The following is a 72,089-nucleotide window of genomic DNA, read 5'->3' on the forward strand; positions in this document are numbered from 1 at the left end:
ACTCTACGTGCTGCCGGACAAGAACAAAATGAAGACGACAGTCAAGAAAAACACGACTGATCCGGTTTATAACGAGGTTTTAAAGGTAAAAAGAAAAATGAAAATGTTTTTACAGTTAGTTTGGTGTCGTATCATGCTATTTAAATAAACCTCTTTGCCTCGTTTCTGACAGTATCGCATAGAGCGCCACCAGCTGTTTGGAAAGAGACTGCAGGCCTCTGTGTGGCATTCAGGAACCCTGACGAGGAAGACGTTTCTCGGAGAGGTCCTCATCCCACTGGACGGCTGGAGGTTTGAGGACAAGGCCTCCCAGTGCTTCAACTGGTACCCACTTTGTACAAAGGTAAGGAAGCAGAGGAAAATTCAGATGTCCAACTGGGATGTTACACAGATGAGGAGAAGTGGAATAAAGGATCTGTTGTCTACTGACACCCAAAGTGTTCAGTATCAAAGTAATAGTTAGTCATGTAGTTGTCTGATGGATTACTTCATTTAGAGGCTTCATATGAACTTTTTTCCTTATTCTTTGTTTTATTTTCTGTGTCAATCAGGCTGAGAGTCCACAGGGAGGCGCTGTGGAGCAGGACGGAGGAGAACTGCTGGTCGGGGTCAAGTTCAGCTCCTACAAGCAGGGTGAGCTCCTGCAGCTCAGCTCCCTTAAAGAAAAACACCCACATCTGTCTGTTCGCCAAATCATTTAATATATTACAATATTATTTATTGTGATAATTATTTAATAATCACATATCTGCATTTTTCATCTGATAAAACGTCTATTGGTCATCCTTAAATATTAAAATTGTCAGTACGTACAAAAACACTACATAATGTCTGATTATGCAGCCTTGTGTTTAACTTGCTTATTTATTTATTTTTTACTTATTTGTGTTTTTTCTAATGAGTTTTGACCGGTACTCTCTCAAACCACACGGAGCATTACATCTCTTAATTTAAAATAAAATATAAATATCACCAAAGCCTATTTTTTATTGTCTTTTTCAGAAAGTTTGGGCTGGGTGTTGTGGGACTGAGACAAATAAAACCCAATTGAACTAGAGTTGCACCAACAATTTTACATGATTTATAAAAACAATTAGTGGTCACTCTAATAAGAATTCAACAGCTCATAAAACTTGTTAGCTAATAAAAAATGTAATTATACTTTAGGTTCTAGTTGTATATACATGACGTATAACAGCCTGTTTACCTCCCAGATCATTATAGTAGATTATAACGTATTTTCGGGTGTGGTTATCATGTGGTTTAATGTGCTACACATGTGCTACATGTGACAACCAACAATTCAAGACTAGGCGTTCAACACTGAGCTTCAGCTTTACAACAATAAATAAAGGTTGACATTTAAAGAGCTACTTTACAAGACACAAATAAAACACACCACGTTCCACAGCCAGCAGGTCTCGGTTCTTTTATAACAGCACTAGGGGTCAAAAGAATGTCTCTTTTGGACTCTTCAGTGACAGTCCTGCTCCTCACAGAGGTTAACACTGTGCCACAGGGCAATGATCGACTAGCTGTCCTTATCAAAGGTGCCAAAAACCTTCCCATTAATGCAAACACTGGTCAGAACACCTGCGTCAGAGTGTAAATACACCTCATTGTGGCCCTGCGTGTCTCTTTGTGTGTGCGTTTCAGTGTCTGCAGGCCTGCGAGGTGTGTTATGTGTGTTCTGGTGTGTGTTTCTGAATGGATTAAAGACTGTAAGTGTTTAATTGGCATAAGGGTGTGTTTATGTAGCTGTTTGTGTATTGTGTTTAGGTGTCTGACTCTGCGAGCAGGCAGACAGCTCATCCAGCAGATGACGCCCATTTCTGAGGGTGAGACCGGGTGAAACCAGAACGGCTCTCTGAACCTGGAGATGTGGGACTGAACCCCTTCCTGTCCCTCTGGGGCTCAAATAGGCCCTGACGTCTGTAATCACGTCTTACATAACTTATTCTCTGGTAACCTCACCTATGTCACATTAAAAGGTGTAAAACCTATGAGTAAGCAGACTTAGAGACCTTTTTAATTGACTATTAATGTAATTGTCAACAAAAGCTCCTTCTATGAATTATTTGTATCAGTAAATGTCAAAATATTGCAGTTGTATTCATGAAATTACATTTTGATTATAAGCTTGAAATGCAGTGTATTTATTTGATTGTATTATAATTGTTATATTTATTAATAAAGTATTTATTTATAAACTGACATGAGATTTGAGCTCCATTTTGTTAATAACGGCCATGACATGCTGCTGAAAGCTCCGGGAGAGATCTAGTAAGTGAGTTGTGAGTTATGGATCAGGGTAAAAACTTGCATTCACTGTTTTTGTCCACTAACATGTCAGCTGTAAACACAACACTGACATGTTAACATACCACTGTGTAAGCTAACAGTTGCTATGCTCACACATCCAGCTCACACAGAGAAACATTAGCATTGTGTGTATGTCTATTTGATGAGTGTAAGTCCAATATTCTCTCTCTTTTAGCTCCATTTTTGGTCTCCACCAACTCTTTACTCACTGTTAAATGCTGACACTGTTTACTAGCTAGTCCTTGACTCTACACTTCTTAGCCGAAAAAAGCTGCCTGAGCCACCAGAGACGGGGATATGCTGAGAGAGTGAACCAAAATATTAAAGTTGAAAGTCGTAAAACAATTAATGTAAAGTACTGAAAAGCTCTGTAGAGCTGAGGGGAACTGCAAAAAGACCTTCACATTAGATGTAGGTATTTGATCTATTATTTATATAAAAATATTGATTGAAGCAGCTTTAAACTGCTATTTCAGAGGCCAAGAATCAACCTTGAAGTGTCCAGTTTCAATGAACATTTATAAACTATTTAAAATGTGCCTGTGAATGATTAGTATGTGTATATGTGGCATGGTTTGTGACAAGACAGAGACATTAGGCCCTTTAGGCCTTTAATTTTTTAACTGAGTGGACGCTAAGGTCTCAAAAACAGAACTTTGTCACATACCTGTAATATGAATCGCAAGGTATTCTGAGTGCATGTGTTTCAAACAAGGATGTTACATTAAAATCTGGAGTGTTGCAGGCATAGCCCCATTCATTTCTATAGAGAGCCAAACTCACGCCCCTTCTGGTTTACTCCATGGGACTTTATTTCAGAAAAACTTTGTCTGGTAATGAATGGAGAAAAACAGATAATTTTTTATCCTGTTTGAATTGTGATGTTTGTCAATTTAAAAGATAATTTTCTAAGTCAATACAAACACAACATACAAAGTTTTTCTGATATAACATCCCATGGGGTGCACCGGAAGGGGCGTGGCTTCGGCTCTCTATAGAGCATGCGCACTAGAGACTTCCGCCAAACGAGCCGGCTAACTTCCGGTTTTGCTGCCAGCTAACTTGAATAGAATTAAAATGATTTAATCGTGCGGCTCTTCTTTCCCCTTCATTTCTTTCTTTTGTAGGACCTAATGGTTCAAGTTATGGCAGTCAAACGAGTCACGTCATGTTATTCCTGCTAAACTCAGTGTTGTCAGCAGAGGGCGCTGTAGTCTTGACACTGGACCGAGCATCAGGAGCTGAAGCTAGCCGAGTAAGACAGGTAGTCAGTACGTGATGAGAAGAGACGCCACAGAAGTGTCTCTGACCTGAACCGTATTTTCACATTTCCAACAGGTAAGCTGGCTATATATACACGAAACCCTGGTCATAGACAACAGTAGAAGATGTGAGCAGAGCCTAAGTCTGTATATGTGACATAAAGAGACATTGAATGTGACCGTGGTTGAAAACGTGTGCTGACTGGCGTCTCTAATGGCGGGCGACCGTAAAGACAACCCTCCTAGCTAAAACCAAAAGACAGTAACTTTCTGTGTAAGTGAACTGAACGCTCGGAGTTTAGAGACGTATGTGTGAGAGTAAACTGTGTGAAATATGCTGAACCGAGGAAATGTTTATAGCAACGTAGTTTAACCGTGCACAGTGTCGAGCAGGCTGAAGAGCTAATGTTTGTGTCTACATGCTAGTGCTAGCCATTGCCAACATCCTACAACCTGTTATTTCTGTTATTCCCATAAAGTTGTTAAGTTTAAAGGAGCATTTCGTGAGATTTTTGTGGAATAAGAGTTCACATGAGACTATTTTAAATGCTTTTATTTTAATTTCTGTGAGGAGAATTACAGTGACTGATTTTGGTTTAAAATACTGTTAGATTAAGTCAATTCATGAGCATAATTCATAGAGATTTAAAAAATAGTAAAAAGACAAGTTAATACAATAATACTTAATGGACTTATGCAAAAAATAATTACTTGTTACTTACCCTATGTGTTTATGTAGATTAGGTTTATTCATTACTTACCGGTCTGTACCTTTTTAAAGGAGAGTATTTCTACAGCGAATGCTACTTACCGTTACTGTAAACCCTGTAAAAGAAAGAAAGGACTGTAACTGACTAACTATTGTGGGTATTTAAAAGATGAAACCTGTAGAAAGAGAATTCATTAGGATACAGAGAGTTATGTGTGTCTATGGCAGTTTATATGAGTTGTCAAGTGCATTGTAATGTCTAATATGTGTTTGTTTTGGTTATGGTGAAAATGAGTACAAAGTAGCTGATGCTTATACAGTAGAGTTCAGTTGTGTACATGTTACAGAGAGAAGATAGTTCTGAGTTCTGACATGAACTGTATTTTTATATTTCCAACAAGAGATAAATGAGTTGCATCAGAGAGCGCTATGCTTCAACCTTATCCCTGTAACATATATAAACAGTCGATAAATGCTCGTTATCACACTGTAAAGATTTGTTTGGGAAATACATATTCGCTTTGTTTCTTCTTTATGCTAAACTAAAATAACTTGCTGCTTTTGTAGCTTTGTATTGACTGCACAAACGTGACAGTGAGGTGTTAAGAGTATTTCCATAAATGTGTAACTATTAGGATACCTTAAATATGTATGTTAATTATTTATTTCAGTATTACTTGGTAATATTAGCATCAAAATGTACTCAGTACAAGTACTAATTTTGCACGACAGGCCAGAATAATGTATATTAATGTAGATTATATGATTGTTGGTGCACTCAGCTGTAAATTACTTTGATATTGGAGCTGGTAAATCTGGGACTATTTGTAATTTTACCTGTCCAGGGACAACGGATACAAATAAGCTGTCAGCTAGTTCTGGTTCAGTTACTTGTAATGGTTGATTATATTTTATATTATTCATATGAATCTGGAGCGTGACTAGTAAATTATCAAATAAATGTAGCGGAGCAAAAAGTAGGCTACAAAATTTGCTTCTGAATTGTAGTGAAGTACAAGTATGGGGGAGTAGACAATGGAAATCCTCAACTGAAATGCAAGTATCTCTAAAGTGTACTCAAGTACAGACCTTGAGAAAACGATAAACAATTTACTAAGCTTCTATGCTGCTTCTAAATGTAAAACAAGTGGGGTTAAAGTGTCCTACCAATTTGGTTTTAAACTAAAGCTACTCTGCACTTTTCACTCATCTGTCAAATTCAATTTCCTCCTCAAATTGATGTTCTGTCAGAGGACTCAAGCAGCCAAACATCCATGCAAATGAAATTACTGGAAAAGACACTGGGATGATATTTCTCACAAATGAAATTTGGAGCCACACCCGCCCGTCAGAGGAAGTGGTTTGAGTTATTTTGAACTTGGAGTGAGCTGTCCAGGCCGTTTCCTCCTGTACAATGAAGCCTTTCTAGTCTCTGTGTGAGCAGCGTGTGAAAGACATGCTCAGTCTCTGGTTTCACTATGCCATGAAGAAGAAGAAAAAGAAAAAAAAAACGTTCCTGTGGAAGGAGCGGTGATGTCACTGACCTGGAATTCTCAGTTAACCCCGTCTTCTCCAGGGTCACCATGGCAACCTGTGTTGCATGCACAATAAGTGGCGTGACGTTGGCGCGCCCATTCTAGCCAACGTCAACATCGGGAGAAGAACATGACGACATTCAACACCCGACAGAGTTGGCACTATAACGATACACGTAGTGATTCATTGATTCGGCAGGTACAAGGCACATGATTGTATTTTAATGAATTGGCTCATATGTGGGTGAAGGTGTGTATTAAATTTAATCACAAAGCTCAAACATAAACACAAACAAAATCCCTTTTCTCAAATTTACTTCATGGCCATAAGTATGTGGAGACCCAAACATTACAACCATATGTAATTGTGGAGTATCCTACTAAACAGTATACAGCCATGCTAGCAGCACCAAGGCTTCATTTGGTGCACTGGTGCTTTGAGCTAAATGCTAACACCAGCATGTTGACAGTGCTAACAGGCTGAAGTAAGTGCTGGCACATTCAACTACTTTTTTTTAGAATATGCCAAGTGGCCTGACTTGTACATTCCCGATGTCTGACCTGTAAAGGTTGTAATTTATCTGTTTAAACATTACACTTTTTCCTCTGCTTTACCAGTGTTCACAATTGAAAGGGAAACTTTTTAAAAGTACAATTGAATAGGTCTGGTTAAGTGTTACCATTCTTATATTTGCTACTCTAATTAGTGCTGAACAGTACAGCTGAGGAGGCTAGTAAACAAATCAACATTTTGAACTTAGTGTCTATAAATTAAAAGTTAAAGGATCACCAAAGTGAAGATCATTTATTGAAAATGACTGAATGAATATCTGTACCACATTTCAGTGCAATCCATACAATAGTTTGTAGTGCCAGGTCTCAGGGCATCACCAATGTCCTTAGGGTCCAACTTCTTAGAGCCATTGACTGTGCTAACTTTTATGCCAATTGAGTAGATGTTTGATCAAATCATGACAGTTCATAGGGCAAGTAAAAACTTTTATCTGTTCGTGGCACTAGAGGAAAGGTCGGGATATCACCAGTCATTAGGGAGGTTCAACTTCTGGGGAGCATGAAAGTCTTTCAGGGCAAAATGGGAAAGTGGTGGACCAACAGACCTACATTACCGTCCCTCGGGCTAAGTCACTAGCATAACACCAAACTTACCCTTTGCAGGAACTAAAGGGGCTGAACCCAGATCATAAAGTCATCCCTAGTAGTCAACAAAAGTATGTGAACAGGAGTATACACACAACTGGTCATACAATGTACAAAATAAACACACGTTGTTGTCTAATCATAGATTTTTCTTTATTGCCAATATGTTGAACACCTCATTATAAAATCCTGCTCATATACAAAGGCCAGCAGAGCTGTGTGTTACCATTACAGTGTCAGTAGATGCTACTCTAGTCCACGTCCATAGAGAGGAGAGTGAGATGTCGTGTTATATTGTCTGAGTCAGTCCATCATGACCAAGCTGCAAAATAAAAACTCTTCATAAAGTTCACCTCAACCCTCATTTTAACCTCAGTGGAGGTCTAACACTAAAAAAAGGTTTTTCAAAGTAACATCCACATTTTTTGGACTATGCACCTTGGCTAAGAAGTGAGGACCAACTGTCTGGGCCTGAACCCTGCAGAGGGACAGCCAGAGAGAAAGGCCACTTAGGAGGGTAAAAGCATGCAAACACATGCTCAACTCTCACCCAACAACGACATGACACAGAACAGAGAAATAAAATATATTAAACCTAAGTGTCCCAGTTGACACAGTGCTCCAAGGGTAAAGACATTCCTCAGCATGCTGTGAACTGCACGGCAAAAAAAAAACTACTCAGAAGTACCTAAAAAGATAGCAATCTCTTCAACTGATTTAATGGCATGCAGCTGGATATTTCCTACAGTAAAAAATAATAATTTACAATTAAATCTCTTTAATTTAGTGATCTAAAGTAAAACATATTGGAACATAAGACTGCTATTATTTTGGTCAATATATAAAACCTTTAAAACATTAAATGTTTTCATTAGTAGATAGCAAAAATATACAAACCAAGATGAAATACCCTTTTTAATGTCCCATATACAGTATAAATATCAAACTAGGCATGATTTGAACTACTGTATAGCAATATTTAACATAAATGGAAGTGTTCAAATATAATGGAAAACAAAAACAAACATACATTTTCCTGCTTATACTGTTTTCCCCCTTTCTGAGTGGTCGCTATAAACGACAAACTGTCCTTGTCTTCCTACACAACAAATGACAGACATCAAAAAGTAGCGAGGCTTTGATTACATATTGTATGTGCACATCATGAAATAATAATAAAATTTTTTGCTAGTCCCACTACTTCATCACACCTCTGGATAAAAACAATAATGATTTGGTCTGAGTTGATCAAATTACACACATTCAAATACACAAATAAGATCTGAAACACTAAGAAGAGAGGTTTTGGCACTAAGTTTTCTTCAAAGGATTTGCAAAGCCCTGCATACCGCCAGACAAACTCACGACAGGAGTGTGTCTCTGTAAGTGATGCTTCTGCTGTGCTTATACTGCTCCAGTTTAGTCTGCAACTGATGTGTGTTTTACATGAGTTTGTGTGTGTCGATGTGTGTCAGCCAAAGAGCGACATGTAGTGACCAATCAGAAAGGGCGAGTGGCTGTGGGCTGAAGGCTTTTTATAAGGCCTCGAACTCGTCGATCCTCTGCTTGGTGTTGCCCTGTCGGATCTGTCGCAGGGTCTTGTATTTGTCTCGGCCGGCCCGGATGTTCTCACTGTGAAGGAGGTCGTTCTGGGTGTTCTTGGACTCGTCACGCGCCTGAGCCAGCTCTGAGGTCAAGGCCTGAGGGCAGAGAAGGAGAGGAGGCATGAGATACACTTCTAGCATTAAATCACACCATAGTAGTGCCACTGTGGGCTTGTCTACACATACACGGATATTTTTAAAAACATTTTCCAGCACGTGTTGCCATCTTTTCCAGAGGCAATGGCTGACTCTTGGTTTGTTTACGTTTGGTTAGCACAGCTAGATCTGATTACAAGTTTACAACTTAGCAAGGTGACGAAATAGGTGTCAAGTAACCATAAGTAAATAAAGCTACTATTGTTTGTGTTTTCAAGTTACTACTGCTTACATCAGTACAAGGAATTATCCCTCGTGAAAAAGAAAGTGAAAAGAAGAGTTAGGGTTGCCATGCTGATGAGGAAGGAGCTTTTAGATGAAGAGCTGCAGGTGACAGGCTGCACACCAACTTCTCGGTGAGGTAGCTAATTCCTTTTCCCTCATTAATGTTATCAAGTTCCCTGTAGAGTCGTGTAGGGATGACCTAAATTTGTAGGATAACCCTGAGGTTAGCATCGCCCTGGTTCCCTTGACAAAAAGCCTATGAGATTATTTTAACTGGATTTTGGATTACCGCTCAAAATAAACTCTGGTAAACACAAGTTTATAATACTTGTACGTTTTGTTCAGCAAGATTCGCTTCACAGATGAACACCCTTTTGCGTATTTCGAAGCATAAATTAAATCTCTAGAAGTAAAGAGCTAACATTAGACTATAAACAACTACATTGCGGTTGCATGACTTAAACATTACCACCAGTAAGCGTCTTACTACACAATTCCTATACATGTTTTCTGTGAATTGATCAATCTACCAAGTTGTAAAGTTAGTTAGCATAGTTTGTAACTAAAGATGGCCTGTAAACAGTGAGTGAGTAGATGAGTCTCCGTGTTCACTGTGATGATGTTTACCATCCCTGACAACCTCTGTAGTCTCATTTAGCCACTTGTTAGCAACCGCGTTTTTTAAGACACGCAAGTTCTTTATAATTGAATTGTGAGACATTTAATGATGTATTTTATGTAGTAGAACAAAACATGTAAATATCTTAAGCCTGTGGTAACCACAGACGTTATTTCAGGCATTTAACCGACAGCCGGTTAAAAAAACCTCACACTTTGGAACAAGGGAACCAGATGTGCAAAACTGCTAAATGATTTACGGGTTTTAGGACTACAAACTACACCACTCTACTATCATTGAGTTTAAATCCAAAATATTGCCAAATAAGTGCTTCTGCTTTTTGCTTTGACAGCATTCAATTCCTCACTGTGGATATAAAACAGGTCATTGGTAATGTGTTTGTGAACTCTTTGTGACACCAGAAAAGATAAACACATACAATAATGGCTTATTAATGTGAGCAATTTCATTTCTTAACCAATCTACACGTGTGAAAAAGACTTGTATTGGGCTGAATATTGAGACATCTCTAATATCTCATTTAAATGCATCTGCATGTTGAAGATGATTGACTGTGCGTGGTGTTAATTTTCTGTCCTCACCTTCAGCTGTTTCTGGACGCGTTCGTTCTTCTCGGCCTCGGTGAGACGATCCTCCTCGTTGCGGTGGTCGTTGATGCCTTCGATTTGCAGGTCAGCGCTGTGCGTGCTGGTGTTTTCCTCGCTGTCGCTGTTGTCGTCCATGTTGTCGTACATGGGGGGAGGTGGAGGGAGCACAGGCAGGGGCGGGGGCGTCATCACCGTGTGCAGCTCCTCCTTGGTTTTGATCAGATCGTCCTGGGCCTCCATGGCCTGGTGAGAAGAGGAGTCAGTAACAGAAGTCAGTTTACTTTGATTTGTCTCTGAATTCAGCTACAAAATCAGATTTCTTCCTCCCTGTCCCATCCACATTTGTTTCCTTTTATGATTTGTTTATCAACAACAAACAGTCTCACAACTACCTTGTTTATTGAACAGTTTGGGCAGGTTAGAGAAAATGTCTAAACAAATCTATTTCTCTGAATGAGCCTCCTGTATCCTGTACACTGCGGTTAAATCTCTCACCTTGAGCTGCCATGTGTTGGCCTCCTCCTCCTTGCGTCTCTTGGCATCCTCCAGCGCAACGATCTTGGCAGTGTGCTCTGCTAGCTCTGCAGCCTAATACAAAACAGGAAAAACACCTATTTAATAGTCCAGAATTCATTCATGTAGCTGGGTAAAGATATCGCTCTGCAAATGAGTCTGGATCTTCATTCTTTGCAGGAACATTTTTTACGTGTCTATTTTTTTTCTGCTCAATTGGTTTGTTTGTAGCATTTATTTATACTGTTTACTACTGTCAACTATTACAAACTGAAATACTAGTCAATATTATCGACACTGTAGTTACTGTATAGTGTAGTACTTAGCACATATTTTACATCTCTATTTCTAGTAGCATTCTATTTCTAAATGTAAATGATGTATGTAGTTGTCACTTATTAAAGGTGAATGCACTTTTTAAACAATTATTTTATATTTTATTTTGACTAACTCTTATTCCTTATTGTCTCTCTCTAGTGTAACATTTCCCCTCGGGGATCAATAAAGTATTTCTGATTTCAGCATATTTTCAGTCTCAAATCCCTCCTATAGCAGCTGAGTGACATCTGACTTATGAAGAAACAGCACTGGTGGCGTGCAAGAGTTTATCCATCAAATCTGTCAGCAAAACATCTTATCTAACTGAGGGTTTCAGGAAGACTTTGACGGGTCAAGTCAAAGTGGCTGTTTCGACAAATGAATAAAGGGAGGTGCAGTTTTTGGCTCCAATTAATACAATTGCTTTTATTTTACTTGTCTAGTTTGCATCCAAATTTTGAAAAATCAGCAAAAGTAAATGCGCTTTACAGTATATTGTGACCACTTCCTGACAGCTTAAAACAAGCATCCAGTCAAATATTCATATGCAAATTGTAACTCTACTGTTACTGTACAAGTGAATCACCGCTCAAAGACCCTCAGAGAAAAGGAATAACATGAATATGCAAATAGTGGAGCAGAGCCTCCTGATGAAGTGTAACCAGACCCTGTGCAGTCATTGTGGGTGTTGTTGTACATTCCTTCTCACCGCCACAACAATGTGAACAGCTTGTCTTTCACCAGACTGAGCTAACCGGAGGCTCAGTGTTCAGCGGTACACCTGCTGGAGCTGTTCATTGTGAAGACACTGAACAGACTCTGGCCCACAGTGGAGCAACTTGGCCGTGAAATTATGTGAAAGGTGTTCTGCTGGAAAACTACTCACTCAGTGAACACACAGGGACACAGTGTACTATTATCAATAAGTTACATGCTTTCAAAAACATGCTGACACGACTCCAGCATGTCTTTTTCAGTCAGTCAGTGGGTGTCACACAGAGACTTAAGCGTCTTAATAGGGTTTAAGTATAAAGGGTGTCACAGCAGGTGTCTGTCCGATAAAACTCTGCTGGTGTTTGTGGCTGAATGTGGAACCACAGCTTTACTGTCCGAGGTTGTTAAAGTGAACGAGGCAGCAGCATGCAGTGCTGTGGGTGGTCCACAGCCAAGCGGCTCGGGTTGAGGGGGGCGGTTAGTCTGAAGTAATGGGGTGTGGTCCAGCTGGACGCTACAGAGTGGTTTTGTCTGGAGCTACAGTAGCCAGGCACTGCTGAATACACCAGTCTGCAATGTGACTGGTACAGACTGGACAGAAAAAGAGCTGCATAAAGGTTTTAATTTGTCTTATCTTGCAGAAAAGTTTGAGACTTTCATTGTTGAAACTGCTTTTAAAGAGGTGATCAGACTCAGTTCTGCCAATGCTAGAAAATCTTTTGTGTTCAAGTTTAAAGTAGAAAATAAAATGACAGCAGGTGGTAAATTTGGGATTCCTGGAATAGACTCTGAAGTCCTTAAATAAAGAATAAGTTCACCCAAAAAGGAAAATTCAGTCATTATCTACTCAGCCTCATGCAGATGGAAAGTCAGGTGATGTTTTGTAGTCTGCAAAACATTTCTGGAGCTTCACAGCAAGCACTGTAGCATTCTTTTAAACAACTGAAGTAGACTGGTTTAAAATGTTTTTAAAAATGCTCGTCCGGCGTAGTCTAAAGGCCCTGACCCACCAAATGAACAGCAAAGAACTAGCTCTGCCAAAAAGTTACACTTGAACACACCGCAAAGACTTCAGCTGGCGGCCAACAAGCTTATGCTTTCTGTGACTGGGGTGAACTTTTCCTTTAAATAATTCAATGGTGTCATTAAAATACTGACCAGCTGCTCCTGACTCTTCTTCTGGCTCTCAGCCTCACGGGCCAGCTCCTCTTTAGCCACCAGGGCAGCCTGACGCTCTGCCTCCAGACGAATTGCCTCTTCCTCTGCTCTCCTCCGCTCCTGCTCCAACATCATGGCTCTCTGGAGCTGTTCCTGCAGCTCTGAAACAACGAAAAAGGAACCATGAAGCTGACGAAAAGTTAACAAAGACCAAAACCAATGTATCTATCAATACTTTATCAATACTTTTTTGACTCCCTATTAAAGACGTTAATCGTTATATAGTTGCACTTTAAAAATAATGTTTTGTGTTTTGAGCATTGTGGGTTCAGGCAAACGTTACTTAACCATAAATAAATAGTGCATTTGTTGGGGACTATTTTCAGTCATGGATTAACACGCATTTGGTGTTCTGGTGACTATTTATGGTGTTGACTCGGAAAAAACTACACTAAGACAATAAGATTTGGCCACATGGACGATACTTGTTATTTTCATGAGATTTTTGGTGAAAAAAATATAAAATATCCATCCATTGGGAAAAAAAAAAAGGTTCTTGATCTTTGCTCTGATTCTGAATTAAATTTCCATTATAACCTAGGAGCATGATGGTCATATCATTTTTTTAATCCCTTTCTTTTCTTTTCATTTGTTCTATATAATATTGGTAATTATGTTTTCATGAGTGTAATCACGTGAAACTAAGAATCGTGTTTTTGTTACCTTCAAACTGCCTTTTATATCTACAGAGGGAGCGGAGTCCGCCATGTTGCATTGCTACGTTCCTACATTAGCCCAGAATGGACAATCTGACTCTAGACAAGGGCTTTTGTATTGTTCACATTTGTAACAGCCTCCTTCGGGAAGGGTGAGACGAGGGGTGTTCAGTTGGCTGCAATCTGCAGCCTCACTGCTAGATACCACTAAATCCACACTGGACCTTTAAATCCTCTTATATGATGTTGTGTTTCCATTGTGTTTATTTCTTTAATTCCTTTTATTTGTATTTATTCATACTGACATTCAGTGTTTAGCACTTTGTTTTTTTTGCCTTTGTGTTTTAGCTTTTCTTTAATCTGGGGTTGTCACCGTTTGTCTTTTATTCTTTTATATTGTCTTCCTAAGTTTCCTGCCATTGCTTTGTCAGTCAAAGCCCTTTGTAAAGTCTAAATTTAAGGGTGCTTTATGAATGAAGTTATTGTTATCTACAATTCAAACCAACTGTAGCTTTCATCATCCATGTCGTTTACAAAACATGTAACCTGCATCCATAACCTGTTAGTCTTAATCACTGTACAACCAGTCTATCTTCACACACACAGACTCTGGTTTGTCCGGGTTAAGTGACACATGAGTCACTAAAAGACACAGAGGGCCTCGCTAACCTTTCTCCGCCTTCTTGGTCTGCTCCTCGTACTGGTAGAGCCGCATCATCAGCTCCTTCTTCTCTTGCTCCATCTGCTCCTTCTCTTTCTCGATGGCCTCTCTCTTCTTCTTCTCGTTCTCCAGCTGGGCCCTGCAGATAAGACACAGCCGGCGTGAGCCAACAATGAGAGCTGACATAGTTGATGCATAGTTACGGCTGATTAACAACGGTCAGTGAGCCCCCACACAGACAAACGAGCCCAGATTCACTGCATGGATGCACAGACTGCTGTATTACCACTGTTCAAAATGTGCATCGTCTTTCACAAAGTATACTAGACTCTCATGGAAGTTCCATTTATCTCACATGAAAATCAGGTGAGGCCTCACAGCGTATATGCACAACATATACAAGCATTTGGCAACAAGATTCCCTTAAATTAAAGTGTTTAAATACAATTCTGTGAAAGGTGGTATGAAAAGCTGCCAGAAAATATTTAGATTTTAACCTATATTAAGACAGAACTTAACTTTTTTTTTTATATCCATCAACTGACTAAAGTTTGGTCAATGAAATGTCAGTAAAAAGACTATTTTGTTAAAAAAGAAACCCAAATAGATTCAATTTACTATTAAACAAAATAGAAAATATTCACATACTATGAGTGAATTTGTGGCATTTGGCTTAAAAAATGCTTTGAATAATTAAACATATTCTGGTGTGAAATGTTGTCTAAGGCTGCAACCAACAACTATTTAAATCATCGATTAATCTGTCAATTATGTTTCTAATTAACTATTCAGACTTCAAAATCCAAAAATATTCACTTTACAATGATATATAAGAGTGAGAAGTAGGGCTGCATCTAACCATTATTTTCATTTTTGATTAACAGTAAGTTTCGTGATCAATTGGTCAACTGAATCGGTCCAAAACGCAAAGATATTCAGTTTATTATCATAGAAGACTGAGATAACCGGAAAATATTAATATTTGAGAAGCAGGAAGATAAGATTATTCTCGATTAATTTTTCAATCAAATGGCAAATTTTAAAGCATTTTTTGTCAATTATCAAAATTGTTCAACTAATTTTCTGATGATCGGCAAATAGATTTTACAACTATTCCGACAGAAACTAGGGAACTAAGCTCATTTAAAATTAAAAATACTCAAGTCAAAATACAGACTATATTCAAAGTATTTTCTCTACATACTACAAATAAGGGAAGTCTTTGTTGTTTTACTGTATTTGTTATTTAATACTAAATACTTTAGATTAGTCCATTATTCATTCACTGTGCAATTGAGCCTTGTACTTACACAGTTATCTACTGTAGATTTATTTTTTAAAAATCATGCAAAAAGGTTTTATTGTCAGGGAAAACTTCTATCAGTGGAATAAAATATTTCCGCTATACATTTCCTTACATGATTGTTTTACTTTTGCTCCAGCAGCAGTCTGATATCTCCCTGGGGGTTTAATTAAGTCTAAATGAACCATCATACGGGACTCGTAACTGTAACTGTAACTGTGTTTGGACACACTGACCACTGTGAGCTACTGTGTGTGAACCCTAACTCTGGGGCCTTGTGATCTAATGGCTCTCCCACTGGTATTTACTCTGTTGTCTGCTCTGCATTACATCACCGTGTTTGAACAGCTGTATGGAGCAGACAGTGGGTAGACAGCTGGAGCTGAGACCGGGTCAACATCCACTCTCTTTCAGTTCAGCCGATTCAGGAAGCAGATTTCCCGTATTTTAGAAGGAATGCTGCTTTACTACTCACTGAATGGTTTCACTTTGCATTTTGAAATGCATGAACTGAAAGTGGCTGCGAACAGAATCTGACATTAGTGAAGCTGCTTCAGACAGTAGAGAAGGAGGTGAGAAGGTGGCCTTGATCTCCTTCATGGAGCTCTGTCTCGCAGTGTTATCATCAAAGTGTGCTCCTTTAATTAAATTAGAGGATTGAGAATCTTGTAAAGCTGCAACAATTAGACAATTAATTGTTTAGTCAAACAAGCAAATCTTCATTGTCAACCATTTTGATAGTCGATTAACTGTTGAAGTCATTTGCTAGGCAGAGGCACCAGCAGGTTTCTAGCTTCTCAGACATCAGGATTTATTGCTTTATTTTAGTTTAATGACTGTAAACTGAGTTTTTAACTTGATTTAGATTTTTTATTAGGAAGGAATTAAAGAAGATTTTGTTCATAACAGGAAGAAAACTAAATCTACATATCACATATACATGTTTCCATGCATCTACGTACTTCTCCATCTGCTTCTGCTGCTTCTCCTCTCGGGCCTGGGCCTTCATCTGCTGCACCTCAATCGTGTCCGGCTTGCGGCGACGCATGTACAGCTCGTGGTTGCCCATGCAAAGCTGCAGGATGCGCTTGTTTATGCGCAGTCTCGGTGCATAAAACACAAAGTCCTGAAATGTGGAGGAAAAACAGACAGAAGGAATAAGAAAGAGAGGTAAAGTGAACAAACAGGCTGAATAAAGTGTTCAGCTGCCTGTTTGTTGTGCCTTTCTGATAAAGGACAAAGACTTCAGTCGAGGCCCTGAGCAAGTGCAGGGAAAATTTTAATAAAGATTACTCCGACAAACAGTATACTGAAGGTAAAACAGCCTGGCCGACACAGATAAGGTGTACACTTTTCTGAGTGTTTGGGGTCCATCACTAATAGCACTGCCTGAAAAGTAGCCCCGTCTGTTCTGCATGCGAGATCAGACGGAGGATATGTCTAATGGTTTTTCTCTCCACTACAGAGAAACATGATGCCACAGGTAAAACGGAAGCAGAGAGTTTAAATAAAGACACCCACTGCAACCTAATCTGCTCTGAAAGCTTCATTTAATCTGAAGTGGAACAAGAACTCTTGAACTGGTGAAGACTATAAAAGGAGAATTTATAGGGGAAGACAGAGTATTTTCAGCATGTATAAAATCTGAATTTCACTCACCGGAGACTTTTTGTCGATGGGCTTGATGATGAACTTCTTATCGTTGAAGGAAATGTTTCTGATCTCACTCCAGGGGAAGCCAATCTTTGGGGTCAATCTGAGGAAGAAAGCACGTGAACATGAACGTTAAATCGTCATCTTTTGATCTATTTTGACGTATTGTATAACCATATATGTTATAACCCTGACATTACTGCAATGGGTACACAATCAGACAAATTATACAACCGCACAATGTACAAAGCTAAGTGGATGACTTACAACTGTTTATATCATTAGTGCCTGGTGATCCCAACAGTCTGACTCATTTAACAGACTGACCCAGAAATATTGGACTTTCAATGCGCACTAAGTATTTGAATTATACAAGGACAAAACCATAATTATAGTTATTAGTGCTGATCCTACCAGGAGACTAAATTACACTTAAAACTCTGGCAAAAGAGATTCAATCTGAGGCAAAAAGCTTGAGTCACAGACAAATGTTTCAAATGTTGGACCATGTCTTACTCTTTCTGACATTGATTCATGCTTTGGTTGCTCGGGATTTTCCAAGAAAATCAGTAATTTAACTTCAGTTTGAACAAAATGCAGCTACCAACAAGTAAAAGAGAGCTCATTACATTCAGTTTAGCATCTCTGCATCGGCTTCCTGTCTCTTTTTGAATTGATTTTGAGATTTTATTGCTACTTAACAAGACTCTAAATGGTTTAACGCCTTCATAGCTAGGATACTGTCCCTCACTCTACTCTTGAACATTACAGGAGTCAATGACCACCAGTTAAGGCAACGAAGAAAAACATCTTAACATGAGTCTTAAGACTGACCTTTTTAATCTTGATTTTTGTCATTCTTAATGACATCATGTTTTAATTTAGATGTTTCAAATGTTTTTAATACACTTTGATGTAAAGCATGCCGAGCTACACTTATGTCAGAAAGGTGATGTACAAATAAAGTTTATTGTTATTATAAGACCTGCACCATTAATCAACTGATCAATCAACAGAAAAATAATCTTAAATAAATGTAATATCGTTTGGTTTTGGACTGTTTGTCAGACAAAACAAGCAAAGTGAAGACTTGTCCAGTAAAAGATTTATCGAGAAAATACTTGTCACAATATCGATAATAAAAAAAACATTAGTTACAGGCCTATTTATTACAGCCATACTGGTTCACAAATTTTAAAAGTTTACAGTGTAGTTAAATGTTATGTAGACATTAACACCAAACAATTACTGTCATTAATTTCAGTCAATCCACTTCTACGTAGTTGTAGAAGCTGTCAGGTTGAATGTGAACATGGATTTCTGTATCCACTGTTCGAGCATGTAGTTGTTCGAGGGATGAATCTGGGGTGTGGCATGCCTTTCTATTGTGCCAGACGTACTGAACGGATGCCAATCTCATTCAGCACAATACAAAGTAGCACTGTAAACATTGACAAGCCGATAGTGTTTTAATCTAGAAAGGAAGCCAGCCATCAACCTCACAGCGAAACTCTGCTGTGAAACCGTACTGACTGAACTGGAATTTCGCTCAATTACTGATCCTGACACATACTTGAGGAATTGAGAAAACAATGTGGAAGTTATCTCAGTGATTGAATATTTCTATCAGAGTCTTGTGGCTTACTGAGCTATGCTTTATCAATGGATTCATGGTTAAACAAAATACTGTAATAGTGATGCAGTTCATAAAACTTAACTGACAGCTTGCAGTGATTTTGAAAGGGAAAGACGCTGTGGTTACTGGAAATGAAGCTGGATTGTGACTCGTATTACTGTATCAGAATTAACTTGTAGGGAATATCAGCATTTGATAGAAACAGCCAGTAGAAACAGTACGTCAAAATACACAAGGAATAAAACGTATTTTTCAGGTTCAAGTACTGTTGCAGTCTGGGTAGATACCAAAGTCCCTAAAAGTAAGAAGGCACCCAGAACAGTCAACATTGAGCACAATTTAATCTGTAAGGTTGAACATTGTCATAAAAAATATAACATATGTTATAAGAGCCATTTTAAACAGTTAATCACATTCTTCAATAATCAAATTAAATTTCAAATGCTCTTTGTGCTATGTTTTATAAACATTATCTTACAAAACATGACAAGTGGCATGTGGCAGGAACATCTTGGACAGATGCTTGTTTTTTATAAAGCAAAATTTAGTGAAAATGATGTCAGTGTGTGTGATTTAATTTTGTAGATTAATGAAATAATAATATGTTTAACCGGTGGTTCCAAATGCAGATAATTCCCAAAAGGTTGTGTCAGAAAACATGAGTAAAAGACATTTTTTGTGTTTTTGTGTGTGTGAGTGAGTGAGTGATGATTGCTAAGACAAAACCTCGGGTCAAGAAAGCCTCTTTAGAACTCCATCTTATTAAATGAGCAGTGCTGTGGTTCAACAGAGCAGAAGGGGTTAAACCAGCACAAGACTGTTCCTCGGCGAAGCCTTGGCTGCACTGCTGCATTGTGGGCCAGCTGCCCTCATTGGAGAGACAGTGTTGTAGGTTAGCCTTGCATTCTTAAGTGCCACACAGCTTGAAAAACCAGTTGGCGTGGCCATGGTTACAGCGGAGGGCACCGTGGAGGAGAGGCATTTCTTTGCTGATCCCAGGGAGCACATAAAGAGACAGACTCACACAAGGACTTGGTATGTTCTTTAACAATGTGTTTCTCCCTGTTGTTGGAGGTTTCATACCACAGTAAATAGACAATCACACTAAATGAGTGACTGTGTGTGCTTTCACACAATAGCAGTTACTGTAATTAAATCATTTAGACTTGAGAAGAAGCTCTTGAACTGATACAAGACAAAGAATTAGCCAGTAAAGGTTCAATTAGAGGCCTCAAATGTCACCAACTCTGCTGTATTCATTTATTCCACAGACAAAGTAGACCACTCTGCTTTCAATAGACACTTGCATGAAAGCTGACACAGTGCAGCCAGTTTAATATGGGGAGAGCTACAATCACAGCCAAAGCAGAAAGTACGGCTGGAAGGGTTTCCAGCATGGGGTCAGTGACTGAAAGGCAAGTCACCTGGGATGAAGTGCTCTTATAGTACGGTGCACTTCACTCCAGTAACCCCACAGACGAGGGCACCAGCCACAGGAGATTTCAGAGCTCATTTCACCAAATAGAGGGTGATTACCTCCCAAAGTGTCTTGCCCTATAAACAAATTGGCAATCACAAGGGCCAGATTCTGGCTACACAGGCCTTCCACAGATCTCAAAAAGTAGGTTTCCCTTGAAGCACAATCATCAAAACAAACAAACACAAAAGAGCAATATTTACTTTTTCTGTTACATTGTGGGGATAAACTGAAGCACAAAGTTGGGGGCAAAAATGGGAAAAATGAGGTCTGCAAATGTACAGCAGATATTTTACACAAATGTGCTTCGGGAGATAGTTTTTATCAATAAGCAGTATCCAAAGTAGTAATCGTGCCTCTATAAGCAGAGGTGTGAGCAAAAGATGTCCTACTGCCCTATTTATCTTTGAGAGGACGACACACAATTATATGAAGAAGCAAAAACATCACCTTCGATAACAAAATGTGTGTCCAAAAACCTCAATAAAAGCAGATTTCAGCTTGGGGAATCTGCAAATAAAGCACTACTGAAAAGCAGGGCTGCAACTAACAATTACTTTTATGGATAAATTATTAATGTTTTAGTCTATGAAATGTGAAATATGCTTATCACAATTTCTCAGATCCCAAAGTGGCGTTTTCAAGTTGCTTCTTCAAAAACCTAAAGATTCTTTATTTACTTTCATAAATAAAGAAAGGCAACTAATTTTCCTTAGATCAGCTAATCTTTGCAGCTCTACTGAAGAGACATAGCAGATCAAAGCAGACTGCTGAGTTTAAATTTTGAAGTCTGTGTTTAAAGAATCTCCTCCCAAAGACTCTCCATTCAGCCTTCATTGTTATTCCTGTCATACTGTCTGCAGAGGAACAGGAATGGTGATTAAGCACAGACGTGGACCTGGCCCAGCTAGTTTAGCTCTGTGTCACAGGGCTGCAGCAACTGTTGCAGCAGCACAAAACAAGAGCCAGAACAGATACTAACAGCAGGGTTGTTTCTGTCAAAATATAGCGCTTACTTGTCGTCCTTCTCATAAATGTTGAGTCCCAGGGCGTCCACTCCCAGCCACAGCTCTGTTCCCTTCTTGTTCTTGATGTCGAAGTAGTTAACACCGTACATTTCCAGGTCCTGGGCAATCTTCAGGTACTCCAGCATAGCGTCCTCCCTACAAGGATGGACAGAGAACAACAATCAGTTATTATTTGAGTGTTTGTTTTTTATTTTAGGGTGCATTATTTCATGAGTGTTATTACATAAGACACACACTCACTTTAACATGCCGCGGTGCTCCTCGTGCCACACCTGAATCCTCTCCTCCCACTGTTCTCTGGATAACTTGTGCTGCTCCATGACTCTGTACAAAGAAAGAAGAAAAGTTCAGCTACATACATATAGCGACCACTAACACACAAGACAATCTGATATATGTGGCTTTGGTTGGATAAATAACATTACAGGCTCTATTTTCATGCAAGCATTGCATTGTGCAAAGTGTGGCACTGCAACTTGGAGATTTAAAAGCTCTGTTATCTGATGTTTTTCATGATTGTTGTAATTGTTGTAATTAATTCCTTGTTGTGTTGTTTCTGTTGCTGATTGTGTGCTTGTGAATGTTTTCTCTTCTCAGGTCTCTCTTGAAAACGAGATCTTAATCTCAATAAAACTACCAGATTAAATGAAGAATAAATAAAAATATTACAGTCTTAAATGAGGACAGAAGAAAATTTGTTTAACAAAATTAATCCTAATGAGGCAGAGTTGTTATAATATTAAATTAGCAATACATAAGGTTTGGCCACCTGTTGGTTTCATACATAGGGGCAGCATATCACCAGAGTAACTACTAACTGTTGCTGAATGTATTCCTTTTATAAATCCATGACTGAAGCTACTGTTAGCTTGTTAGCTCAGTTAGCGTGTTTACACTGCCAGCACAGGAGCTGGGAGAAAGAAGATTTCAGGCCCCAGGGCTAGCTGGTTAGCATGCTAACTTCAGTTGATATCTCTTCAACACAATACTATTTTGACGTCTTTGACATGACATCAAAATTCTGATTTCTTCATCTTCTGTTTGATAACTTAAGTGAATTTTTGAATGTTTTTAAAGAAAAGTTCTTACATATTCCACTTTTAACATCTGATTCTTAAGAGGAACTCATCAGCAAAATATTTGGAGCAGCACTGTGATTCTTTTTCAGTTGCTTTATTCCTTATACGACCATCTGAAGGCAACAGAAAGTCTTTAATAGACACATTGATTTCAGTCCTCTTGTGCACATCAAAACTGTTGAAGTTGTCCTACACAGTTGTTGTTGTTCATGCAGCGTAAATCAACAACAATGCCAGATTGTGACAACCTCAGGACAAATGAGACATAATGACTTCCAGACTATTAAGAAAAAGACATGATGTCCTTGGCAGCATATTTGAGTTGCTGTCGTTTCACACACCCAAATCCTTTCATGTTCCTGAAGGGTATAATAGTTTTGTCTTTGGTAATGGAGAGTCTGGACCTGCTTCCCCAAACTGTCACTGCATCGTGATGGGAAAGCACTTCTTCTACACTGGCCGAGAGGAGCCGATACAGCTGTGCATCATCGTCACCAGTCCCTGACACACCCACACCCGATAATGTACCTTGTTAACAGATGAGTCGAAGGTGCTCCGTCTGTTTTCAAACATGAAAATACCAAAAGCATGCAGCCGCTCTTTGGCACAGTCTTTCACGGTTGACTTGACTCTGAGTTGTGGCCTGCACCATGATTAATAATGTACTAAAGCTTTGATCTTCCTCTTGAGTGCTTGAATGCGACTCCGTTATCTTTGTTTCCTCGTGTTTTGTATGAATTGCAATGAAAGCTGAATGCCAACTTTACACACTGACAAAGAGAGATTGCACACAAACACCCACACACATGATTCAAATGTTTCAGACTCATCATTATCCAGACATCATGATCGTTACATAAATCATCCTGCTCTTTTGTTTCTTTGGATTCCAGGGTGGAGAAGATTTTCTTTGCGGCAGGTTCAACCAGTGTTGATGAGTGCAGCTCATGCTCACTGTCAACATTTTTTAGTTCCTTTTCCTTTCCATTTCCCTACTTATTCAATAATTACCCTACGCAAAAAATGTTTGTCTGCCAGTGCTAAACCCAATTGTTTCAGTATAATAAGCCAAGTGTATGACTACATAAAATCTTGGTTTTTGAAGATATTATTTCATTAACTAAGCTGAATCTTGTGGCAAATCTCACCTGTGTGGCAGCAGGCGTTCAGACAGGAGGTATCCAGGCCGGTGGACGTCTTTGGTGTAATCTCCAAACTTGGCCTGAACAGAGTAGGAGGCCAGCAGCACGGCCGTCTCTGGTGGACAGTAAACCTCGTCACTCAGGATGCCCTCCTTCACCTGCAGGAAGAACAGCTTCTGGGTGATGTCCTGGATCAGCTCCTCAGACACATCCTCTGGGAAGAACTTGGCCCGAAACTTAAACTGCAGGGGGTTCTCCTTCTTCACATCCTGGGACGACACCTGGAGAAGAATTACAACATCATTAGCATTAAAGGAATAGAAACAGACTGGAAACAGGAGGAAACACCTAGCCTGGCTCTTTTGAGCAGTACTAAAAGCTGCATACCAGCACCTCTAAAGCTCACCTAACACACTGTATCTCACTTTTAATCTATACAAAAAACTAAATTTAAGAGGTATTATGCAGGACTATTTCTTAGCCAGGAGCAGTGACAGCCCTGCAGTCACAGATGGTCGCAGATGCTCCTGTTAAGCCGTTTCCCTGTTTCCACTTTTTATGCTAAACTAAGCTAATCAGCTGTTGGCTCCAGCAACAAATTAACAACAGACAACAACATGGCATCAATCTTCTTATCTAACTGTTGGCAAGAAAGCAAATAAGTGTATTCCCACACTATTTATAGAACGTCACCAAGCTAGAAAAGCTGGATTGTACTAAGTTGAGCATTACTAGATGTTTATGGGGTTCACATCAAGGCTCTGTGTTTTGTTCTGTTTTTGAGAGCCAGGATAATTCTTTTTATGTCAGTGTATAGTTTTTTTTTTATTTTAATAAAGTAAAAATTCTAAATCATTTCTCTTTTAAAAACGTAAACTGTACTATTTGAAGTCAATCACTAGCATACAGTATAATTGTGTCAACGTTTAATACATTAGGAAACAGCTTATAGTTCGTACGTTTCATGTGTGCACTGCCCTCACAGAAAGGGGATATACAGCTCTTTTTTTAGTGGAAATACACTTTGATAACTCTGAGCAACATTATGTGTTTGCACAATGTGCCTCTTCCTCTAATTTCGAAACAGGAACCAAGCGGTCTTGATGGAGAGAATAGGGCCGGGAATATTCCAGTTTGAGCGAGGCATTGTGCTGATGAGCTGCAGCGCAGCGTCAGCACACAGTGTACAGTTTGCTGCTGCTGACTGAGGCAAGCATAACCCTTTCTTTCTCTCTCAGTGACCCCTGTTTATGATTATAAAGTGCAAAGAGGCAATTTTCTCTAGATCAGTTTGTTTCAGTCAGGAAGTCATTCATCAGAAAAGTCCTCTTCAATTCCATTCTATAGAAGCACTCGTGGTCTATGATTAATGCTACACTATTAGGCAAACAAGTGTATCAGTAGAGAGTCAGGTGATGGCTTGTATTTATAATAAGTAGTATACCACTGATTAAGTTTTGCACTCGTATAACATTGTTGGACTCCATCTCCAAGCAAAAAAAGTACCAAACTCAATGCAGCAGAACCAGAGAGAACATCTTTTTTGCAATTTTGGATGTCAAAATCTGGTACCTACATTACCTATAATAGATGAGTAGCAAACTACAGAATTTTGGTAACCTTACTTCTTTTTGACGTCATGCTTCGAGATTTTTTTTTATTTTGTAAACCTGCAATCTTCAGCCTAAACCAATGCTGACTCAAGTGACATCACTTGAGGCTATGTGTTAGACTATATATACTAGCTCTCTCTGGAGTCACAAGACTGGGATTTCATCAAGCCTGCAACTAACAATTATTGTCATTACTGAATAATCTGACTATTATGTTTAAGTAATCATTTAATCTACAAAAAGTTAAAAAAAATGTAAAAAATGTCATTACAATTCCTAGAGGCAAAAGTGATGTAACCATATTGGTTCTTTTGTCCGATCAACAGGCCAAAGACTTTTCATTTACTCTCATAAAGGACAAAGAAAAGCCGCAAATACTTCCAATTAAGAAACTGGAACCATTAAGTATTTTTGCATGAAAAATGACTTTTTAAAATGACAAATAATCGATTATCAAAAAAGTTTCATAACTGATAATTGACTAATTGTTGCAGCTTTAGATTTTATACTTTTTTTCACATGAAGTAGTACCAGATATTTGCAGTAGTAGTGTTGATGGAGTTCTTCTATAAGAGATTACTAACAGAGAACCTACAGGTCCAAAAGCTGCAGGGGTTGGTCAATCATATAGAAACTTGAAAACAGCACAATCTTTAACATCTGGAATTCTTTTTATGCCAGGCTGGACTACATACCTCTGGCTGTTTTTCTCACTGGTCTAACACATATACAACATAACTTGCATTGTAAGCAGCTTCAGGAATAACAGTTAGTGAAGGTACAGTAACCTGTGTTTACTCAGAGACAACAGAGAAGAATTGAGGCAGCTTTGGTTCACAAAGAGTTCACACTCTTGTCAAATAATCCACCTCCAGATGATTACAAGCGGTGGTCAGACTCCCCAGCACAGACAGAAACCAGATAAATTCAGCTGCTGTGTCGGAAGTGGAACCACAATACAGAATGTGAATATATAGCTACATACTGTAATGCGGTGGCTACTGATTGACTGAAAGGCAAACACTGGAGCTCTGATTGTATCGTCCATTCAAAAGAATGCATTCTTTCTCTATTGTTTATAGAATTTAACTACATAGCGAGAGGTGGGCAGTTGGGAAATACTTGAGACACAAAGCAAAAGGAAATGTAGGTATGTAAGTGGCAGCTAAAATCAAATGATAGTGGAAATTAATTTAATTGAATAACGGCATCAATACCTTTTAAAAACAAATCATACAACTTGTGTGGTCTAATTCTTGACAGTATTTATATTTTGATGATTCAAAAAGTATTAGAAAGTGTGGAAAGGGTTTTCCTCCAACCCTAATGACCTGAGCATTTAAAAGATAGGAGGATTGATATGAGTAAAAATCAAACACAAATAGGTACTTTTGAAGCTGGATGTTACCTTTTTGTCCAGTTTTAGCCAGGTGTAGTATCCTTTGCCATCCATATACTGAAGTCCGAAGTACCAGACCTCACGTAAGCCAATGGTTTTCACCACCTGCACAGAGAAAAGAGGAAATGTAAAGTCTTATAAATACAATAGCACTACAACAAACAAGATTATTTTCATGATCAATTACTCAGTTTTGTTAGATTAATCCATTAATCATTTGGTGTATGAAATGTAAACAACAAAAAATGCAATAAAAATGGCAATCAAAAAGGTCAAGATGACGTCTTGTTTTGTCCAGTGAAAAGTCCAATCAGTTGATTGTGATATATGACAAAAAGAAGCCGCAAATCTTCACATTTGAGAAGCTGAATCCTGAGAAATGTAAGCATTTTCTACTGATTTTGCTTGATAAACGACAAAAACAATGAATCAATTATCAAAATAGTTGCTGATTATTTTCTACTATAAAACACACATTGGGAAAAAGCCTTAGGGCTCTATCTTATACTCTGCACAAGGTGGCGCAGCACAAGTTTCATTGCTAGTTACAGACTGATGCAGTTGTCATTTTAACGCCCAGCGCCCGCGTTGTGTGAATAGCAAATGTACTTGCGCCCACCTGTGCGCCCCTGGGCATGTTGCACAACTGAGCAAAGCTGTAGTTATAAACTCTCCAAAGGAAACAAGTCAGGAGTTTTGAATAATTGATGAAGCTTATCAGTGCGGAAATGCTCATGTAAATGTAGAGATACACCTATCATTTCTACTGCTGGAAAATCGCTGCAGGTAATGTCATTAATATTTTCCTCATTAAGGACGTATTTTACCCTGTCATCCCACCCATGATTGATCAGGATGATACTTTTTATGACTCGTCCCGTCTGATTCACGGACTGAGATCCACACACACATAGAGGGATGCAGCAGCGCTCCTCCTTCTCAGTTAAATATCACTTTATTTTTTCATATGCAGTCAAACAGAGTTGTTGATGGGACGGATGATTGTGAAACCAACAAGAATCAATGAGGTAATTTTTCCAATTAATGTAAATGAATCACTGATGGTTTTCTTCCAGCTGAGCGAGGAGTCGTGAAAAGGCTTTTGAGCGCTTTACAGACGGTGGCAAGGCCTGAATTATCTAACCTTAAGGTGACATACTCAGGTACCAGACTAATCTGGTGAACAACCCTCATAGTATTACACATTCCCAGGCCTGAGTATGGACTTGGCAAAGCTAGGTATACAAACCACAGGCTACTACTGCCAGGACCAATGAAAGTACACTCTATGTTTGTTGTCTGAAGCAATTTAACAAGACTCTGGACAGGAAGTTTCAACGTTTGGTTAATAAAAAGTCAGAAAATGGTGAAACATGTTTTTCACACTTTGCTGAATTGCATGGTGACATCTTTAAATTTCTGGTTTTGTCTGACCAAAAGCCATAAACCCAATTATATTATATTATATATTATATTAAGTTTTCTATCAAAAAGGTCAAAGAAAAGGACCAAATCTGCTTGGCATGCTTTTTTTTTTTTTATAGTTATCAATCATGTTGCAGAGTAATTTTCTGTTGATTGACTAATGGATTCATCATTTCAGCTCTAATTGGCAACTTTAGTGAGACTGAAGGCTTTGATTGATGATCAAAGGTAGATTAGGCTAATCTATTAAGGAAACAATATCAGCACATTTCCTAATTCCTAGTAATTAGGGTTGTCACAATTCTCCAAATTTCTATTTTGATTTGACTTTAGATTTTACGGTCAAGATTTGATTTGATTTTTGATTTAAACTTTTGTCCTCACTGACGGATATGCAATTGCATTGCATTTGGGTCTGTAAATATCTACATTTCATTGGTTCAATGCCCTGACAACTGTCATATACATTTTCATATTCCACAGGGGTATTTTACAACAACAGTTAGGCAAGTTGAAATAATATTCACCAAAAATAAAGATTCCAGATTTCATTAAAAAATACCACCTGTAGGCATTCAACAATTAACAGCGAAAGGTTGATATTCAGTTTGTTACAAAGTTTGGTTTCTCAAACCTGTCCTGAATAAACCCTTATCCCAAACACATCAATAAAGGACCTTTGCCAATGTTATCTTTTGTTTTCTGTTCAGTTCTTCCCCCACGAGTGAACCCTCTTACCAAACAAATCAACACTATGCTCACATCTCTGTCTGTTTTAATACGCCATAGCACACACAAGCACAATGGGGGCTGATCTTAAACAAAGTGGTCCTATTGTCTGACCACTGAAGAGGAGCGATACTGTGTAACGAGGGCGTGCTGCATGACTAGCATCCTGTCTCTGACTCCAGGAACAGACTGAGACGCCTGGAGTGAGGCGTCAGCGGGTGAGGGGGAGCAGTTACTTTCTGGCAAAACTGCAGTAGCCCAAACTCCTCATTATTAACGTCCAAAAGGCAGATTATGAACCCAGTTTTAATTTCAACCACACTGGAAACACTTCTGCAGACCAGCAATTTGAAGATTTTTTTTTTTCAATTTTGTGACTGAGGCAGAAAGTGAAAACCCAGTTATAGATCTGGAATGATCACTTGTGCTGCAGGAGGAGCTACCATTTTCCACTGGCTCCTGAGGAAAAACCTCAACGACCAGAGAGGCTCTTTATGGCCTTCAGAGAGGCTGAGCAATTTTTCCAACAGCAACGTGTAGGAATTCATGTTTTTATGTGTGCGACGTTAAGTGAGGTGATCTCCGTGTCAAGCCTTTTTTTTAGATGCATCGCTGCCAAATTCCCCACCCAGTCACCAGGTGAGGTGTTAAGTTGCCTGGGTGAAGTTTGAATCAACACGCTGGCACTCCAGCCAAGCCCATTCCCAATGATAAGCTCCAGCCAAGGATATAATTAAAATCAAACTCCCTCCTCTTATTGAACGACGGAAAACACAGAGCAGGCCGACCTGTGGGAGTAAAAATGAACGGCTTTGATTCCAGGAACTTTTCTGATGGATTGTGTTTAGTGCCACAACAACAAGCACTGGAAGGGGCCTGAAATGAGAGAGCACTAAACCATAACCCTGAATCTCACCTGTAATGAAACTCACAAGGCCTCAGAAAACAATCAGCCCTTTCATGGTGGTTCTGCTTTGGGGTCTACAGAGTGAGAGGCAGAGCAACAGAGTGGCCTACAGATACCTGAACAATTTTCTCAGGGGATAAACTACTGTGGAGAGGCATGGTAAAACCTCAGCGCTGTCAAGGAGGAAACAATTTTCCTGGGCCAGCTAACCAACCTTTAACAACTATGTACTTCACTTAACAAATAATAAACTACCTTTAATAATGTGCTATACATGTTGTGAAAACCTGCTGCCAAAGGATACTCGAAATACTACGGTTCATTAGAGGAGGATTAAATCTGAATCTGGGGACACAGGTTTAGTGGACTGACATCACAGCAGGTTGGTTTGGCGAGCTGCCTCGACTTTAATGGGTTGCCGCTGTTAGGTCTCTGTAATGAACGTCAAAAGCTCCAAACACCTCAGAGTTTCATTCAGAGTAAGATGACTTAAAACAGAACAATCCAATGCAGAACTCAGGGTATCTGCAGAGTTCACTAAGTTCAATTCAACACTTTTTTAGACCTTTTTAACACAGCATAGACTGCAATTTGAAAGGATGAGCTGATAAAAAGTTGGGGGAGGTTTCCTATTACTATATTACTATTACTCCTGACAACCAACAGCCTCACACAAAAAAGTTATAACTAATGGTGCTGTCTACAGCAGGTGAGGGAAAATATTTAAGGATTTTATTTATTTTATTTGAGGAAACTGAATATAGTGCTTTGTAAGATTTTTCAAGACTAGCTGATACTCTGCAAAACTGTGGGAAATTGCTTGCAAAAAAATATCACTGCGATTGTTTCCAGCATCTCTTGGGAAAAATAAATCCATAGATAAAATCAAGGGGCCAAACTCCTTCAATGTTCCAGGGTGCAACTATTTTGGTTGCATGTGTGTCCAAAAATCTGTCAAATGACTAAACAATTTAATTGATTGCACCGGTGCACCTGAAACTAAGCAGTATATTTTTCAAACACGTTACATCAGGTTATTGCAATTTCTTCTTGTGTTGCTGTGATTTAAATGAAGACAAACATTACTTTTTTCCTGTTCACAATCATTTACATAATGTGTTAATAAAATTCAAAATAAAATGCAGTATTGGGTGCCCCTAAATTATGTGCTGGTGCACATAAATAAAAAAGTATGGTGCACCAGCACTACCGGTATGTTAGTGTCTGGAGCACTGTTTTTGCCCTGTCATTAGCAGACGCACAAGTCTACTTTGTTCTGGCAATGATTAAAAAAAACTGTAAACTCAGTGAAACATTTGCAGCAGGGTTGAAGAATCTAAATCTTTCTGTCAAAAAGAACAGCGTCACCATCCACTTCAGACTGACTTGCATTGCCACATAGGAACAGTTAGCATGACTGAAGTGTGCAGCGATCTGTCAGAGAGTGAAAGTTTCCCTGTCTGGTTTATAGGAGCTCAGGCCGTGCGGTGAGAGAGAGGAATGCCACTGGGCTGAAACAGCATTACGCGCTGCATCCTCTGGGCTGAATAACGAGGGTGAAGTCCTCCAGCGACTGACTGAGGGGAAGGGAGGGGTTCACCCAGTTGGGCCCCAAACAGGCACCAGCACAAAGACTGTGGTGGTGGGGAGTGCTGCTGGTGGAGGGGCAGCAGCTCCTGGCCCAAAGGAAATGGGTCTATTACTGTCAGACCACACATTCATTGTCACTAAACAGTGAAGGGAGTATTACAAAGCCAGTATTTTAGGGTTTAATATCTAAGAATAGTTCTGCTACAACACCAAAGAAGAAAAGCCATCATGGGACATGTTCCCTCTCTTGACTTGGAGCAGCTTTGCAGCAACTTCTGAAAGTGGCTTTGACATGTGGGTTGGGTGTGTAAGTGAACTAGTTTCATATTTTGACACCTGTCAGGCAGATTATTCTGACTTGGACTCAGTTCAAGACATTGTTGAACTGTTTCAAATGTTGCTCAGCTATTTAATATCAATCCTAACCAGTGCTTAGGGGCTGAAGCTACGACTTCAAGCCTTGCAAGACCACATTCATGCAGGAGAGAGCATCTGAACACACGCTGAGGACACATATAACTAACCAGTACATCTACTGTAAACCACCATTAGATGCAGCTCAAGGCAAAATGAACACGAGCAGCAGTGTACAGTCATATGGAAGTGAAACTGTACGAGGGTGTGTAGGGGAGTGGCACAAGTTTCTAAGAGTGAGTTTAAGAGCAGAATGACAGGGACTAAAGGCTATGATCAGCGCTGACCACACGGGCCACACCAGGCCTCGCACTCGCCCTGGAAATGAGCTCACTGCTGTTACTCAGCATTTCCACAGAACCTGTTAAACACTCTGTGAGAGTACATGTGTCCTTACAGCTGATTACTGCCAAAGCACCCATTCAAAACTAAATCAGGCTGCTGACAGACTTCAGGGACACAACCACTTAAACTAAACGTCAACACCAACGCTGAGAACGGCTGCTCAGACTTTAAACAAGGTGAGACGCTTCGTCGACCGCTTCCCATGCTCAAATTAGCAAATTGTATCTTTGCACTAAAATAGAGCACTGAACTGTCTCTGACACCATCACGGGGAGTGAGTGTGATTATCTGTGGCACACCCCACTGAGAGCCATTCTAACAAGTAGGCTGGGGAATTCACCAACACCTATAAATAGAGACACATCAATGACGAATATCTGGGTCCTCGGCTATCCTTTAACAAAACCACACATAAAACTAGCAAAAGAACATCCAAACGCAAATAGTGTACGCTATTGAATATGGCTGGTATTCTAGTTGATTTTTTAGGATATTGTGCTTAAAATGATTGTATTCATGTATTTTTTTTGACTAAAGCACTAAACAGGGCTGCTGACATGAAGGGTGAATCCCCTTGACACACAGTCGGCTACACTAGCTATTGAAAAACGAGTTGTGCAGGAAGTGGCTAAAACAATGCCTTTCCTCCCCCGGTGCTGTCATAGAGCCTCAGAGGAGCTCACGCTAATGACATGTCACCTACATTTGGATTTTAGGTACTAAGCTTCACAATAGGAAAGGAAAAGAGCAAAAGAAAATTCATCCATTAACAATCCTGTAAGTGACCAGTTATAGGAACAACAGGGTTAACAACAAAATACGACATACTGCCACCTCTAGTTATTACATAACCACCTCGACTGTAATGAACAAACATTAATCAGGGCTCCTGACTAACTTTTTACACTGGTTGCCTAACTTTTTACCTCACTGTCTCATCTCTGGCAAAATATTAATAAAATATGTTCAAAGGCAACTGTCTACACACCAAGTTGGTGTGTGCGTGTGTGTGTGTGTGTGTGTGTGTGTGTGTGTGTGTGTGTGTGTGTAGGTTTATATATATATAACTAACAACAACTAGCACCAATAAGCTGGCAACATGCTTATCTGAATAACCATATGCGAGTAGAAAATGTGAGTGAGATTTCCTAAAATGGTGCCAGACACCACAGGGACAAGGGATTATTTGTAAATTATTAATAATCAGCAACAGTCATAAAGAGTGTCCTACACTACAGAGCTGCAACTACATTACAAGAAGAAATTAATGTTTCCATTATTGTGGCCACACCTTTTACTCAGCATGGAGACGAACTTCTTCACAGACCTCATCCATGTCTAATATTTAATCACTAGTTTTTATTAGTTCTTTTTGCTCACATACTGCAATATTTCATCACGGGAAATGATTTATAATAATCCCTGAAGCTCAAAGGGAAGACAGAGACTGATAAAGACTCTTGAGGCCAAAAGCTCCTGTAATCTTGTCTGTTGGAGATAACTTTTCAGACCTCGATGTAATGAATGGAAAAGAGCTTCTTGAGGGATGATAATGAGGGCAGACAATTTCTCCTGACACAGATTTCTCTCAGAGACGTCAGTCCAGTTATCTGACATGATTCCAAAGGTTGGAACAGTTTGGAGAAAGTTTAAGAAACACTTTCATTGCCTTTTTCTTACTGGCAGGTGTGGCTAATCAAAAACTCTGTTTGTCTAAATAACATTTACCTGATGAAGGACTCACTTTCTTGAACATTTTTTGACATTTTCATCAACTTCTCAGGTAATAATATATATAATTATCCCTATAAAATAATAAAACAGGCACATTTCGGTGGCTGGTAGCTATGAGGGAGTACAAAGGGGACTGTTTAGCCTTGGCGGAGGTATGCGCTCTAATGAGGGGCAATCTAGTTGTGCATGTATTGAATATGTGTGTAAAGATGCGTTTGGCTGGGACTTTTATTGATCTTTTCTATAAAAAAAAGACAAACATTATTCCAATTTGTTCATCATTTCCACATCGTTGTGTTTTCAAAACCTTCCATAAAGGATATGGATTACACATTTATAGGTCAAAACAGAACTGATGTGCACTGTACCTGGTCAAACAGCTGCTTGCCAGTGGTGCTGGGCTGGATGGCAAACTCCAGCTCAGCATCCATGGTGGTGACGCGAACATTGACCTGTGGAAAAACATGAGAAAAGTTCAAAAGCTGACCCAGAGCAACAGAGAGGTCCTCACAGGTAGGGACCAATACGAGGTGAAGCATAGAGCACTTCTTTAGTTTGTGTATGTGTGTGTGTGTTTGGAAAGGGGGTGTATTTGCAGAGTAAACACACGGGGCTCTGTGTTTATCTCTGCTTTCTCAGAGCCAGACAGGCTGATTGAAGGGAATTCTGTTGCAAAAATCTGATGTACTTTTGGTAAAAATATTCAGTGATAGCTCAAATTTTTCATTTTAAGGAATAGTGTTATAAAGGTCACATATCAAAACGCTTAATCTGCTTCTAGTTCACCAAGCTGAACAGAGGCACCATTGATGTTACCATGAATGAATAGAGTGAAAAGAAGAGGACTTAAATATGGCAGCTACTTCACCCATTCACAGAAAAAAGGCATGTCTTTCAGCTCTCTGGTTAATCATTGATAAGAACGGCCTGTGCATACAAAAAGAGGTGGTCCATCTGCGTGAAACCCGCTTCATGAGCAGCAAATCTAAATGTCCATTTACAAGGATCCACCCCAATGATTCATGTGCGATTTCAAAACCATTACAAATAACGTGACCAGTGAGCTGCACAGAAAAAGGAGAACTGACGTCAACCGTGTCCCATAATGGAGCGCAACAATATTCTGTATTGTAAGTTTGGTTAGTAATCAGCAAACGGCATCTGAATTTCACACAAAGGTCGGGCAACAATGCAAAAATGTTTACAATAGCTTCTTTGAGGTAACGTACAGACTGACTTTCTTTTCTGTGGGTATAATGTCACATGTCTGGTATTTGCGGGGGTTATGAAAAGACACAGACCCTCAAAGTATTGACTGAACTTATTAATGCTCAGTGAAAGTGACACAAAGAGAGTAGTGGACAGAGAGGGAAGACAGAGAAAGCCTGCTGACAGAGCCCTCCAGTGACATCTTTCATCTCCAGCCCATTGTGAGCCTCAGTGGTGAACAAATTCAGTGACGCCCACTGGAAAAGGGATGTCTGGGTGACTATCTGGTGACTCAGAGCCGCACCGATTCCTATGAAGCTGCACAGGCTGAGCAGGCTTAAATCCTGACAGAAGTGCCAAATCCAATCACAGCATTGGATGGAAAGCGCCTCACCATGGTGCTGTCCAGGATATTGTAAGAAGACAGCAGTCTAGACAGTGGATATTCAAGGTTGACCCGCTTTTATTTTATCCATGTGTTGGCTGCTTTCGAGTGAGGTTAGCAGAGTTGACTCACTTGGGATTTAAACTCATGATCTGTGGCAAGGCAAATTTTGATTTACCAAAATAGAGCTGAGCCGATATGGTCTTAAAACAATATCACAATAGTTTTTACTAGACCCCAACTCATGTATTGGTGGGCCGATAATGGCCTATCACAGATAAATCAGTAGGTGGATATGCGACGATATGAAAACTAATTTAAGAGGTCATAATGCAGAAAAAGATGGTAGGGCAATTTATAATTATCAAATTCACAGCGAAGTTTAACAATATCACAATATTCAAAATCTAAGACAATATATAGTCTCATATCACAATAACGGTATAATATAGATATACTGCCCAGCCATACTGTAATACCACGTGTTCTTACAGTTTAAAACTTTTGGATTTAATTGTCCAACAGGGAAACCAGCTTCAACTTACAGCTAAAAAGCAGGGGAAGGAGGGGAAATGCTGCATTTGCTTTACACAGCAAAACAAAGATCCCCTTTCAGCTGCAGCGCCCCAGCAGTCCCTTGCTATCATCATCTACATTCTGCTGGAGCCAGACTCTTGAAAACAACCACAAAATTAAAGCAGAAGTGATCAGAAATTGCTCTAATAAGTGCTATTTTGAGACTATCTTTGTTTAAAAGTGATTGTACAATCTGGTAGTAGCAGCTCTGATTCAGGATGCTTCAGTCAACATCTTTATTTACAGCCATTACAGATGGAGCACCTAGAAAAAACACACCCAAACCAACCAGCAGAGAATGGAACATGTGAATGTGTGGAGCAGACGAGCCAACAGAAACCAGAGTGAGTGATATCTGATCTCAAAGTAAGTCCTCCAACGGTAACTCACAATAAACTGAGGCCATTCAGAGCGGTAAAGAAAACATGACACATATGCTAAAAATATACCGGGCAAAGACCCAGAGTTCCACAATGAGCAACTTTAGTCAGAGGAAAGTACAGGCGTTCATATTAACCATATAAAGCCCTGCTTCATGAGTCATAACAGTAATAACTGACTCAATCATTTAAGCTGCAGGAGCTTTGGTTCACGAATCTAACTTTCTGTAATGACATAGAACACGTTTTCACACTCTTGGTGAAAGGTTCATAGCTTTAGTAACCAAGAAACAATAACAACAAGTAACACAAGCTCTCTGCTGACGCAGGCAACGCAGTAGAAAAGGCAGTTCAGGATTTCTTACTTTGAAACACTGTTTCTTATATAAAACAAAGCTTATATAGCACAAAGCTTTTTCACTTTTTTGTCAAGATGAGAAGATTGATATCACTCTCAGGTTTACTGTAGTTACAGCTAGAAGCCAATTAGCTTAGTTTAGCATATAGACTGGTAACAGCTAGCTAGCTCTGACAAGAATAAAAAAATCCACCTCCTTACACCTCTAAAGCTCACGTATTGAGACATTATAGAAGAAAGTTAGCCGTTCCACAAGAAATTTTATATAATAAGTTACTTTGTGATCTTTAGGGCTGCAAATAATTATTTTTGTCAATTAATCTGTTGATTATTTTCTTGCTTAATTGATTAGTGAAAACATTTTTAAAAAATGTCAGTAAATTCAATTTACTGTCATGGAGGAGTAAAGAAACCAGAAAATAATCACTTTTAAATAGCTGGAATCGGAGAAGTTTTACTTTTTTGACTATTTTTGAAACCGATTGATAATCAAAATAGTAGTAAATAGTTGACGGGTAATCAATTAAATGTTACAGCTCTAGCTTTGGCGTTGTTAGTTATCTTTAGAGCGACGCTTTACTCCCAGTTTCAACGTTTCAAGCCTTTATGCCAAAGCTGAGCTAACTGGCTCATGACTCTGGTCGAACAGACGTGAGAATGGTATTGATCTTCTCATCTCTAGAAAAACTAGATCACAGTATTCCTAGCTAGAGCTCTGATTAAGTGTGCTAATCTGTAAATTAACAAATAAAGCCAATCCTCAAGAATGCCAAATATTTCCTAGTCACAACCCCTGAAGTATAAAGACACGCCATCCTTTCCTGTCCTATATAATCATAAACTGGATATCCTTCCTTTAGACATTTCAATGGAGAGGTTAAGGGGCTGCTCTGGGGCAAGTTAAAGAAATGAGGCGGTCATCACCTCAGTAGTTAAACTGTGAAAAGGCTGCACTGCATTCTTCAGTGAGGACCATTCAATATTTAACCCTCTGCATAGTTTGGCTGGCTTTACAAGAGTCTTTTGCAATTGGAGTCACCATGGGGATTCCACTGAAACAGTCTGAAGGTAATATAGTCATAAACGACAGCTACTACTTGAGTCCAGAGCAGAGGAACAACAAAGATGGAGAGGGCAGGCCCAAGAGCTGAAGTTCTAGGAAGTGACATATCTTTAAAGTGTACTTTCACAGCTCTGTTAACATCAAGAATGACAGTTAAATCACCTGTAACCACTTTAGGAATTGTGAATCAGGGATCGAGGGCGTTCCAGCCATGATTGAGTTATCAATTATTTAAAGGAACAAACAGTAACAATAGGACTGGACATGAAAAGGAAACACCCATCCATGTTGATCGTGGCCACGCCTTGTACGGTTTGTGTCACGGAGCAGTGGAGGAAACAGGATTCTTGGACAGCCAAGGAGGACTATCCTTTACTTCTGACAATGTGTCATTCGAATAAGTGAAACATGAGTCACACAAGCACCAATATAGGAGACTTCACTGCTACTTAAGCCTGGTCCTGCCACTGGGAATTTGCATTACAAAAAAAAAACGAGTTTCTCTTTTCAAGGTATCAGACGGTTTCTGTGCCAGTTGGCATCAAATTTAGGGCAAGTTAGCAATTTTATCATTGCTTTTCAGGGATTTTAATACATTCTTACACAACGATAACTTTGAATGTTTTCATGACTGCTCGATCTGATTTGATGTAAGATAACTTTCAAATGTGTCGTGACATTGTTGCATTGTATTCGATAACAGTTAGTAGTAAAGGAAGACAGAAAAGGTCAAGATAAAAGAGGGCCCAGACATGGGATGAGGATGCCGGATTCAAATTTGGAGAGCGTGGCAGGAATCGCACACCCAAAAATGTTTGACTCACATCATTTGCTATGCAGATACAGTATACTGTACTAATTTTGGTGCATTTTTCCAAATAACTCTTGTATGTCTTGCATGTAAAAATAAAAAGACTTTTCTTTTTGCTGCTTTGGCATTAGAATAGTCCATTAGTCCATTAACAAAACATGCCATCAAAAATGAACATTACTCTGATATTTTAAGTCCAGACAAACTGAGACTACTCAATGTATAGTACAGTACAAAAAGGATATTAGATTAGGCTTGACTGAATTTATGGAGATATTTGGGCATTGGCGGAGGTATGCTCTCTGCTTAACACTGTATAGACTAAACAATTATTCAATTGATCAATCATGAAAATTATCATCAGTTGCAGCCCTCAATTAGACAGCCAATATATACCTTAAGGTTAACTTGACTGCAGTTCTGGGTGCTATTTCCTTTCATCCCACCACCTCCTGCCTCCCCCACTTGAAATGTACTTCTGGGCTCGAGCCTCTGACACTCTATAAAACGGTTATCTCATTACACACTTATAACCAAATTCCAAAAGTAAACCCTTATTTGCATATATCACCAAAGCTTTAGGTGAGACTCAGCATTTGTAGGATTAATCTGAGTGTATGAAGCTTTCTGGAGGGAACAGCATCAAAGGAAAACTTCATTAAAAAAGACTTAGTGTCCTTTTGATATTTTTGTACATTGGGCAGTGATGAGGCCATGTAGTGAATGGTCGGTAAACCAGAGGATAACATTAAAATCAAGGCTTCTTGGGATCATGGAAAAGAAAACAGTCTGATATTATCTTGCAAAAAGGCTGTTTTGTGGCAGTTGCCCTCGGCGTGCTGCTGCTATCAGACAGTAATGATGTCATTTCCAGAGTGACTCTCCTGACAACCATGAGGCCTTTTCTAAACAAACCGACAACATACTTTATGACAGTGACCGGGCTTTAGTCATTGTCATCACAATATGCTGCTCTGGTCAACAGCAACCTGTCTCTGTCACGATCTAAGCAGTTATTTCTGCTTCTGTTTTTATCTTCTTTTTACTAAAATCTTACCAATTTTGATCCTTTTGAACGTGTTATTTACAAGACATTAACGTTTGTTTCATCTTTGGGCTTTCTATTCTACTTTTTAAGTGAAGTACGGGGATAAAGAAAGATTTTCACTGTTTTACTTCATGTCTAGCAAATATCCATCATATTTTCCTTACTACTATAAAACACACATTGGCTATTATACTAGAAATTTCCAAACAGTGAGGTGAGGGAGGGGCATGTGCCATGTGCGAATGTACAGTATGTCACAGCTGGGGTGGGGCAAATTAATGCAAAAATCTGCGCAGCTTCAGGACAGATTCATCAAATAATTTCTTTTTTTCACCTTTTATTTCCCTTTTCTGGAAACACTGTAAGTCACCGTTTCACATCTTTACCAAGACTCCATGAAGACTACGAGAACCCACCATTAAGTGGGAAGCAACCCCAAAATTTCAGCCTGGATAATAGTTTCAAGAGACCGAAAGCGAACCTTGTATTTATCACAAACTCCTGAGGATGTAAACAAGACATTTTCCACCCCCGTTGTTCATGATCCCGCTCAAGTGTACAACATGAAAGATATAGATCCTGCGACTGTGTCCGCCCACACTGTGAGCACATTCAAAATGAAACAGAGCTCAACTATCCATGTCTAGAGTTAAACCAGTCGCACAGTTCTTAGTTTGGGATGATGCTCGCTGAAACATATGGGACACCCCCAGGGTATGAGAAAAGCATGTGATTGAATGGCATTCCCCTATAACACAGAGCTCACTGATACTCTTGTTACTGTATGACATAATTACAAAATGAATCCAGTGAAAAGCGGTATTGTTCTGGTTGTGATTCAGTCAATAAATGTGTTCCTGTTTACTTACAGTTTAACAGAAGTAAGTTAATAAATGGACAAATGTTTCACAGTCAGCTTGGAGGTTGAGGAAACTGCTTTGATAGCATCACTTTAACACAGGCAATCTGTCACTCCCATGAGATGATGTAAGATTGAACCGAAAAGTCACATTATGTATAGTCAAACATAAACTGGCGCGTCTCAGACCTCAATAAATCAATTGTGAATCAAACACTGTTAAAGTTTTCAGTACATTTAGGCTAATATTCTCACAGAGAGCTGGCTTTGGCATCAGCATCAGTCTGCTATCATTAACTCTACCGCATATCTAACAGTTTACCAAAACCAGCGATTAGTCCAAGTTAGCTACATGAATGTAAGAAAAAAAGAAAAAACATATTGAATTAAGTAAGTTTCATCCTCCTTTAACGTTAGCTGTCATGTTTCAGTTAAGCCTGACTAGCTATAAAAGAGTAACACAACCACCAGTGACAGAAAATATCAATAAATCAAATGACTACTCACCGCTTTCGGCATTTTTCTGTCCTTTTCCTTGCTCTGCGCGAGGAGCCGTTAAATAAAAAAGTGTTTCCAGAAAAGAAACGTGTTGCTCCGTGTGCCCGTACTTCTCACTGCGCCTTCCTGGAAAGAGAGAAAGAGGAGAAACGAGTTTCAGACACTTCGGCGTTACTTAAACCCGGGGTGAGGGCAGCTCACAGTCATCAGGATGAATCACCGCGACAGCCCACAAGCTAACGGCTGCTAGCTAGCACAACACAGGAAGTTACGTGCCCTGAACTTCAAAACAAGAGCAGAAAGTCTGGTCACCTGGGATCATGTGTTTTTCTTACTAATCTTTGTCACTTTTAACTTACCCCAACCATTTTTAATTTCAACCTTAACTAGCCATTTTCAAATGTATACATTAACTTAACTTTATTGTTAAAGAATGATTGACACACCTCAGACCAACTAACTGTACTGAAACAGTTATATTTGTATTGAGTAATCGCTCAGGTACCTTTTCAATCAAACTATTTTGACTACAAACTGCCCACAAATAGTGGAAAACCTCCAAGCTCAACGCACTACCCCAAAATATAAAGCTGTGCTGTATAAAAATGAGAAAAAAAGGCACATCCTAACATTTGAGAGGCTGGAGCCAGAAAATAAACCGCCATCTTTTGCTTCATATTTGACTTTAAGGCTGCCACTAATGATTATTTTAATTCTTTGCTAATCTGTCAAATATATTTTTGACAAATTGAATATTCATTAATGCCATTTCAAGTCAATTTTATTTATATAACCCAAAATCACAAAGCACATGACTCAGGGGGATGTACAATGTACAACACTCTCGATTAGAGTAAGAAAAATCTAGCCTGTAGCCTATAACATGTCTGAAAGTAGTTTTTTGGCTGACCAACAGCCCAAAACCCAAAGATGATCACTTCATAATAATATTTATCAGACAAAAGCAGCAAACTCTGACATTTGAGAAGCTAAAATATGAGGTGTTTGAATGTACTTGCTCAGTATAACTTACAGATAAGATCAAAAATTAACTGTCGCCTGATTGTGTATCAGTTGACTGATTAATAGGTCTACAAACCAACAAAACAGTTTGATCACAGCACATTTCAGTATAACCAATGACATTCATAATTTAGTAACTGTAAATATCTGTAAATACCTGCTTTCTGATTAAACTAATTCTGTAAAACCACCAACTTTCATTAGTTTTATCATGAGTTCTCTAAACAAAGTACATCCATTCCAACCATTTTGTAGTTACTACTCTACTAAATGATTTTATTCTGAAAGTTGAAGCCGGAAGTCCTACATTTCTCTTCTACCTTGACACTATTGAATCATCCAGGCATCAGGCAGGTTAAATATGGTACTCAACATGCCTCACCCACTAGCAATGATAAAGTTATAGTCCCCACCCTGCTCTGTTTTAGCCTTTTATTTTGACGTCTTCATTTGCGAACAAACCCCACACCCCAATGTCGATTAATGGCAGTCATTTACTTCAATACTACTGCTCTGTTTCGCGTAAAAAAGTCGCTTTAAGAGGCAAAGACACAATGTTTCATCACAAGATCACCATCAATGGTCACTAACCTATAACATAAAGCCTTCTGGGGTGTTTACAGCCTAAGAAAATGTAACAAAGCTGATTTTCAGGGTGTATTTCCACGGGAGTGTTGCCTTTGAGTGAAGTGGGTACACACCCACAGCGACGAGAGCCCAGCAAACGAGAAATTCCACCTTTCTGATCGGCGCCGATTGAGGACAAATGTTTCACAACAACGCAAATCGTAAAACTTTTAAAAGATCCGAGCTCGGTGTGTTCAAATCGTGGGTGTGATAATGCTGTCCTTTGTGCAGGAGCTTCCCTGTGCCGCGGTCAGACACATCCTCACTATAATCCCACTGACACCTGTTGCGAGATTTGCCTCCTTTGTGCAGAGAAGCGGAAAGTGCGCGGAAAAAGTGCCCAAAGTGTGTTTTTGGCACCGTTTGAAGCTCGCTGTGCAGTATGACGCAGTCAGTACAGAAGGTACAGATGTTGTCCACTTATCAGATCTTACCGGAGCTGATGAGGTCCGGAGATGAGATGAGGATTGATCGCAGCCGCAGATTTCCCCTCCCTCTGTTCACCCAGGCGCAATATGGCGCTCATCCATCCCGCTGTGCTGTGGCGGCCGGCCGAGCCTGTTCCTGCTGTCACCGGCAGGCTGCTGGAGCGCTGCAGGTCCACAGCCCAGGGTCCAGGACCTGCAGGGGACTCTGAGGGGTCCCCCCAGCAAAAACTAGGACAGTTTCATTGTTATTAGGAGACATTTTAACAACATTTCATGGGTTTCCCCCCTCCTACAGGGAAGTAGGTTTTGAATCTAGGACCACAGAAAGGTCAATAAACAACTTACCATGTGAACCATGATATGTTTTTATAAATAAATATGATACAAAGTGATGAACTGACACTAAGTTCAGTTACTCAAGTATTGTACTTAAGTACATTTTGGAGGTAATGCTGACCTTACTTGAGTATGAACATGCTAGTTTGTTCTCCCACTCTGCTACATTTTCAAGGCAAATATTCCACTTTTTACTCCACTACCTTTATTTGAACACTTTAGTTACTAAAGTTTTCCAATTATCAGAAAAATCCTGAACATCAGATCGGATGAACTGTGAATATATGTATAATTTACTTTTACTTGTACTTTTGATACATTTATTTCAAGAATTTACTTTGAAACTTAAGTAAATGTGAAGTTATGTACTTGACTAAGACTTTTACTCAAGTACAATTAATATGGATGACTTTTACTCTAACCAAAGTTATTTTTTAACATGTTATCTATATAATTAAAACAGCCTTGATTTAAAAAAAAAGAAATTATAAGATAAAAAGTCATGCATATGAGTTTAAAAGTAATATTTATCAAACGAAAAGTCATAGCTAGTTATTATATTAAAAAAATCATAATTACAACTGAAAAAGTTAAAATTATGGGGGGGGGGGATCATACTTATTAGATAAAAAGTCAAAATTATAACTCAAAAGGTCAAAATTATGGGGAAAAAACATAATTGTAACTTAAAAAGTCATAAATTATTAGATAAAAGTTCTAATTGTGAGTTTAAAAAGCCAAAATCATTAATTAAATGTTGACTTTTTATCTCTTTTCCTCATAATAATGACTCATCATGGGAACATTGTTTTCATGAAGTTTGTTTTCATCTTATTTTTCTTTTCTTTAACTGGTAGAAATGAGCTTCCAAAGCAACTACATGAATGAGAAAACAATTATTTGAGCAGTGACTCCTAACACAACCTGTGACTGTGAGTACAGAGGTTCAAACCTCATCTGTCAGATATGTGACACCTGTGCTGAGACGCATCACGGCACAAACTTTTCTGTCACGCTGTGGTTCACACGGGAAGTGCGCGTCATCCGGCCTGCATGGAACCAAGGAAGTGGTGCCAAGAGAGAGGGGAGGCGTCATAGGTGAGCCGACCAATCAGCTGACGGGATTAAAATAGAGCCGTATATATCAGAGGTTAGACCTGCTTCTCACCATAATACGAAACCAGAGGGTGATGTGACATGCTGCCTGCCTCTTTTCACTACTTTAACTCTTTATCACCATTGTCACCACTGCCGTCATCATCACTATGATTCTGATAACTACATTAGTTTTTGGGCCTGTTGAAAGTAAAAAAATATGTTGAAAGTGTGTTTGACTCTGAAACCAAACAAAGTAAGTGTTGTAACAGGTAGTCAAATATAGCTGTCTGTCTTAAAAATGCAAAACATTGTTGAACTCGTCCGTTAGAGCACCTGAATGACCTGTTTGCAGAGTTATGGCAGATGCAAATAGATCAATTCACAGGAAGGCACTTTGAATGGTCCTCTAAATATCTGGAGTTTCTTACAACCTGTTGTTCATCCGCTCTGTGTCTGATATGTCCTTTACTGAATCATTCTTTAGAAGATAAAACCGATAATCTGTGGTGACTGTTTTAAGAACAAACAGCCTACAGGCAGGAACTTCCCTCAAATAAGTGTGATATGGACAAATACGCCCACTGCCTGACAGAAAAAGGTTGTTTTGACTGGTTATCACAAAAATGAGGTAAATGATAAGACTATGCAGTGATGGAATGTAATTAAATAAATGTACTCAAGTACTGTACTTATGTACTTACTTGAGTATTACAATTTTCTGCAACTTTATACTAACACTTCACTACATTTGGAAGCAAATGTTGTACATTTTACTCCACTACATTTATTTGATAATTTACTTTATAATGTTACTTTGCAGACTACACAGTGCATCAGAGCCAAAGCAGCAAATTCTTTAATTAATTTATTTCAAAAGTTATAGTATACAGTTTACAGTTTATATGTGGCCTACATGTAAATATGTATAATTTACTTTCACTTGTATTTTTGACACTTAAGTACATTCATAGCCAGAAAATTACTTTTACAGAAAAGTACATTTAATATCAGATACTTTAAGACTTTGACTCAACTTACTTACTATTTTACCTTTTACCAGTAATACTTTAACACAATATCTTTACTTTTACTTAAGTGTGACTTTTGGGTACTTTTTACAACACTAAGAATAAGATAGCATTTTTTCAAAGCCACAGCAGGAAACATCAAGGAATGGCAAAATGTTAAAGGTGCACTATGTAGTTTTGGGGAAGAAATATTTCATAACAAGGCTGTAAAATCACAATGAGATGCAGTTTTTTCTTTTCCTGGCTAGTAGCAGGACACAGCAGAAAAACAGCAAACATTAAATATCGTTTGAAATACGTACTGTTTCAAATATTCAGAATTGATATGTATCAATATACCGATATTTTTGACAATGCTAGTCCCAATCATATCCTTAAAATTCTATAAAAAACAAAACTGGCTGCTTCAAACAATCAAGAAAATGTTGTGGTCAAACTGCCAAAAGGATAATACAAAACTCCATTTGAATTTTCCACATTTTCATGAGAATCATAATACTGATTTTTAAGAGTGAAACATGTGACTTGTGAACACAAAACCATTCTTATTACTCTGGTATTAGTAAGGTTATATGATGTTTCAATGTCAAATGTTAAAAAGAAATTACCAAGAGGCAACACACTGTAGTGCAACAACATTTTATTTATGAGAATACATTCATGCACTTGTCCTTCCTCAGTGAATCATCATCACTGAGTGTCTCTATATGTCAGATTTAGCAGGTTGTGTCTCCAGTTCTTCGAACCTGTCCAGTCTCCTCTGGGCGACATCCTGGATGATAGCTGAAAGACGAAGACGTTTCAGTCAGTCATTGACAACCTCTGTAATGCTTTAAAAGAACCACTAGATAGAGCTCAGGCAATGTTTATGACCATTACCCCTGGAGGAGCACTTGTGAAACACCGGATATCAACAGCCTCGAGAACATGTTGGTTCAACTCTAACAAGTTAGGAGAAGGTAATGTTTATACCTGTCATGTTTGTGTTGTAGCAGAAGTGTTCAAACCGTACCCAAGAACTCGTTGATGAGAGTTTGTGGTGACCCATTTCTAGAATTTCTGACAATTTTCAGTTTCTATCCACAACTATTATAATTGCAGCTAATATATGAGGTTTTACTCATGACATGACAGATTGTAGTTTAAAGTTTATGTCCAATTTTGAGCAAGTATTATACAGTGAAATGACAGAATAAATGAATACTGGTGCTGAATGATGGAGTGCTTAAGTCTTCTGGTTGCTGTGTAGGATTTGGGTAATACTTTGTCAAAATGAAGCATCAGAGAAAGCAGGTTTGCAAGTTAAAGCATTGTTCATCGGAAGCAGAGGGATGTCTTCTGAACAAGTGAAAAAATATACTGTATTCTCTTACTGTCCAGCAGCTCTCTTGCTGTGTATCTCTTCTCCAAACTGTTGTGAACCTCAGCCATCAGCCACGGGATGAAATTAGTCTCGACATCTGGAAATCAGAACCACAAACATGATAGAACACTCATACTGAAATCATATCAATGACTTCATCTCGCGCTAGTCACTTCTCAGCTGTGTGCAGCGGAGTGCAACAATGCCCTCATGTGTCAGAAAGGAGAAAGCTGATGCTGGAGGATACTGCAGCAGGTGAAGGCTGACCTTTCTCCACAGGGTCGTAAAAGTAGCCGTGGCCTCTCAGTGAGGTAAAGACTGCTGGTAAGAGGTCAGCCAAGTACTGCTGGGTGTACGCCCGGGCAGCAATCTTCTCTGCAGTCTCTCTTTCTTTCTTCAGCATCTCCCTCTGCTGGGCGATTCTACGCTCCTGAGGTCAAAGGGAAACTTTTTTTAAACAAACTCTGAGTTATAATGTGAATGATCAAGTGTGTTGATTTGATTTAATCTTAATTCACAGAAAAAGTCCTTTAGCGCGCAGAACTAGATGCTTTTTAAGGACTGTGGTAATCGCATGTTTGATTGAAATAAGTAGAAACGGAACTGAGAAGTTACTGGGGGCAGTGATACCCATCCATTTGTGAATAGACTAAGACCACAAAGCACAGAAACTTAAGTTGAAAAAACACACTGTGGTGCACCACTTTGGTGCAGCTACATGGAGTTATAGCTAGCAGGGTGCACCCAATAACATATTTAAATTTAATGTAATTCTTAACATATTATGTAAACAGGAATAAAGGTGCAGATAACAGTTTTCTTCATTTATATCACAGCACATACAACAAGATATTTTAGAAACAAAACATTTTTAATACTTTTTTAAAAATCTGACTGCTGAATATCAGGTGCACCGGTCCGATTAATGAAAATGTTAAGAAGCACTTGACAGAATTTTGGGTGCTTGGAGCTCTGGCTAGGAATGTAAATTAAATAAGGTTGCTTTTGAGAATTTTTTCATACCAGTATTTTGTGCTTTATTTTTTATATAACTGATTAGCAATAATTTGCAATTTGTAGTAAGATACATTTTGATGTCTATTTACCTATCTCTAATTGTCGGTTAATTATATTCTGAAAGCTGTTAAATCGATTAATGATTAATCAGTAATCGGTTTCAAAGCATCTATATTCTGTAACATGCAATATTTTTGACTAAATAAGCAAAAGTCAAATGTAAAGATAGAAAAAGGTATACTTAGTCATAAATAAATAAAAGTTTAATGCCCAACAGTGTAGCTAATATGCTCCATCAGGGCTCTGAGGTCAATCAGATTTTATTGACGACAGCATCTCCCAGGCAACATAGCAAACAGCCTTTCAACTATTATCAGATTCTAATGTTCTTACTGTCAAACGCTGATTGGTTCACTTGATATGAACCTTTTACAGAAACTTCTCTTATGAAATAACCAACAGTGCGGTCATGTAGGGTCACACTGAAATAGGTAGGATGATTTCAAATGTCTAAATCATTGCATAAGTGAACTTTTCAGGATTCAAATAAAACAGATAATGAAATGAAATGCACTATATATCTCAGTAATTTGCATACTTTCTCCTCACTGTGGCGTCGCTCCTGCTCCTGAAGACGCTTCACCTCTGCCAGCTCGTTGTTGCGGAGCTCATTGAAGGCTCTCTGCTGGGCCCTCAGACAGGCCAGCTCCTCCTCCTCCATCACCTCCATCAGAGACTGTTCGATTGTCTTACCCACCAGCACCTCCAACACTGGCTGCACCTCCAGGTCAAAGTCAAACAACTGCAGAGGATATTGTAGTAAGCAGTGTTACAATGTGCATTTTGAAACATTAGGTTTCACTTGATCACACCTGCAAACACTGCAGATGTTCTTTATCCTTAACTACATGACAATTACATTCAGAGCAAGTTCTTCACAAAGAAATCCAACAGAATTGAACAAGTTAAACAAATCATCAACAGGCTTGAGACAATCGAGAGAGACAGGGAAGGTCTCATTGTTCACATCACGTTACAATCTGCTCACATAGGGCCAAGAAAAAGGTGATTAACACATGTGAATTGCTACAAAGTGTTAAATAGAAAGCCTTTAGTAAGTCTTTAACTATGTAGGTTATGAATATTAGAATGAGTGACCCGACGTCCCATTTGGATCACCTACCTCTCCCTCCTCTATCTGTGTTTCAACATCTTTGCCAGATTTAGCAGGTATGAAGAGGGGGGTTGCCGGTTTGTCCAGGAAAGCATCAGTCTGGCACTCAGTATCTGTAGCCACTATAACATCGCTCAATTCTTCCAGATAAAGCTCTGAACATAAAGGTCAGAGTATTATAAACTGGATTTGGTTTCCAACAGCATATCTGACAAACTCATGATAAATTTGTTCTGAAGTTGCCCAGAGAAATGCCTCACCTGTTTGGACATCGATGTGTTTTCTGCCCTGCAGGGCCTCAGGAGTCATGGGTCTGAACTGCTCCCGGGCTCGTTTTCGAGCGATGGCTCTCCTCCTGATCTCTTGTTGTCTTTGTATTTCAATAGGGTGTGGCTGAGACATCTGTCAAAGGTGGGTTATGATACACAAGTTTAAGTGGTTGAAAGAAAGGCAAACCTACCAGGGATTAAACATAGTAAAATGGATCAAAAATGTAAGGGTAGGAGCATTTCCATGAAATGCTGTGTTTGGTGGAAGTGGTTTTTGGATAGAAATACATGTAGATGTAAAAATTATAAGAAAAACTACAAGGCACTCCAAGGTCTTTTAAACTATTAAAATACCTTTATTGTCACCGCATGGTCACAAGAGTTAAACTCCCTGAGGAAGGTTTAATGCCGAAATGCATCTGAGTTTGTTTTTAAGGTCTAACAGGACCTTGCCGTGACAATAAAGGCATTTGAATAGTTTAAAAGAGAGTGCCAGATTTTCTTGTCATTTTTATAGCAAAATGGATGTTTATACTTACAGTTGGTATGATGTGTTGAGAAGTGTTTCCTCTGACAACACGACGGTCATACATAATGTTTCCATAATTACTCTGCATCCTACATCATCAAGGAAAAATACAAGGCAGTCATGAAGTCATTAACACTTGTTAGCCTGAAAGGTGTTATGATGATCATGTTGTGATGGTCTTCGACAGCTGAATAAGGTGGCATTTAGTAGGAATATACAGTATTTATTTTATTTCCACCTAGTGCATTTATGATGTACCTAAGTAAAAGCCTATCATTCAGTTAACTTTGTGTTTTAAGCTAAATTGTTTTTAAAGTATTAAAAGTAAAAGTATTCATAGCACAGAGTGGCCTTTATTACATTATTATATACATTATTTGGTTGGCCTTTTGATATTGATGCTTTTGCAAGTAGCATTTAAATGTTGTATACAGTTAAGGTGAAGCCCATTTAACTGATTAAACTAAATACTGGGTGGTGGTATAATCTATAATAATGTATCATATTTTATGAGCTGAATATGTATATATGCTTTCTGTGCAAAATATTATCAGTAACCAACGACTAAAGTACAATGTTTATCCCTGAATAGCACAATAAAAGGGATGCACTCAAGTAAAGTATAAATAAAGTGTCCGTGAGTACAGTACTTGAGTAAATTTACTTAGTTACTTTCTACTAATATCTGTTTAATTAGATATTTCATCAGCAGGATAATTTGCTTATATTTCCTGCTAAATATTATGATGTATGCTAGCTGTGGTGTCTAGCGCTAGGTCTATCTGTCTTCATTCAGCTAGTTGTACTGAACCAACATTAGCGCTCTGCATAAACATAACAAACGTAGCTTAGTTACTGTTCAGACGGAGGTCCTCTGTATTTGGGCCGGTTCTCAACAGGTCTGGGTCGACTTGAGAAGGTGTAAGTTTCGTTTGGATCTCTGTGGCTCCGTGAAACAAAAGCCATTTTTAGGAAACTGTCAGACACCGGCAGGCACCGTGGTTTGACACTTTGCTAACGTTAATGTTTGGTTGCAGGCAGAGAGGAGAGGACACGAACTGTCGTAGCAACCGTCTCCAGGAAATGGAACTTAACGGTCGTTACGTCACTTCCTTTTAAAACAGGAGCTTAAAAATGTATATTTATTTATTTATTTATTTATTTATTTATTTATTTATTTATTTATAACTTCAACCGCTACTACTGTTTTCAGTTCTCCGTCTATTGCTACAGCTGCGCCAAGGTCAGTGTAACTAAGTATATTTATGTGTACTGTACTTAAGTAAAAGTTTTTACTCAAGTAATACTCTAGGGTTACTACTAGTACCTCAACTATACTGCTACTAGCTTTCACTACTATTGCTGCTATAGCCTACTACTACTCCTACTCCTATGACTACCACTATGTAGTAGTAGGAGCAACAATAGTACTACTATCCCTACTACTATTACCATTACTCATACTTTTACTACTACAACTACTATTTCTACTACTACTACTACTATTACCAGTACCACCAAGACCACTGCTACTACTAGCCTATTTGTATTACTGCAATGACTTCACCTCCTCCTCCTCCTCATACTGCTACTACTACCAATAGTAACATTTATATTCTTATACGAAAATTAAGTCTTAAGTTTGTCGTGGAGGTGTAGACATTCAAATTTCCATTTATAAAATTAACACTTTAATTTGGAATTTCTCATCCATGTTGGTTTAAGGATTGAAAAGTTCATTCTTGACCTGGAATCAAAAGCCAAATGGACCTGGATAGCTTTGTAAAGAATGAGCTGTCAGTCTTCATCATGATGAGCCCTTGTTGAAAAGCTTTCACCACCTCAAGTGGCTTTTCTTGTTCTGTATTTCAACACATCTCAGAAGTTCTTAGTAACCGGTTGGTAAAGTGACCCCTTCCTGCACAAAGAAGTTGAAAGGTGACAAAAAACAACCTTGTATTGCTCTTCAAGCACCAATCATGAGTAGCTTAAGAGGACCTAAAGTGTTAGAAACTTTTTTTTAAATATTCTAATTGTACATATTCTATTTTTGTTATTGTGGTGTCAGCAAACTTAGAAGTAACAAGACAAAATATTGAAGGTTGCGGTGCAGGCGAGACATCTGTTGCCACCTGCACTTTTTTGCATACTGAAACTGTGTACAAACAAAACAAAGCTGTGCACTTGAAAACTTGAAAGCAGATTTGTTTTGCTCACAGGCAGCATTCAAATGTGGGTGGCGTGGGGCATTAAGCAAAGGAAAGCAGAAACTCAACTCAAGAGGATGTTAACCACAAAGAGCATTTTCAGCTCTATGAAAAGTGTCAGAAAAAAGTAGGGCACCATATTCAAACTGTATTTGTGAGGACAAAGGTGAGAACTGTGGTCAGAGTGTTTCGTCTTTCAATATAAAAAGTTTTCATGACCAAGATGATCGTGGCAAAGCTTTGCCTGGTGTTTTGGTGACATAACAGGCCACACTCACTATTTAAGTAACTGAACAAAGGATTATTATATAACATTTCCAAGAAAACTATACTCTGTTCACAGCCAAATATAGCCACGGCAGCAAGCAAACCATGACGGCGCTACGTCATATGTTTTTGATGTATTTTAAAAGGAATAATAAATGTCTGATCAGACAAGGGGGGAGGATTCTGTGTCCCAAAGGGTCAGGATTTGTTTGCTACAGTGTGTACGTTTCAGCTGTCACAAATCATTATGCATTATTAAAGGGTAAACAATTCTGCATGCCACTGTGTGAGCCTTCTCTCATTAGTGTTGACTGTGAGCCATGAGATTACGCAACCAGCAGGGCATACATCCACACTTTCATCTGTTTTTATCTGTGGAGTAATGTACTCACAACATCATCTCTTTATCATTTGCTGAGGTTATTCCAGCCTCGTTTCAGTTTTACAAATCCATTTTGTTAATTATATTTAGGACATCTTTGATTAAAAAAGCATGCACATCGCGGTCAAGAGCCTTTCTCAGTGTGTCACCATGTCATCTACTGTATTTAAAACAGCAGATGGGCTCCCAAGGAATCAGGAAACAAGGCAGTAATTAAAGTTAATGGGCAACCAAGTGGGAAAAAGTGATGTACATTTAGAATGGCTTACAGTCAATAATGGAAAAGATGGTTACTGTAGGCAAAAAGCAGGACACAGGGACACTTCAATCAATCTAATGCTCAGTTCATGATAATCTACATGAAAACTTGTATTTAATCAGCTAATGTCATTGAGAGTGCAAGACTGTTATTATGTAATCAAAACTCCCATACTCATGGTTCATGTGATAACTAAACTCTCTCCATGACAACTGAGCAAACTCCATCCGCTGAGGAAGTCCACGAAATGTGGCTCAATGTTTACAACAAAAAAAAAAACAAGTAAAAGGAACTTGCAATAAGACAAACAATATTTTCCAAGATCAAGACTGAAACATCAGTCTCAATCACAGACATCTCTGAACAGGGTCTTAAAGAATGAGTTCACCCAAAAATGATAATTATCATGTTATTATCAACTCACCCTCATGTCACCTGGAAAGTCAGGTGAAGTTTCATAGTTCACAAACATTTCTGGAGCTTCACAGCAAAACAGCATTATAGTAAGCAAGAAGGGGACTTGTTTTTAAATGTAAAACAAAACCATAAAATACATTCATACAGCTTGTCCAGCGTGATCCAAGTCTTTTGAAGCCCTGACTTCACAAATTGATTCGATAAAACATTATTTTCACCCACGACACACGGTCAAGAACCTGGTCCCACTAAAACCAGGTGTTCGCTAACGCTTTTAGCTCAGCAGCTACAGAGGAAATGGAGATTTCAGCTTTAAAAAAAGGTGGAAACATTATATGTATTGTGACACTCATTACTGGAGGGCTCATTAAATTGATTACACTGGCATGCTGTACGGCTCAGCCTTTCATATTCAGTGAGAGGTCACAAAGAGCTGAACAGTAACGACACAGCACACTGATGAGGCTGGTCAAAACATTCATTGTGACCTCTAAATAAAAAACAGCTAAAGAGCAGCTGTTCATTAACTGATTGGCTGTTGGCTGATGTGGTTAAAAGGTGGGTCTTCGTGTAGTCATGGATAATTTGGTGCCTCTTATTTGTGTTGTATTACAGTCTGGTTGTATATTGTTCTGTCTATATTTCCTTGTATGTATTCATTGCTGAGTTTGTGTCTGTCTTTTGTTTATTTGTCATTGTTTCTTATGTTATATGTATTTTAAAGGCCCATCTCGGTACAGACATTGCACATTTGCTTTGGAGTTTTGACTTATGCAGACTAATGTTTATTTTATAGTATGTAGCATAACCTACCACACACTACAGCATTTATAGCCAAAGCTAATTGGTAATGCTTGTCCCTAGACGGGCCTTTAAAATACATAAAACTCAACACATATAGAAAGTACAGGATGGATCGCCATCAAATTTGGTACCAACATTCAGCCGCAGCTCTATTTTGTGTTTAGTGATTATAAGCAAATGTTAGAATGCTAACCTGGGGTGTGAGGATCCATCGATCCACATCGATACATCGATTTAATGATTACAAATCTAATACCATTGATGCAAAGTGAAAACATTGATCCATATCATTATCTTTAGGTTACACCTTTATTTTGAAATTCCCTTTGCCAACCTAACCATTTAAACAGTTCTAGCACCTGGCAGGTAATTGCAAGCTACCAGAAAAAGACAACAAGGATATTTATTCAGCAGTGTTGAAATATTCTGGACTTTATCTGGAGAAGATGGTGAATGTGTTAGCACTGTCACTGTGAGCATGTTAGCATGCTGTCATTAGCATTTAGATCAAAGCACCACTGTGCATAAGTACAACAGAGCTGCTGGCGTAGCTGTAGTCTACTGTCTTATTACTTTTTGATATTTCATAGACCAAACAATTAAATAGTTAATCAAGAAAATACTCATCAGATTAATCAGTAATGAAAACAATTGTGGCCATCATTAAAAGTTCTGGTCAAGTCTTCAGAATTTCTCTGATTCTTAACAAGAAATGCTTTCATCAATGTTCATCATGATTCAACAGATTCAACTATTTTCGTCAGTGTTTAAAATGAGGTTTGGAAATTACCTACAACCACCAAGTTTGGGCAAAGGTCTTTCAACAGATACTCAAAGATCGATAACAGATATGAGCCGATGACGCATTAAGTATGTTAACATTTAAAATGTGTCACAGCAGTGGTACCGAAACAGATAAAGATGAAAGGTGCTGCACTGACCTTTCTTTTCAGGGATAATATTTTTAGGATAAAGATACAGTAAGATTAGCTTTATGAAGCTTGTTTTGCTGACACGGTGTCATATTCGTGCTAATTAGGCTCTGTGGTTGTTTCTGAGGCTTGTCGGGATGTTGTCTTCCATTATTGTGCAAGATCTTCCTGTTTTTTTTCTCCTGTTACATAAACTTTGAGTTTAGAGCAAAGATAGAATCTAGTATAGAAGCATTTGTTCTAGAGTATAGAACAAATGCTTCTTTGTTTAATACACATTACATGCTTCACAAATGCACACATTCCTGCAGGCTTTTTGTATCTCGATGCAGCTTTTGGTTGAATTAAATCGAGTTGTTAAGGAAGGAAACGAAGTGTTATAGAACTTCAGAGAGGAAGAGGTGGCATCAGCTTATTGTGCATCAGAGAGAAGAGGAACTGCAATTCAGAGAAAAACCAAATCCGCCCATGTGACCATGTCTGGTTTCCTTCTGTTTTAGCATATGTGCCAGAACACGCTGTTCTCAACGCTCTCAATGAAGCCTGCTCGCCTCCATTATGTAACACATCTAGCAATGTGAAGTCGAGCCAATTCAGTCACTGTCCTCCATTTTCTCATTAATTCTGCCGCTAATGATTTGACTGGGGAGCAATTCAGGACCAGCACGTCCATTTGAGACAAGAGCTTTCTGAAAGGTCACATAGAATCACAACAAATACACTTTTTTACTTTGTTATTTTTTCTTTTATTGTGGAATTCCAGGTGGAATCTATAACTATAGCATTTTCACTTTATTTACATTTTAGCACGCAATAAACAAAGCATAGATCATCAACAGAAAAGTGCTTTAGTGTAGTGGAAGAAGTAGACAAAGGATTCACAAAAAGCCAAAAAACTTTGTGCTCAACTTTCTAGACTGTACATATATCAACAAACAAAACACAGACAATTAAAACTCATAGCATATTTTATCCACAGCTAGCTGTGTGTTCATAGCTTCATTGTGGTAGACTGGATAACGATCATGAACTACATATGTTACATCATGTACTCTAAATAGTACTACTGAGAAAGTGCAGCTGTCGAGGCGGCACATAGCTGACATTCAATCAAAGTGAACCAGTGAAAAATGAACAGATTGGACTTTCTGTACATACATGAGCATTTCTCCAACTCAGTGGGCAGAAACACAGTTTTTTTTGTCTAACAGACAACAGAACAGTGACAAGGGAAGGAGAAGAGGAGGAAGTGGCTGTTATTATTAGGCCAAGCTCTCTTGCTATTATCAGAAACATACAATCTATCCATATTAAGTTCTCTCAGCTAGAGAGAGCAAGGCAAATCCTTTCCAGATCATCAAGGCTCTGAATGAATAAAAAGAAGAAGCTTGCCAGGCTGCTAACTCCGCAGTTTGACAACTGTTTCTTCAGCTTTGCCCACTGACATTTAACTCTAAAATCTGATCTGATAAAGTTCCAAAGTCAATCAAACATAAGACTCCTTGGCATAAGACAATTCCTCAAACACAGGCTGGCTACATCTCCGTGACACAACCTCACGATGAGCAGCGGACACAGACTCAGACATAGCTCTCTGGCGGAAAGGCTGCTGCCGCTCGACGATGTTGCCGTTGTTCTGTGCTGCTTGAGCAAAACAGTCTATGTACTGGTCACCAGAGCAGGGAGGTGGGAAGTCATAATTTACAGAAGATGGACGGGACCTTCTCTCAAACTCTACGGCATCGTGTACAGTCATTGATCCATACTGTGGAGGAAGACCGGCGTTCTGCAGTGCGTGCTTGTACGGTGGAGGCCTGCAGGGCATCCTGCTGTCCGCGAGCTTAAACACTTCGATGGCAGACAGAGGGCGCGGTTTGTGCAGGAGCTCAGCTGGTGGATCTGCTTCACTTTGAGAGTCCTCCTGGAGAGTTTCACAGGGGAAGGAGTTTTCTTTCTGAATGTCTTTCTTCAGGCTGCTCCTGCTGAAGGCCCCTAAGCTCTTGGTCCTCATGAGGACTTTACTGGTGATTCTCATGGACTGTGAACGCCTCTTCTCATCTGAAATCGGTCTGGGAATTTCCTGCTGAGCCTTTGCAGCTATCGAAGGCTGGTTGATGCTGTTTGATCTCCTGGGGCAGGATGGCGACCCCACAGGGGAGCTGGTGAAGACAGACCCTTCTGACTGATTAGAGGCAGCGCTCTCCAGAGAAGAGCACGAGCAGTCCTTAGCACGACTCCCTGCCATGTATGGCTCCATGTTGGAGCTGCTGCTCAGTTTTGGAAAAGACAACACCGGCCTCACTCCACTCCGTCCTCTGAGCAGGAAGGAGTCATCTGAGATCTGCTTTTTCAGAGGCTGCTCCTCAAAGTCTCTCCTCTCAACCGAGCAGTCGTCATGGCTCCTGGCATGGCTGCACAGGCTCTGGAGATCAGGTGAGAGGAGGATGATGGGCTCAGAGCAGCGGCGGTTAAATGCTGGCTTTGTGTCAAAGTCAGCATCAGCTGGCCAAATGGAGGCGGTGAAGCTGGGACTGAGGGAGGAAGATGACCCGATCTCTCCATGTGTGGAGCTGGCACTCTCTCCGGCCTCTCCATCTCCATCTGGGTCGGTGCTGTCGTACGCAGAGTCGTGATGCTGAGAGGACAGTGAGTCTGCAGAGTGGGGAAAAGGAAGACATGATTAGGATCTTTAATTTTTACTATTTTTATACCAGGCTATTTCTATTTCATTTCATCTACAACATTCACGTCTCTGTAAAAGGGCTTAATTTTGTAGTTACTAGAAGGAGCAATATCTAAACTTTGAGAAACACACATCTCCTTTTTTTGATTCCGAATTACTACATGATACATCATTTTGGCAATTCGTCTCCTAATATGCTATTTGTGTTACGTAAAAATTCTTGTTCCCTCAACATATCAAGCTTGAAATCAGGGTTAGGTTAACAAATTATGGAGGAGGATGTTGTGAAAGTCAAGTGGAGAGTCCCCCCCACGCCTCAATAAATTTCATACAGTCCCTAAATGGAGATAATAGAGACGATAATAAGAGATTTGAGTGATGTATAAATGTACCTTCATCCGTATCCAGCAGATTTGGGATATTCTCTCCAAGTATCTCACAGTTCTCAATCAGGAACTGAGTTAGCTCTGTGACCTGCAGCAAATCAGATAAAAGAAACTTGATTAGTAAAGTTAACAATATCAAAACTAAAACTTAAAATTAGATGAAGAATCATTAAAATTAAAGCTGATATTTAGAACAGACGCACTACTGCTCTTCATTTGGTCCTGATGGTGTGTTTTTTATTAGCATTTAAGAGCTAACAAGAGTCTGTGCAAGAGTATCCTTATCTCTCAAACCTTTTGAGGTTTTTCTGCACTCTGAACCACAAAGCTTCAAAGCAGCAGAAGTGCGAAAGCTTACTCATAACAAGACTCTCTACCTTTTCAAGCTTCTCCTTCTGCTCATCCAGCGGGGTGCAGTCCAGCTGCAGCAGCGTGGGGGCGATACACACCGCCAGGTTGTAGGCGTCCATCTTGTTGGTGTCAGCACTCTCGACGATGTGATGGAGGACGCAAACAAGATGCTGCAGGAGGAGTTTGTTTGCCACCGTGAGCTGGTCTACCACCCTGAGGGGGGAAGGAAGAAAAGAAAGGAGAACAGGAAGAAGACGTTAGCTTGGCACACTTTTTTCATTTAACACTTCTTCCTTCTTTTAAACAGAAGACAGACTAAAAAAAGAGAAGTGGTTTGTGTTCGACCTACATATGTCGGACATTGTGAATGCTCTTTGTATTCCAAACTCCATTCAAAATATCATCTATTTACGTTGGACCACATAAAACACCAAGCGATCTCCTTTCATATACAAATGTACAAGCTGAGGGTCACAGTTGCAGGTAAATGGCACTCTCTGGACTCATTAGCAGGCATTGATTACTTACTTTGTGATTTCCAGAGCTCTCTGCTGGGGGTCTTTGTTATCCAGAGCCGTCATCCAGGTGTCATAAAGTTCAGATGCCAGCAGGCTGCCAGGAAGTTCCTTCAGAAAGCTCTGCAACAAACAAGAGAGGTAGGATGATGAGACACAGTACTTATTTGTTATATTATAGCAGATTACATATGAGAAGTACAGTGGTGAAAAGTTACAAGATAGTATAGTTACTCAAGTGCTATATTTAAGTAAAATTTTTAAGGTATTTTATTTCCACTTTATACTACTTTCTACTTCTACTCAGCCACCACTGCTTTTAATCTCTGATGACTTGTATCAGGGTTTCTACACTGTGGTCTTGCTAGTTTAACTCAAGAGATACGAGTACTCTTCCGCCACTGTGGTAGTGGTAGTACGGTAACAGCAGCTGCAGCTGTAGTAGTTGTGGTTGTGGTACAGTGGCAGTGGTGATGGCCGAATTAACGTAGTAGGAGCATCTGTTGTCTAAGTAGCTAAATTAGGTGTAGCAAGTACTGGTGTAAGGAACGTACTTTGAGCAGCCCGACGAGCAGGACGACAGGTTGACCCTCCATGTCCACCTCCTGGCCGTTGTTCAGCTGCTCCCTGATGTCCCTCATGTTCTTGTTGTTGCACGGCTTCCGAAACACTCCCTCTGTCGACGGCCCTTTCTTCCTCAGCAACACCAGCATCTCCTAGTGAAGCGACGGGGGCAAAGGGTAGAGAAGGAGAGGTGAGAAGCTGTGTGTGTTGGGTGCCTGTCGAGTTGATGCTTATCAACCTCATGCTCAGCTCATGCGCTCGCATGGTTTCCTGCCATAATGAGTTCTTAGAATCACAGCTAAAGGTCAAATAAGTAGGTGCTTGATCATTGTTCGTGCTCACAAAGGATCTTCAAAAGATTTTTGAAAAGACACACAAATCTTCAGGACAATAATTTATTCTGTTCATGTCAACCAACAAGCTAACGTTATGTTAATGCAGTAACCATGCTCTGATGGAGGCAACTAGGCCAAATCACTTGCATGTTTGTTGACATGGCCGGAACAAATGGGTGAAATTGACATTAGGCATCCTTTTCCTGAAGAATTGTGTGTGTGCTTCCTTTATACCTTTGGGAATTTAACAGCTGTCCTATATCCCTTAAAACAAGACAGCAAACTTTAGGAACAACCAGACAGCGAGGAATAAGAACGACTTTTTATTCTGCAAGTAAGCAGTTCAGAGAAACTTGACTGGCAAGAGGATGTGTTGAGATGATTGATGTGACATTTAACATAGAAACTTGACTTACTGCGACTGGTTTGGGAAGTGAGCACTCGTCTGGGCATATCTTGCAGAGGGGCTGTCCAAACAGCTGTGGCTTGGTGTCTGTATCAGATCGGCGTGCTTTGTTGATGAAACTAGAGCCTTTTCTGATCCTCCGCACCAGGCTCCACTTGTTTTCTGATGGGAGCAGAAATGTTTCATACATCAGCTTATTCAAAACATTATATCATATTCACAGAATTTATCTATTGGCAGAATCTAGTGCAACACAGCAACAAAGAAACACAGATGTGCCAATATGTGTCAAAAACTGTTCTTCACTGCACTCTTATCATTAGCTTCATTTCCTTTTCTGTTTCTGTGGTTGTTCAGCCTCATGTTGACACACATGGCACCATTAATGAGCCCCTCCCTTCGGGGGCGAACTGACACTTTCAAACTCACCAATGGGCTGCTGCGGCCTCTCCTCCTGGTTATTCAACTGTTTTGGCAGAGCAGAAGTCTTTGCATCGCCCTGGCAACAAAATAAAGAAAAGGCAATGTGGTGACGAGTGTGCAAGTGGAACAAGAGCATGCAAAGGGGAACTAAGGGAGTTTTTTTCAATCGGCGGCAATGCAATGCTCGCCCTACACGCCTGCTAACACGTGAATGAGTTAGAGTGAATTATTCATACTACAGAAGCCAACAACCAATCACATGTATCAGTATTCGTTATCTTCAAGTATGAAATCTTATCGCTTTAGTATTTTTGCAGCTAAAAGTGTAAGCATTTCAGAAGCATAAAAACTGTCTAGTGTCCATTTAGCATAAGTGGAAAGGCGTAGCTGCTTTCATAAACAGTTGTTTCACTTCAACATCTTTTAATCTCAAGACACCAGAGAAAATGTGTATTTTACTTACATCAAGTGGAAACTCAATGAGTTGTTCCATGCCACCTCCTGTTAGAGTTTTAGTCTAGAAGAGAGACGGAGACAGAGAGAAAGACTATTTAGTAAGAGCTCTTTTTAAAAAAAAAAAAAAAAAAAACATTGGTTTGTTTTGGACATGGTGAAGTGATCGCTGAGAGACTCACTGTGATGCTGCCACTCAACACCTTCATGAGGACGTCTGGAGGTGAAGAAGCACAACCAACCCTCGCGTTTGCGTCTTTAATTTTTCTACGATGACAAAAGAAAATTGCCTTCAAAATCTTTGCACCCTCTGCCTGAGTATTCACATTTCTTTGTCCGCATTTTGCTTTAAAATAACCACACAAAAACGTCTGTTTTTATAAGTTTTTTGAGTGTCAACCCGGCAGTGGAGCGAAATAATCCAATGATGCACATCGCGACACAATCGACACTGCTCTTCCAGATTTAAAAATGTTATCTTGCTGTACTCGACTCTACGTTATCTAATACATTCATTATCATTTTTAAAAATGCAGTTGAACCGATAGTTATATTGACTTAGCTGATAATCATGTACTTCCTGCAGCAATACTATATCGTCAACATTGATCATATAGCTCAGCTGCCGTCTAACTTATCAATTATGAGATTTGAAAGGATATTTAAAGCCATTTGTAGACAACACATATATTTTTAATAATTCTGTTTCTTACCTGTGAAGTGTATCTAACCAGCGTTCTTTTACCTCAGGCGACCTGTCGGCAAAATAACAGCATGGTATGAGTTACTAATCCACAGAGAGAACCAAACAGGCCACGCAGAAACAGTGGGAGGAATGAGTCGAAGAGCGCACCCACAGTCTCTTTTAACAACTCCGGTGGAAAGTGTAACTCAGTCATGGGAACAGGAAGCAGCGTCACGGCGGGCCCCCAGCCAGATACCTTCCACTTCCTCCTAGACTCAACTCGCTGTGGTTTGTTGTCCATCAGTGGAAACAAGACGACGACACAGATATGTGAACCTACACGCTCACCTGAAGGGGGTCACGTTTTGATAGCTTGACCTCATTAATGCCAGGCAGTTCGCAGTGCCGCGGCACACGGTTTCTCGTAGGCTCCACAATCACCTTCATTTGTGTGAGAAGGAATGAAACTTTCACACACTGAATCATTACCAGAGACAACTCGTCCAATCACGTCTCGTTTTCAAACAAAACAACTCAGAACCCATCAGGGATTCATCATTTTGGAAGTCAAAAACAGCTTTATGGTTTTATTAATTACTTTGCGAGAAACGTGGGAGTGCATGAAAAACACGAATGACTGCATTTCTCAACTGCAGTCATTTATAACCTTTGATGAGGCCAACATGCCATTTACTGAGGAGATACATATACTTTCATTCCTTTAAGTTGATCATAATGTCTGGAAAAAAGATCAAAACAGTTTTTCTCCTGTGCTTCATCTTTATTGTAAAGGCCAGTACTTCCAGATAGTCAGTTGATGTTAATCCCCTGACACGGAGATTGGTTTGGCGGCCAGCTCCGCACTTCCTATTTTGCAATCCCATGTGATGCTGCAGGACGACTTTCTCTTTGCTACTTCCCTGTTTTCATGTAGGTCACAAATCATATGACCGTTTACAACAAGTGTGAATATTTCAAGAACAGCCTCAAATGTCATTTGTCATATGACTGACAAAAAGAGACGGTCAAACAGAAAGTTTGTTTCAAAACAGAAAATTTATGTGTGTGTGCTTATTTGTGTTACATGAAAACAATTTGACCTCAAGACCTTTAAAGAAATAGTTTAAATGAGTTTAGTCTTTATTAGGAACACATTAGCTTCCACAAAGAGTTCACTAATCTTTCTGGGTTTTTGGAAACACAACAACAACAAAAATACTGATGTAAAAATCTGTCTGGTTAATATGAAGCTACAGCCAGCAGCCAGTTAGCTTAGCTTAGCTTAGCACAAAGGCTGGAAACAGTGGGAAACAGCTAGCCTGTCTTTGAACGAAGGTAAAAAAAAAAAGAAAATTGTTTTCCCATTTACATGTGCCGGCTCGGCTTAAATCAGTTCGACTCGGTATGTCAAATGTGTAATCCTGCTGACAAACCAACCAACCGACAAGCAGACGCGGGTGAAAACATAACCTCCTTGCGGGAGCAACCTGGTTGATCACCGACCAATTAATAGTTTCCAGTCTTTGTGCTAAGCCAACTAGCTTTTGGCAGCAGCTTCATATTTAGACATGAGAGTGGAAGCTAATAAGTTTGACTGGCAATGTATTGAACTAATTAAAATAAACCTTTTGTGCTTCAATGTGTAAAATGTATAAAAGTTATTCCAACCGGCACAAAAACATATCATCTAGTTAAAAACCCACATCAGTCCTGTCAACTGTGACTCAGATAGCAAACTAATGTTAAAAACACAAACAACAGGAACAAATGACTAACTCTGCACACTTCCCTACCGTATCAGTAGTGAATTTGATTCTTAAAGTGGATATTAGTTGAAGTATCTGCAGCTGACGGTTCGTAGCTATGTGAGATGTTCGCTGTCTCTAGAGGGTATAATGATGACAGCTCTGACAGCAGGTCCGTATTGCACATGAAGAACTAAAAATATCACAATTTAGATTAAAACTGAATGATTTCCACTTTTGAAAAAAATCAAGATTGCGTCTTTTGTTCAAATTGCCCAGCCCTAAGAAAAAAACCTATCAACCAAAATGTAATTTGAGGTGACATCCCCTCCTCGTCACATCCGGTGAAAGCAGGTTTAGGGTGCCACAGATACTCACAGGCGCACGCATATAATTGTGCTTGAGCACGTGTATCCAAGCACATGTATCAAATTACTTAACATGCTGTCATTTGTATGCGAGTCATCGCCTGTGAGTCGTGCGTGCGTGCTCACCTAAAACACACCAAACAAAAGGTAAGAGCCCAGGCCAAGACGAGGGTCACCCTGAGGTCAATATCCCCCATTGTTCCCTCCTCATCCTCCGTTTCATCTTCAAAACCGTGAAGCCAGATGTCCTGGAGGCTCACTCGGTGCTTCAGACGGTAGCCGGCGTTCGACCTGTTACAAAAGAAGCAGAAAGAAAGGCAAAGGCCATTTAAATAGTCCTTTCTGTTTCCATGTGACACAGTATTTTCCCCAAGATTTAAATGGTTTCAGTTCCATAAATTTCTGCCTCATAGACTTGATTTTTTTATTTTCATTCATCCCCTATTTGTGACAAAGTTGGAGCTGAGAATAGAAATAAAAGGTGTGCTTTATCATGTAATAGCTTGTTTTGACACACATTTCTAGAAATTTGTCAGTGCAGCAAGATGACTACAGGCTGAACACAGAAATAAAAGGTGTGATTAAACATGAAAGTGCTTGAAACACATGTCTATAGAAATCATTTGCACAAACACAAAGAAATTCCCTTTCACAGGAGTTGGATATTGATCTCTGTACATGTAAACACGGCGAGGATGCATGTTGATTGTGAAGGATAACAAGACACAAACTCATTGATGCTCATTGATTCGTGGTCATCAACTCGGCGCAGCAACATGATGACAGGCTGAAGATAGAAATAACAAGGGTGATTTAATATGTAAGAGCTTGAAACAGTCCACAGAGTCCACAGAAACTTATAAAAATGAATGGATAATTGATTTCCTTACATGAAAACATGGTGAGGAACACTAGTCCGTGGTGCAAATGTTGATTGTCAAGGATAAAGAGAGAAAATTGTTGATAAGGAATTCACGTTTCAAGAGAGCTCAAGAGATGTCAGCTTTAACAGCTGTTGATGTGCAGGGCTAAATTGGAGTCTGCACTCAAGGTTACTAAACTGTTGTGTCCTTTGTGCCCTTGAAAGGTAGGCGTCGAGAGATGAAGAGGTGGAGCCAAATTAATTGCTTTTGAAAATTGTGTGAGAACAGCTTCCACACAATGTGACTCATAAAATAATAGAGGGAATCATTTTTTTCCAACTACACCTCCATACAGCCTCACATCATGTTTTAACAGCATTTGATCGTGACCTGCTGACCTCTGCGTGTTTGCAGCAGAAGCCTGATAACTGGATCCAGTAGTGCTGATAAATTGGAAGGTGGAAAAAAAGGGGGGAGGGATTCAAGAGGTGTTAGGGTATAGAAATAGAGAGGGAAGTGACACACAACTGACCAGAAGTAATATATAGAAAGGCTGTGAGAAACACACATGGATGGATTAACACACTTTCCTGGGGGAAATGGGAATAGAAGGCACCCACTCACGCAGTCTGCATTATTACATGTTACTTTCAAAGTAAAGCTATGTTATATTTTTTCTGATTTCAACCAGTACTGGAACACTACCAGTCTACTACCAATTTTCGTAGGTATATTGTTGCAGTAGTGTCTCATCGTCTCTTGCATTATCATTCTCCTCATTGTCAAAAGACTCTATACGTTTTGTATAATATCGAATATTTCCTCTTTACTCTTTTTCTGACAGTTTCTGACCTGTTCACTCATACAGAAGGCAGCTAGCTCTGGTGAAGAGCCTCAGATTGGATTACTGAATGAACCCTAACTCTCAGCAAGAAAGTGAAAATGTGTATCTAGAGGCTTTCATAAGTACAGTTGATCTTGTGATATACTGATGATTATCCCAAACTAATTTGCACATGTTGATAACGAGCCTTGGGGAAAATGATAGAACATGAGCTTATTTGTCTAGATTTTAGAAAGCTCCCTTTATAGCCAGAGAAGCCTACTCCTCATGATCTGTAAACTGAACTTGATGAGTAAAATTGTCATGAACACTGAATAATACAGTAATCATCTGTTGAAGTAATGAGTGCACATATATATAGACTCAAAAGACTCCGAAGTCGTGTTTATTGTATCATGCAGCTCCAGCTGTGCGCACCTACTGGAACAGTGGGCAGGTTGTGGTACAGAGATGACTGTGACCTCCCACTCAAGTGTGATAAAACTTCCACCGGCTTTGACAAACAATCTGACTAACGTGAGCAGCAACTTAAAGCTTGTTTGTGTTCACTTGTTCATATTAGATTGTCATGACACTAATGACACTAACTTCAGCTGAGGCTGTGTTGAAATTACTTTTTGAAATCGAATTGTTTTCAGTGAATACCGTCGACTCTCATGTGACTCCCCTGAAAGGGAACCACCACGCTCTCTTCTTCTTCTTATCAGAGTGACTGAACGCAAACAGTCCGTGCTCGGAGATTCCCCAACAGTCCGAGTATACGGTCCAAAAATACACTTTATGTTTTCACTTCCTCTTTCACTCTCCCATTCCAACTGTACACATCTATGACATTTTTCAGTAAAAACCTTACTGAAACACCCCTTCAGCATTTTCAGTTGTATTTCCATTATTTGTTTTTGAGTTTCTGTCAGTTAATTCAGTAATTTCCCAGTGGTATTTTTTTGTTCCGTTGACACTGATTTCCTGCACATTTTACTGAAAATAACTGGTAATCACCATATTTTGAGGTATATACTGTATATGAATAACTTCTCACTTCAGTTTAGCAAAGACAATGACATCACTGAAGAGGAACAGGTGTCTCTCCTTGGTCTTCGAGCCCTCGGTGACCTGAACGCACTCATCCAGCAGCAGCTCTCCGTTCTCGCTGGTGAGGCCGAGGACGAATGGACTCTGCTCCACAGAGACCCAGCAGGAAGCCTCCTCCCTGAGTGAGAGGACACACACAAGAGGAGGTAGGTGACAGGGACAACCCACTGTCTGTGACTTAGCAGGCAAGCTACATGTAGCTAGCAGGTAAATATGACACTCTAACGTTAGCCAAAACCGTTTTATTCGTAAGCATAATGACTGAAAGCTGTGGAAAACAGTTAGCCTAGCCTGGTTTTTATTGGATTACTTTAGACTTTGGTTTTTGTACTGAATAAACAAACTAGACATGACAAAAAAAATCTTATGAAGAGTGGTGTAGTTTGTGGATCTAAATCAGTTAGCAGTTAGCAAGTCTGTGAGGCTTTTGAATTGGTTACCACAGGCTTAAGATATTTACACGTTTTGTTCTGCGACATAAAATACATCATTAAATGCCCCTTGATTGAATTATAAATCAAAAATGGCAGTTGCTAACAAGTGGCTAAATGAGACTACACAGCACGGAGACTCATCTACTTACTTATTCGTCTTTACAGGCCGACTTAAGTTACAAACTATTTTAACTCTAATTTGCAACTTGGCATGGATCAGTTTATAGAAAACATGTATAGTAATTGTGTAGTAAGAGGGTTAGTGGTGGTGACACATATTGCATACATTTTGCATATGCACCTTATAAAAGCAGATGACATAAGAACTGAATAGGTATTCGTGGAGCTGCCTCGTAGCTGCCATAAGGGATTCACTGCTAACACAAAAAATGTGTTAGAAAGTTCATAACAGATTCATCACCACACCACATTACTCCAAGACAATTTGTTCCTGGAATTTCATTTTTACAAAAGATGGGAGCGATTATAACTCATTTTAATTCAAAGCAGCGATATCATGAGTGCTGAGCTGTCTACATCAGTGATCACTTATTTAACCTCTTTAGAATAAAGCAGTGTGCTCTCGACCCCTCAGCACATGTGCTACGAGTCTATAATAATCATTTATATACGATAACTATAAAACTCTCATTCGAATAAATGTCCAAGACTCAAAAAGGTTAACCAATTAAGTTTTTTTGTGTAGCTGAACATTGTTGTTTTTCTTCTTTTCTTTCCCATCAATCATGTCATGAACCAACCATATATGTTTTATGACCTGTTGGAGGGGTTTCAGCCATCACAGTGGGATGTCCCCACCATTACCCACAACTCTCAAAACTGCATCTGTGCATTTGACACCTATTGTTTGTCTCATCTTTTTGCAGGTGTGACACTGGAAACTGCTAAACACCAGCAAGAACACCATGCAAGAACTCAAAAGGCAGAAGTTACTGATGTTGTGCTTTAGCAGCTGGATGATCACAGATTCACGAAGAAAGACCCATCACTTGTTTTGTAAAATAAACACTCACTGACTGTAATACGTCTGCAATCCTTTTCAAAATACCACAGAGAGGGTGGAATCATGTTTTAATTTGAGGTAAAATGTCAGATCGGTGTCTAAAGGCATGGATCAATATCATATCAATAACCTCATATGACTTTTATTATCACCATCACAGGGGAAGACACAGGTATTACCCGTCTTAAGCTTGTTTATTTGTTTAGCTGAAATGAACGGGAACGAACTCAGGCAGTTTTCTTTATGAATAGCATTGACTTTAGCTTTCATTTCTTGATTTTACCTCTCATGTCACTTGATATCTAACACAACATATCTAATAATAAAACAAACTGTAGTGTCTCAAAAGGTTCACTGTGCATCAAGTCAACACACAAGTCAAGATATCCACTAGAAGTAAGAGTTGTTTGCTCTGAATGATTATGAAACTAAGTTTGGTCACTGCTCTTCCCACTGACTCTGGGTTCAGGGCAGAAATTCAAATAGTTGTAGCGGAGGTACTTTCCCTCTTAGCCTCATGGCCCACTGAAGATGACACATAAAATCCCGGCAAATCGATCAGTAAGAGAACTACAAAGTCCAACTAAAATGTAAGATTAAATGCAGAAGAACTACTAAGATCTTTCACTTAAGTACAAGTAGCAGAGTAGTAACATGTAAACATTTTACAATCAAATGTATTAAAAGTATAAGCGTCAAAATACACCAAAAGATTACACATTTATCAATACTACGTTGTCATCGATCACAATGATTAAAGAAGTCTTTTGTGTGGTTCTGAATTGAAGCAGTTATGAAAGCTTAAAACACACTATTTACCACTGCCTTCATTCAATTACTACAACCTATAGAAGTAGTTGACCATTTTTAGGAATACGCATATTCACAACATTGCCAAAAGTTAGATGAGAAGATCAATACCACTCTCATATCTGTCTGTTAAACATGAAGCCACCAAGCAGTCAAGAGACAGTTATTGTTAGCTTAGCTTACCAGCTATCCTCACTCTATTCAAATGTAAAAAATTTTAAAAAATGACGAGGGTAAGGGTTAGGGGTTCATATACAAACTTGTCGTTTATACATTTTTTGTTACATTTAGACTTAACTTGGGTAAGCTAACGTTATCCATCTTCTGGCAGTAGCTTCATATCTATAGACAGCTTTGAGAGTGGTGTTGATCTAATCTAACATTCACTAATTATTACTATGATGTATAACATTAATCAATACTATGTTGTGAACAATCAGAAGTGTGGTTTTGAATTTAAGGAGTTTGAAAGCTTATAACACACTATTAACCATTACCATTACAAAAGACATCCATGAGACAGTTATTGTTAGCTTAGCTTACCAGCTATCCTCAGTCTAAGGTCACAAAAAACAAGGGTATGGGTCAGGGCTTCATAATAGCCCCGTAAAACCACAACTTGTCATTTATACGATTTGGTTTTTGTTACATTCGGACACAGCAAGTCTAACCAGTAAGCTAATGTTATCCGTCTCCTGGCTGCGGCTTCATATCTATTGGATTGATATAAGAGTGGTATTGATCTTATCAAATTTTCTATGAGAAAACAGACAAACTTTCAAATCTATCTGTTCTTTCAGTGTAACTACATAGTCTAATTACTATGATATGTAACATTAATACGATGTCGTGAACAATCACAATGTCTGGAATAGGTATGAAGTGGGGTTTTCTCTGCACTATATCCTGGATATGCAATAATCTAATTACAGTAACGTTGTTGAATAATTATATTTAACCTATTACACATAGCTAGTTATGTTCACCATATGTTTGTTTTTTTATAATGAGGTCGTGTCTGCGTCAGTGGCCGTCCTACTGGAGTGAAACTAACGCCCGCGAAGCCCCCGACCTCATGGAAATGCACAATGCGTGTGTGCGTATTGAGAGCTGACTGGTTGGAGGAGGTGTGAGAGTGGGATGCGTCTGACATTTCTTTTGTTTGCTTTGATGGACTCGCCCACTGGATGCTCTGGTGGTCTTTATCTAACTGGGGCCATAAAAGCATTAAAAGGTTAAAGAGTTAAACTGAGACAAGGTGATGCTGAGCCTACACGTTAAGAATTTGAGCAGACAGACTGTAGGTGTGTTATGACGAGCTTTCTAAACCAAAGGATCAGAGCAAATATGTTTGACTGGTGGCAAGAGCCTGATGATTAAATTGCTTTATTCTGTTTTCTATAGATTTTGTTTCCAGAAACACTGTCTTTATGTATCAAAGTTGAATGGAGAAGCAAGCAGAGAAGAATATGGATGGTGGTTAATGGTATGATATTTACCTGTTTTTGTTGAAAACTGAAAATAAATGCAGTTTCAACCTTTCGAGGATTAACTTTTGATGGGGAAAATCCTGACCTTTTACATTTTTATTTATTTGTTGCCCTACAATTACTCATATTTAATGTGTGAGTGTAACAAATTGAAAGCCAGTAAACATACAGACCTTCTAAGTCTTTCAATTGTAACCACACTCCACCCAGTTTGAGAAAACCCCCCCAGATCCCCAGCCAACATGGCGTCAGTGTTCTTGATGGCAGCTACACCCGTGAACCACAGGCTCAAGAAACTAGCATTGTAAATCTGAAAGAAGCGCATGTCTCATAACACATAAGCATGCCTAGCACACAACATTTTCCCAGAGGCAGTGTAGCCATTGCAGCACAGAAAATCTCCGTTTACTCTAATTATATCCCCTAAATCAATAAAAACGTATGCCACACTGCTTTTATGTATAACGTCTGTTACTGAATAAAGATACAGGATCTTGTCTTTCTTATTAGGTGTGTTATTATTTCATAATGTTGAGGGTACTTTCAAAAGACTCTGAAAAGGTTCACTTTTTCATGTTCGAGGAATGAACATGATTACTTGCTAATTAGGTTTTTCCAGAGTTAGAAATAGATGATGAAATAGAAGAAAGATGAATCGCCTGTCGCTCTGTGATTGGGGTTTATTAGGGACTTGTGCTGGTCGCTGTCTCAAAACCCCACTCTGTAAATTCCCCACAGGCACGTCTGTGTTTGTGGCCTGAACAGTGTGAGCTGTGTGACCTGAAAACAACAGGGTGATAGCAAGGTGACATAACAACATGGTTCAACATGTGGAACGGTGGTGGGCGGGAAAACTACTTGATTTTCTTTAGACAGTATGTCAAGTGGCTCCTCTGTGACGAACATGATTTGAGGTATTTTTATGTGCTGCCATCTGTAGGATGGAGGCTGCAGTACAGAGAGTGTGAAAATCGGATATGAGCGGAGTGGATAAGAGTGGATAAGAAGCATCGCAAAAGAAAATAATTCGTCAAAAATGCGTCATAACAGACAAAACCTGCTGTGAACACCTGTTTTATTAGATGACCCACATTTACTGTCTGCGTCAACACCTGCTGCGGGTGTAAAGCTGTCAGGTAATCAGGTCTGCAGTTCAGAAGCAAACCAAAGTGTGGTTACAACTGCATACAAACGGTGAAACAGGCTGCGGGGGGACATTGTTGTTCATGTTACATCACTGATCACTTTCTCAAGTTCAACATTTTTGGTTTCACTAGATAAAATGTTGTTCTTTTTATTAAATGCTTGTTATTTTTCTTCCCTCTCTCTTCTGTTTTGCTGCCTTCACTTCTTCTCTTCATCTCTCGTCATGTTGTTTGTGTGGACTGTTGTGTTGCTTTAGCTGCCGTAACCTGATCATATTCAGCTCAATTTGAATGTAATTCTACGAATAAATTGTTGGATACCGACTTAATTCCATTCTGCAAGTCCATCAATAAACTAATAACTGCTGAAAACC

At 39.2% G+C, this 72,089-nt stretch overlaps 4 protein-coding genes across 7 annotated transcripts in view; 1 reads left to right on the forward strand and 3 right to left on the reverse strand.

Moving 5' to 3' along the window:
• Window positions 1–2,212, forward strand: part of sytl3 (synaptotagmin-like 3) — a 6,308-nt gene extending 4,096 nt beyond the window's left edge. The window contains exons 10-13 of one of the 2 annotated variants that reach the window (XM_073493404.1): window positions 1–85; window positions 173–343; window positions 552–633; window positions 1,780–2,212. The exon at window positions 1–85 is cut by the window's left edge and continues 9 nt beyond it. In XM_073493404.1, the coding sequence (XP_073349505.1) occupies window positions 1–85; window positions 173–343; window positions 552–633; window positions 1,780–1,787 (346 nt within the window). In that variant the 3' untranslated portion in view covers window positions 1,788–2,212. Of the gene's footprint in view, window positions 86–172; window positions 344–551; window positions 782–1,779 lie in introns of those variants that run through there. The other variant, XM_073493403.1, reaches the window with a different exon arrangement.
• Window positions 2,213–7,114: 4,902 nt separating this feature from the next.
• On the reverse strand, window positions 7,115–43,132 carry ezrb (ezrin b). 3 transcript variants are annotated; one of them, XM_073492667.1, is made up of 14 exons: window positions 43,024–43,132; window positions 40,949–41,065; window positions 34,121–34,204; window positions 26,618–26,713; window positions 23,603–23,877; window positions 21,616–21,699; window positions 21,364–21,510; window positions 17,241–17,337; window positions 16,544–16,707; window positions 14,287–14,417; window positions 12,902–13,062; window positions 10,694–10,786; window positions 10,193–10,441; window positions 7,115–8,686 (listed from the first exon to the last, which is right to left on the reverse strand). In XM_073492667.1, exons 2-14 carry the CDS (start codon window positions 40,958–40,960, stop codon window positions 8,522–8,524), a joined length of 1,758 nt encoding a protein of 585 aa, XP_073348768.1. In that variant the 5' UTR covers window positions 40,961–41,065; window positions 43,024–43,132; the 3' UTR covers window positions 7,115–8,521. The 3 variants fall into 3 exon arrangements, with proteins under 3 accessions (XP_073348768.1, XP_073348767.1, XP_073348766.1); XM_073492666.1 differs by having other exon boundaries at window positions 42,554–43,033; XM_073492665.1 differs by lacking the exon at window positions 43,024–43,132 and having other exon boundaries at window positions 40,949–41,156.
• Window positions 43,133–46,174: 3,042 nt separating this feature from the next.
• Window positions 46,175–50,850, reverse strand: rsph3 (radial spoke head 3). The gene is made up of 8 exons (XM_073493446.1): window positions 50,688–50,850; window positions 49,842–49,920; window positions 49,294–49,435; window positions 49,043–49,188; window positions 48,458–48,661; window positions 47,110–47,272; window positions 46,853–46,939; window positions 46,175–46,262 (listed from the first exon to the last, which is right to left on the reverse strand). The coding sequence occupies exons 1-8, from the start codon at window positions 50,795–50,797 to the stop codon at window positions 46,183–46,185; spliced, it is 1,011 nt and encodes a 336-aa protein (XP_073349547.1). The 5' UTR covers window positions 50,798–50,850; the 3' UTR covers window positions 46,175–46,182.
• Window positions 50,851–55,838: 4,988 nt separating this feature from the next.
• tagapb (T cell activation RhoGTPase activating protein b) lies at window positions 55,839–64,187 on the reverse strand. The gene is made up of 11 exons (XM_073492805.1): window positions 64,140–64,187; window positions 61,929–61,970; window positions 61,398–61,482; window positions 61,226–61,279; window positions 60,769–60,838; window positions 60,350–60,501; window positions 59,589–59,750; window positions 59,048–59,157; window positions 58,546–58,732; window positions 58,175–58,256; window positions 55,839–57,751 (listed from the first exon to the last, which is right to left on the reverse strand). The coding sequence occupies exons 3-11, from the start codon at window positions 61,422–61,424 to the stop codon at window positions 56,586–56,588; spliced, it is 2,010 nt and encodes a 669-aa protein (XP_073348906.1). The 5' UTR covers window positions 61,425–61,482; window positions 61,929–61,970; window positions 64,140–64,187; the 3' UTR covers window positions 55,839–56,585.
• Between the last annotated feature and the right edge of the window lie 7,902 nt (window positions 64,188–72,089).

This window comes from Pagrus major, chromosome 22 (assembly GCF_040436345.1).
Source record: "Pagrus major chromosome 22, Pma_NU_1.0".
NCBI classification, from domain to species: Eukaryota; Metazoa; Chordata; class Actinopteri; order Spariformes; family Sparidae; genus Pagrus; species Pagrus major.

Coding starts and splice junctions, on each gene's coding strand:
- ezrb (XM_073492667.1), bottom strand. Junction 23,878..26,617: donor GGCTAAAACTGGACAAAAAG/GTAACATCCAGC, acceptor ATTCTTCTCCAG/GTGTCGTCCCAGGATGTGAA. Junction 21,511..21,615: donor GAGCACCGCGGCATGTTAAA/GTGAGTGTGTGT, acceptor CCATCCTTGTAG/GGAGGACGCTATGCTGGAGT.
- rsph3 (XM_073493446.1), bottom strand. CDS start 50,797: ATGGCTTTTGTTTCACGGAGCCACAGAGATCCAAACGAAACTTACACC. Junction 49,921..50,687: donor AGAGGACCTCCGTCTGAACA/GTAACTAAGCTA, acceptor TTGATGATGTAG/GATGCAGAGTAATTATGGAA. Junction 46,940..47,109: donor TTACGACCCTGTGGAGAAAG/GTCAGCCTTCAC, acceptor TCTGATTTCCAG/ATGTCGAGACTAATTTCATC.
- tagapb (XM_073492805.1), bottom strand. CDS start 61,424: ATGAAGGTGTTGAGTGGCAGCATCACA. Junction 61,280..61,397: donor TGTTGAGTGGCAGCATCACA/GTGAGTCTCTCA, acceptor TCTCTCTTCTAG/ACTAAAACTCTAACAGGAGG. Junction 60,839..61,225: donor TCATTGAGTTTCCACTTGAT/GTAAGTAAAATA, acceptor TTTTGTTGCCAG/GGCGATGCAAAGACTTCTGC.